Source organism: Anastrepha obliqua, chromosome 6, assembly GCF_027943255.1.
Source record: "Anastrepha obliqua isolate idAnaObli1 chromosome 6, idAnaObli1_1.0, whole genome shotgun sequence".
NCBI classification, from domain to species: Eukaryota; Metazoa; Arthropoda; class Insecta; order Diptera; family Tephritidae; genus Anastrepha; species Anastrepha obliqua.
This window is the reverse complement of record NC_072897.1, coordinates 42947483-43019571: the sequence shown is the minus strand read 5'-3', so window position 1 is coordinate 43019571 and position 72089 is coordinate 42947483. Positions and strand designations below refer to the sequence as shown.

The 72089-nt window shown below is 39.0% G+C and overlaps 1 protein-coding gene across 1 annotated transcript; it reads left to right on the top strand.

Moving 5' to 3' along the window:
• Positions 1–36697: 36697 nt before the first annotated feature.
• Positions 36698–40957, top strand: LOC129250424 (kelch domain-containing protein 10 homolog; the record flags this gene model as incomplete). The annotated part of the gene is made up of 3 exons (XM_054890043.1): positions 36698–36971; positions 40258–40329; positions 40680–40957. Coding segments are annotated over 3 exons (624 nt in total), but the record flags the coding sequence as incomplete, so codon positions are not given.
• Positions 40958–72089: the final 31132 nt, after the last annotated feature.

Genomic DNA, 72089 nt, shown 5'->3' with positions numbered 1-72089 from the left:
TTTTGTTAGGCTTCAAACACAAGTTTATATCACATTTCGAGCAATATATTTGAGTATCGGACTGTTTGCAATATTTGCATCTCCTTTCTCCTTTTCCTTTTTTATCAAACATAGCGGGAATGTGTCCAGTGTTATCAAATCTAATGTCATCTATAGGTCTGACACACCTTTTTCCCTGGCTTGTAGTTGGCTGACAGGAGGTTGTTGATGGTCTCCCTACTTTCTTTGGAAACGAAAAAGAACCAAGGCCACAAGCGATTTTCTCGCGGAAGTCTGGAAGATTAATTTTATCGCTTGGATTGACGCGATGGTAGAGTATATATGCATTTGTTACGGTATGGGTGGGTATTGTAGGTACTCTTTTATTATTTGGGGGCAGTCTACTTCGATATACGATTTTTTTTTACGATCGTAACGTGGTAATTTCGTTGAGACTGCTGTGGGGTTGGTCTTCAAAAACGGCATCACCCCTACATATGTCGATGCAAGTCGAACTGTTCTGTTATCCTTCCATGTCACTGTTGAAATGTCCACACCATATGCTGCACCAACATACTCAACGGAATATCCCCTGCTCGAAACTGAATATTCTTCGTCTTTCTCACTTGGCAACTTTGAGTTTGGAATTCGATTAGAGCGAATAGTTCCCAAAGAAAAAATTCTTTTTGCACGCAGATAAACTAAAAGAGGCAGTGAGGTATAAAAATTGTCAAAATACAAAATGTGATTTTGAAATTCAGGGATCGATTGGCTTAGGCGAACTACTACGTTTGCTGTGGGACCGAGGTCCGGTTCTTCTGGCAAAACGGTGTTATCGCCCGCTCCGATAAATACTTCAAACCTATACGCATATCCAGAAGTATCGCATAAAACAGACAGTTTTATACCCACTTGTGTGGCTTATTCGGCATATATTGACGTAGATGATGCTTAGTTTTAGTTGCACAGATTTGTTCGTCAACACAAAGGCGTGCAGTTTTTGGCACAGAGCCAACCTTTCATTAAACACTTCCGCAATACATCTGACACGATACAACGGATCATAACCAGCAGTTCCTCTTTCAGCGCGTTGCTCTTTGTCAGCAAATGATAAGTAACGCTTTATATTTTCAAACTGCCTGCAAGACATTGCTTTTCGTATTGGCTCAAATGCGTTTTTGCTCCATATATACAACAAATTTCCTACAAATTTGTGAATATCTGCTTCTGTAGCTGAAAACGAAGTATTGACATTTTCCTGATGTGCAAAACGATTTGTTTCCATAACAATTAGGTCGACAATTTCCGAAGAAAAAAAGTATTTGAAGAATTGGAATGGCGTTTCTAAATTATTAATGAATGCTGGCAAAGATGTATTGCCTCGAAATGCGATGTCGTTAACGTGAAGTTGTAATGACTTTTTCTTCCAACAAATTTTTTGAAATTCTTTCGATCTGATATCGATTTCCCCCACAGTTTTGCAGCTAAATCCTCCGTTAGATGGAATTGACAAAGGTCCCTCGATTTCAATCACAGGAAGTGGAGATCGTGGTGATGGTTTGGTGGTTTAAAAGGTGTTGCTGCCGAGGTGGTAGGGGCTAGTTTCTCTTAAAAATTAAATCGAAATTCAATGTAAAGGAAAGTACAGAGTTTTCAGATATACTTTGTTCAACAGAGCTGACATTCAAAGACAAATCCAAAACATTCAAAAATGCAGAGCTTGTGTTAGCTTCCTCCATTTCATCTAAGCACTCCAATATTGCCCTATCGGTACTCTCCTCGGTATTCTCCTCAATGAAATCATCAGGTTGAAAGTCAGGGTCAGAAATATCGTCGTCACTATCGAAGCCATCATCGTTGAGTTGCTCATCAACTGACATCATATATGCTTCTATCTCCTCATCCGACATCGTAGACAACTTACATTTTCTCATTTTGTCCATTACTTGAAAAATTACGTTACAAAATAGCCGATATATAAATGAAAGTCATATTTGGTATGAATACGTAAAATTTCGCATTAACCGTTATGACCGTCTACAGACGGTCATCAGAAAATGCTAGAATAAAACATATAACCTTCGGCTTACTCAAAGGAACATGATAAATTATCAAAATATATATTATTTTAAGCTTACCATAAAATTTTAAAGCATCAGCATAAGTAAAAATTGCAATTTCTTTCGAATCGTAACTTCACCAGTTTTCAAAATAATTTATTTCACTTATCACACTGACCTGCGGCACTCCACTAGCGTGTGCGCTCAAAATAGAGAGAAAACTGAGATTGTTAGCTTCACTTCATAAAAAGCATACTCACAACAGTGCGGAGTAATGGTTTTTTATTCTAAAATAATATTTAAGGCGTAGTTGTTGGCAAAAAATTATTGACCGTCTGCAGACGGTCTAAACGGTTAGAGGGTTAAGTATGGTATGCTAGATGGCCGCTGGACAGAAAATCCTCTTCTTCTGTTACTTTCGGGGAAAGATATCGGCGTTAGCACTGCGTTTGAATGGATTTGGTCTATTTATATAATTAACTCGTTTGCTTTGCACGGATTGGTCTACGTCCATCTTCTCAGCCAGTGGCTGTGAAGTGGATGGTTGATCTCTCTTTGGGGTAACCTGGCGATCATGTTTGTCGAAGTGTGTTCGGCGATCTTGAGGACGCCAAGTTGTCCTCGGTGGAATAGGAGGTGTTCTGTCGGCCTTAAAACCATGCAACCGGCTAGGAATGGTATTCACCGGTGCAACAATACGATCATTTGAACGTGCACTGTGAATTGTAAAGTTTCTGAAATTCGTGTTTTGGATTTCAAGACATGCCGAATATGCCTCTGGCAGAGTTTTAGGACGTTGAATAAGGAGCATTTTGGCAAGCTCTCCATTCAGTCCACGTATAAATAGCGACAACGCAGTTGTTGGGTAATACGTCTGAGACCAACCTTTGCCTTGACTTCCCACAGGTACAATATGAAGTCGTTCGTAACAGTATCATTTCACAATCTTGTGAAATGATTAGTGCTGACACCGTTATATTCTAATGTGTACGCTATTGCCCATGGCCTTGGCAAGGGTGTCGGATTGCCGGATCGATGGCTTGGCCACTTATGCAATGCGTAACATTTTGATGATGTGTGTTGCAACCGATCGTGGGAATGTTCTATTGCAGGTAATTATGAAATACAAATATGCTGACACTGCAGCACGTGTAGCGCGCAGCCGTGAGAGCGTCGCTGCAAATGCGACTGCAGCGTGTTAACTCTTCCCCCTCTAATCTCGTAGCGGCAACTGGTTTGTCCACCCTTTAGGAGACGTGGTAGACATTCCTCTTCGGTCAACAAATCTAGGGCTTCCTGTTTGCATATCATGGCTGCGGCTAGGTGGAGACAGCTATTTTTATACCGTATGTCAGTAGCTTATTCATCAGTATCGTCTTTTACTTTAGATCAACTCGATGACCATCTTTCAAAACAGATCGTGTGATCAAGTGATTAGACCCCGTTTGATCCACCTTCGGCATTGACAGCACGTAAAGGAGAAGAGTGCCATTCGAGTAGATTGATTCGCTATATTCGATGGCTTCAACGACGTAACTGTACGGAAGGACTTCAAATTCGCTTATTAGACTATTTATTTCCTCCTTGTTCAAAAGGTTGCTGTCCACTACGCCTGCTTTGGCCATTTGACATGCCCGTACGAGTTCACTGACGTCATCCTTGAGAATCATCAATTTGTGCTGAATCTCCTGTGAAACCTTAGCCTGGTGGGTACGTCCAAGGATGGCATTCGTGGACGTTGCAATACCATTCGCAACCTCTTCAGTTTTTGTAAAAATTTAAGAGTTTACCTTATACTGTTGGTTATTGTTGCCTATTAATTCGTTTTGGCTCCGCAGGACTTCGTCCCAGTCTAAAGCATCAGGTGAGCCAGCAATCCACTTCCAAGCTGACCCAATCCAGTTAATTGAACGCTTCGGTCTTTTGGCTGCAGGTCCCTTCAGCTCTTCAAGTTGAGTTCGAACTTTTTGTAACTGATACATAGTAGAGGACTTCTGTGATTGAATTGGTCCCATTCAAGCTGGCAGTTTGGTATTGTAACCGATTTACAATTTTCTCGTAGTTAATGCGCTACGATGATGTGGACCAGTTTGAAGTGTCCGTTGATAACACTGGTTTACAGCCAAAATGCACCAGAGACGCCGTTATGAAATTCCTATGTAGAATCACCGTCTGATTCCGAAAATCAAGGTTATTTTTTATTCTATGGTAACGTTTTTGAGATATTTACGAATTACCGTTATTTCAAAAAAAAAAAAAAAGTTGGGTCCACTTAATCATATATATCTCGAAAACGAATTGAGCGGTTCCAAAACCGTTTAAAGCTTTTAAAAGGTAATAAAATTTGCTATAAACTGTAAGTAAAACGCTTTTTGCTAGGCCCTGCAGATTCAAAGATAACGAACTATCATAACGGATTTTTTAATTTTTTTTTGTGAACATATATTATACAAAAATTTGTATTTTGAGAGAAAGGATCTTTAAAACTTTTTATTTTTTCGTATATTTTTTGTTTTCACTCTAAGCTCTGTTTTATTACAAAAAAAATAAACTTTGATTAAACAAAATCGATGAACTAATACAAAAGTTACAAGCATTCAAGTAAATATATCCATATAGTAAAACTTAAGTACCCTACAAATAATAGCATATGTACATATGATTCTGTCTTAACTCTATGATCTTATTTTATAATTGAAAAAGTTATGTGTCTTGTTTTGACGCTTATTTATATAAGGATCGGTTTCTCTTATGAGAAACCAACAGTAGTCACCCATCATAGCGACATCCCAGAATCCTTGATACCGACTTTCAATCATTTTCATTTGCTGGCGCAACCTTTCGCCATGCTCGTCACTTTCGTCGCCAAGATTTTGCGGGAAAAAATTTAAATGGGAGTGCAGAAAATGAATTTTTAAAGACATATTTACTCCTGAAAGAAAATTAAAAAGGGAATTAGATAAATATATAAGTGACACATTAGCATATAATTCTCTTAGGCTGGATAAATCTTCCAATTCAGAACAAATTTTGGTCGTCCTTGTTTGTTCGGAGCACGGCAATAAATTCAGATTAAGGACTATATATTCTCATGTAAATTTAAAAATTTGCTTTCAAATTTTTTGCTTAGTTTTAAAGTTAACTGAGAAAACGGTCTCATATGTGTTTTTTATTTACCCATTTCCGCATAGTTTTTGATTAAATCGTTCACTATCAGCTCGAAGTTAGGACTTTTGTATTTGCCTAAAAAAGAAGTAACGACCTTTTCAAAAGAGTCCCACGCCGCTGCCTCCACTGGTGACAATAGTTCTTTGAAATGGGTATTGGCCATTATTTTCCTTATTTGCGGCCCCACAAAAATCCCTTCCTTTATTTTTGCTTCTGAAATCTGTGGAAAGATTGTTTTCAAATAATGAAAAGCTTCGACTTCTTTGTCCAAAGCCTTGACAATATGCAATAATGCGGCCTTTGAACTTAATTTATTGCCGTCTATGAACAATCGCCACTCTTTTGAATCATATGGTTCACCAAACTGTTTAAATAGACCAGCAATGTTGCAATAACAGACACTGTCCTTCTTCGTATAGTACTGGGAGAATTGTTCGTGACGGGTCCTATAATATGTTACCTTAACATCGGATGAAACAAATTTAAATTGTTGCATACGAGAGGCGTGTAGTTCGGCCTTTTCTTTTGACAATTCCAAATCCCTTATCCAATCATTGAGTTGTGCTTGTGACAAAGGGCTTCTTTCGTTTTCCGTTTGCAATTCAGTACAACATGATGCCGCGTAATCAGATACTGCTGTTGACCAATGAAACTGGAGCCGGAACTAAAGTTAAATTTGATTCTGGCAATGTAGCTTCCGTTGAATATAGTTCTGGCAATGACACTGTAGATACGCTCGCATAGGTTACTTTTCTTAACTTTCCAACCCCAAATACTTTTGTAGAACAAATATAGCAGTCCGTTGAATGGCAAGTTGGTTCCTTCCACTTCATTGGTGTAATAAATTTCATATGTCGCCTAAATAGATAGTTTAAGAAATTAGTCAGATATGCATTAAAAGAGAGCAAACTTCTAATTTTTACGATGTACCTTTTGGTTCCGGTTTCTAAAAATATCAATTCGACTCGACATGTGGTCCACACAGTATTCGGTGTCCATGGTTTTTCATTGTTTCTAGGCTCAATTCTATAACACTTATGGCATGCAAATTTCAAAGGATTTGAAAACACACGTCGCATCCTTTTAACGATAAATTCCTCGCAGATGAAACAGAACATATCTGGATCATTTTTACACTCACACTCTCGCGCCCTTTTATTCATATTATATTTTTAAGTAAATTACGGATTATACACTGCAATTATAAAGTGAACAGTATCCGGCGATCCTCTCAGAAATTATGAAGGAACGAGGCACATGTACTATTATTTATACTTACATAGATCAACTAAAAATGCAAGCATATCTATACAAAAAGGTTCCCTAGTTATACACAGAAAACACTACCTGCCTTAAACATATGATCTTGCTTGAAATGTATCTGTGTTTGAGATAACGACACTAACAATTTTTTGTATCTAATAACCCTTGAACTAACTGATATGCGAATACTAACACATATTACCAGTAGGGTACTTAAGTATTAAATGGATATATTTACTTGAATGCTTGTAACTTTTGTATTAGTTCATCGATTTTGTTTAATCAAAGTTTATTTTTTCTTTGTAATAAAACAGAATTATAATGAAAGTAAAAAATATACGAAAAAATAAAAAGTTTTAAAGATCCTTTCTCTCAAAGTACAAATTTTTTTATATTTATACAAAAAAAATTAAAAAAATCCGTTATGATAGTTCGTTATCTTTGAATCTGCAGGACCTAGCAAAAAGTGTTTTACACACACTTTATAGTAAATTTTATTACCTTTTAAAAGCTTTAAACGGTTTTGGAATCGCTCAATTCGTTTTCGAGATATATATGATTAAGTGGGCGCAATTTTTTTTTTGAAATAACGGTAATTCGTAAATATCTCAAAAACGTTACCATAGAATAAAAAATAACCTTGATTTTCGGAATCAGACGGTGATTTTACATAGGGATTTCATAACGGCGTCTCTGGTGCAGAAAAAAAGTTGAAATTTGTGATCCAGTGTTATCCAGCCGTATCCATCACGAACAGTTAGAATAGGTGAATCTACGTTGAAAACGACATATGCTTGTGCGGTTGCACAGAGGCAGATTCTACAAATTGAATTACAGAATATCATCTTAATTCTAATTTTTTTTCCAAAATAGCTTAAATAGGATATCGTACACAGTTTTCTGTTTTATATATTGAGCATATGTTTTTATATATTGAACATAGCCTACAACACTAATATTTTCCTTAAATAAATTTCACATGTTTTTTGTTTTTAATTACGACAAGGAGAAATTTAAATGTACATATCGCTTAAACAAAATGTAATTGATATTGAATTTAATTATAGTTACTTGAAATTTATTGGAGTTATACAGTTATTAAATTCAAAAATATGTTTTCCATTCAATGACAATTCAACTTAGTAATAAGGTCTTAAATTTCTAATACTATTACTAGTGAGTGTAGTCCGGGAGGATAAGGGTTATCGGAAATTCGTGAGGACCCAGAAGTGGTGTTAACAATGGAATTTACTGACAGTTAGTTTTTTAGTTATAATTGATTTTGTTAGAAAATATTAGTAAGTTTTTTTTTTTGCTTGCTTCTAATAAGACTAAAATTTTTCCATTTTATTTTGGCTCATTGAACACTTTAAGGTTTATGCTTATATACAAGCGAATTTTGCTTGTACTGTTGAGAATTAGACTTTCTCTTATTTTTTGTTTTGGTATTTAACCTTTTATTTCATTATTTCGTGATTTGCATTGCGACACAGGCGTAAACCCAGCTGAAGGAAGGCCCGTGTTAATCTCTTTTAGCCATGAGCGTTTATAATTGCAAATGGCCTACTCATGGCACGAGTAGCTTCACGACAATTAAAGCCAATAGTCCCAAGGAGGAATTGAACCACTTCGATTGATACCGCCTCGACCGCCGAGGAAACTGTAGTTGAACCAATGCGACAGATCGAATACAAAATTTAATTTGTACCCAGACCACTGGGGCTTAGGGAGCTATGCATAAGTTTTCTTTGCCTCCTGACCAATGCTAATTTCATATTGTTTAGACAATACCTTTACTTGTTAGACATTTTTTTATGTCTGTTTCTTGTTCGTGCAGTAAAAGAGCCTTTATGTCCTCATTAGTTCGTTCCCTAAAATTTGCCAATCCTTGATAATTTATCCCAGCAGTCTCTCCACCTGACCGTTGGCTTCACTCCGCTGCGTCGGCGTTTGGTATATTTCTATTCCTAGAGACCTGATGTAGTTTAGCACGAGCGGGGTTAAGAAGCCGCGCTCGTTATCCATGACCAGAGCCCGTGGCACTGTAAATTAATGTAACGCAACAGTTAGTTTCGTTCGCAAATGGATGGAGGATTTGTTTTGGATCGGAAAAAGTTTAGCAAATTAAGTAAACTTGTCGATACAACTCAAGTACTTTTGCTTTTCTATTTCAAAGATGTCAATGTGAAGGATTTCACAGGGATAATTTGGGATAGGACTTGGCTGTATACATATATGGTTTTGAAGGATGCCTAGCGTACTTATTCAACTTACATGTGTCACACTGACGAACATATTCCCTAATCTGTTTAGACATAGCTGGGAAATAAAATTTTTCAAGAATTTGTTCCCTATTCTCACGAGCGTTCCGATGCGCGCGCTTGTGCTGCTGTTCTATTATATTGAAAATCCTGTCTGCTATCGTTACGTCTTCTACCATGCGCTGTGTGATCCTTACTTTGTACCTACTAAAATTATCAACGTATGCAGCTTGCAAATAACGAAGATCGTCCTCTGGAATTTTGATGCCATTTATGACATTTGGGTTGAGATATTTCCTGAGGGCAGGTAACAGAGCTTCAACATTCAACAGTGGCATAGTAACAAAATATCTTCTGTATCCTTTATGAGGCTCCTCTGTGCACTCGCAACTCGCCACCCGCCTGAAGATTATTTGGTTTCTAAATACGTTTATTGGCGCCTCAACGTGTGGTATGAGGTCTGAACTATCTTGTTCGGCGGAATGCATCGTAACTTCCGATGCAGTATCTGTATCAGATGGTGCACCAGCTACGGTACATGGCGCTTGAGCAACGATTGAGTCTGTGAGTGCGTTCACTTCCGTCTTAAGACGGGAGAGTGCATCAGCGACCACATTCGTCCTTCCTGGCTTATAAATCAACTCACAATTGTACTCCTCTATCCGAGCTTTCCACCGCTTAAGTTTCGCGTTGTAATTGCGATTGCTCATAGAAAAGGTCAGCGGATGATGGTCTGTGTATATCTTTATTTTTTTGCGCCGTACAAATAACACCTCAAATCATCAAGTGCCCACACTATGGCAAGCATTTCTTTTTCGTTAGTGGCATAATTTTCCTCGGCCTTGTTAAGTGATCGGGATATATACGCGATTGGTTTGTTCTTCCCTATATCCCCCTGTGACAGAACTGCCTAGATTGCATAATTCGAAGCGTCAGTTGTCAAATTGAAGGGTTTTTCAAAATCAGGGAAAGCGAGGACATCAGCTGATGTCAGTAGTCCCTTTAAATCTGCAAAGGCCTGTAAGGCTTCACAACCAAGTTCTATTTCTACCTTTTTCGATGCATTAGCACTGATTTGTGCATTTTCCCCACGCGTAAGGTTCGTCAGAGGCTTTGATATCTTTGCGTAGTCCCGAATAAATTTGTGGTAATAAGAGGTCATACCGAGAAATCTTTTAAGGTCCTTTCGATTTTCCGGAAGCAAGATTGAATTCATTGTTTCAACCTTTTTTGGGTCAGGGCGCACACCTTCGGGTGTAATAACATAGCCGAGGAACTCAACCTCAGATTCGAGGAAACACGTCTTCTTCAAGTTGACCTTTAAGTTAGCTTCAAGCAATCTTGAAAATACTTTCTCCACATTTTGTAGGTGATCATCGGTGTCTTTCCCGAATACAATAATATCGTCGATGTACACATAGCAAATTTTGCCAATGTACTGTTTGAGCACATCGTCGATCATTCGTTGGAAAATTGCAGGAACATTTTTTAACCCAAATGGAATCCGCAGGAATTCGTATTTACCATTCATGGTGGAGAAAGTGGTCTTGGGAATATCAGAGTCCTTTATAGGTATCTGAAGGAAACCGGACGTTAAGTCAATGGTTGTGAAATACTTGGATTGGCCTAGACTACAAAGTGTTGCATTTATATCCGGAATAGGTTAGGTATCAGCGATAGTGACTGCATTCGATCTTTTATAGTCTATTACCATGCGATATTGTTTTCCCCCATCGGGCTTGGGCTTTTTCGGGACCACCCAAATTGGAGAGTTATAGGGACTTTTTGATGGTCGGATAACTCCTTCTTCGAGAAGTTCATTTACCTGTCTATCCACTTCCTCCCTCACAGACGAAGGATAAGGATAGCTTTTGCTATAGATTGGGTCGGTTGTCGATGTCCTTATCTCTGCGCGGACGCTGGTATCTATCAATTCATTACCATTTATAGGTAAGATCAGTTCGCTAAATTTTTTGATAATTCCCTTCACTCTTTCTTCAGTTTCTGGTGCAAGGTTTTTGGAAATTGCGTAATTAACCTCACTGGATACCCGAGCGTGCAGAGGTGTTTTATATTTATCAACCATTAGAAGGCTGTTCTTCCTATCGACAACCGCTCCAATGTCCTTGAGCGTATCGTGCCCAATAATTCCGTCAAACGTCTGCAAACCAGGCATGACAAAAAATGTCACATCGGCATTAAGGCCAACGTCACTGAAAAATTTTAATAATACCTTCCCCTTTATATCTACTAAAGTGGTGCACAAATGACTTGCTTATTACAAAGCAACAAGTCACACATTGCATGTGACACTGTTTGTTATGACAAAAAGCAATGTAGATACACAACTTGAACAGCAACGAAGAAAAACTGTCTTCAACAAGCAATACTACTTCGGCTCTATCGACAGTACACGAATTGCACGACGCTGCTTATATGCTTGCATGGCAATGGTAGAAAAACATTCTCATACAAGCTTTGCCGAAAGACATCAAGTACAATGTGTGAATTGGTGTCATATGTATGTATGTACGTAGTGTGTATTAGCACACCTTCGAGATGTATGAAAATTGCAAACATACACATTTCTTCGTTCCCCGCGCACTTTTGCGTATTAAGGGGAGAATATTAACAAAAAACGGTCAACTTTGGATGAATAATTTTTAAAGCTATTGAAGTTATGAAATAAGACAGCTTTTAGTAAATTTAAAATCCAATAAACTGCGCAGAAGAATATTTGCAGGCAAAGTGTAAGTTACATTGCTATAGTTGAGAACAAAACACTGCATTGTTGTGTGAATTTAGCAAATGACTTGAAAGCACATATATGTCGACTTGTGCACCACTTTAATATCTACACAACCACCCGCGGATCTTACACTAAAGGTTTTATGGACTGGTTTTTCATGCTTAGCTACCATTGGCTTAATAAAGTTTTTATTCGCCCCAGTGTCAATTAGAAAGTCTAGGACGCGGCCGTCTGGAAGTTTGTACTTTAACCCTCTAACAGTTTTTTTAAATACCGATTTAAAATGCATACGAATTTCATTTTCCGGTGAATTTAGCAGTCTGAATAATGTTGTAATACTGCAGATCAATAAAATTCCCGAAATGAGGAAATTAGAGAGGAAAAAAGTTTGACCGTCTGTAGACGGTCAAAACGGTTTGAGACAAAACAAATCAAATATGAAATCTGGTAAGCAATGTATTTTAGTAATTCAATTAAAGTTAAAATATACTACATTGCAATGGTTTAAAATACAAATCATATTAAAAGATTATTAATGAAATTTATTTCGAGCGGAAATCCTTGAAGCAATTTTTGTTAGGCTTCAAACACAAGTTTATATCACATTTCGAGCAATATATTTGAGTATCGGACTGTTTGCAATATTTGCATCTCCTTTCTCCTTTTCCTTTTTTATCAAACATAGCGGGAATGTGTCCAGTGTTATCAAATCTAATGTCATCTATAGGTCTGACACACCTTTTTCCCTGGCTTGTAGTTGGCTGACAGGAGGTTGTTGATGGTCTCCCTACTTTCTTTGGAAACGAAAAAGAACCAAGGCCACAAGCGATTTTCTCGCGGAAGTCTGGAAGATTAATTTTATCGCTTGGATTGACGCGATGGTAGAGTATATATGCATTTGTTACGGTATGGGTGGGTATTGTAGGTACTCTTTTATTATTTGGGGGCAGTCTACTTCGATATACGATTTTTTTTTACGATCGTAACGTGGTAATTTCGTTGAGACTGCTGTGGGGTTGGTCTTCAAAAACGGCATCACCCCTACATATGTCGATGCAAGTCGAACTGCTCTGTTATCCTTCCATGTCACTGTTGAAATGTCGACACCATATGCTGCACCAACATACTCAACGGAATATCCCCTGCTCGAAACTGAATATTCTTCGTCTTTCTCACTTGGCAACTTTGAGTTTGGAATTCGATTAGAGCGAATAGTTCCCAAAGAAAAAATTCTTTTTGCACGCAGATAAACTAAAAGAGGCAGTCAGGTATAAAAATTGTCAAAATACAAAATGTGATTTTGAAATTCAGGGATCGATTGGCTTAGGCGAACTACTACGTTTGCTGTGGGACCGAGGTCCGGTTCTTCTGGCAAAACGGTGTTATCGCCCGCTCCGATAAATACTTCAAACCTATACGCATATCCAGAAGTATCGCATAAAACAGACAGTTTTATACCCCACTTGTGTGGCTTATTCGGCATATATTGACGTAGATGATGCTTAGTTTTAGTTGCACAGATTTGTTCGTCAACACAAAGGCGTGCAGTTTTTGGCACAGAGCCAACCTTTCATTAAACACTTCCGCAATACGTCTGACACGATACAACGGATCATAACCAGCAGTTCCTCTTTCAGCGCGTTGCTCTTTGTCAGCAAATGATAAGTAACGCTTTATATTTTCAAACTGCCTGCAAGACATTGCTTTTCGTATTGACTCAAATGCGTTTTTGCTCCATATATACAACAAATTTCCTACAAATTTGTGAATATCTGCTTCTGTAGCTGAAAACGAAGTATTGACATTTTCCTGATGTGCAAAACGATTTGTTTCCATAACAATTAGGTCGACAATTTCCGAAGAAAAAAAGTATTTGAAGAATTGGAATGGCGTTTCTAAATTATTAATGAATGCTGGCAAAGATGTATTGCCTCGAAATGCGATGTCGTTAACGTGAAGTTGTAATGACTTTTTCTTCCAACAAATTTTTTGAAATTCTTTCGATCTGATATCGATTTCCCCCACAGTTTTGCAGCTAAATCCTCCGTTAAATGGAATTGACAAAGGTCCCTCGATTTCAATCACAGGAAGTGGAGATCGTGGTGATGGTTTGGTGGTTTAAAAGGTGTTGCTGCCGAGGTGGTAGGGGCTAGTTTCTCTTAAAAATTAAATCGAAATTCAATGTAAAGGAAAGTACAGAGTTTTCAGATATACTTTGTTCAACAGAGCTGACATTCAAAGACAAATCCAAAACATTCAAAAATGCAGAGCTTGTGTTAGCTTCCTCCATTTCATCTAAGCACTCCAATATTGCCCTATCGGTACTCTCCTCGGTATTCTCCTCAATGAAATCATCAGGTTGAAAGTCAGGGTCAGAAATATCGTCGTCACTATCGAAGCCATCATCGTTGAGTTGCTCATCAACTGACATCATATATGCTTCTATCTCCTCATCCGACATCGTAGACAACTTACATTTTCTCATTTTGTCCATTACTTGAAAAATTACGTTACAAAATAGCCGATATATAAATGAAAGTCATATTTGGTATGAATACGTAAAATTTCGCATTAACCGTTATGACCGTCTACAGACGGTCATCAGAAAATGCTAGAATAAAACATATAACCTTCGGCTTACTCAAAGGAACATGATAAATTATCAAAATATATATTATTTTAAGCTTACCATAAAATTTTAAAGCATCAGCATAAGTAAAAATTGCAATTTCTTTCGAATCGTAACTTCACCAGTTTTCAAAATAATTTATTTCACTTATCACACTGACCTGCGGCACTCCACTAGCGTGTGCGCTCAAAATAGAGAGAAAACTGAGATTGTTAGCTTCACTTCATAAAAAGCATACTCACAACAGTGCGGAGTAATGGTTTTTTATTCTAAAATAATATTTAAGGCGTAGTTGTTGGCAAAAAATTATTGACCGTCTGCAGACGGTCTAAACGGTTAGAGGGTTAAGTATGGTATGCTAGATGGCCGCTGGACAGAAAATCCTCTTCTTCTGTTACTTTCGGGGAAAGATATCGGCGTTAGCACTGCGTTTGAATGGATTTGGTCTATTTATATAATTAACTCGTTTGCTTTGCACGGATTGGTCTACGTCCATCTTCTCAGCCAGTGGCTGTGAAGTGGATGGTTGATCTCTCTTTGGGGTAACCTGGCGATCATGTTTGTCGAAGTGTGTTCGGCGATCTTGAGGACGCCAAGTTGTCCTCGGTGGAATAGGAGGTGTTCTGTCGGCCTTAAAACCATGCAACCGGCTAGGAATGGTATTCACCGGTGCAACAATACGATCATTTGAACGTGCACTGTGAATTGTAAAGTTTCTGAAATTCGTGTTTTGGATTTCAAGACATGCCGAATATGCCTCTGGCAGAGTTTTAGGACGTTGAATAAGGAGCATTTTGGCAAGCTCTCCATTCAGTCCACGTATAAATAGCGACAACGCAGTTGTTGGGTAATACGTCTGAGACCAACCTTTGCCTTGACTTCCCACAGGTACAATATGAAGTCGTTCGTAACAGTATCATTTCACAATCGTGTGAAGAGTGGGATTGTCGCTGCAAATGCGAATGCAGTGTGTTAACTTATATATATATATTGTCAAAAGACACAAGGTAGGGGGCCACAAATATCCAAACTTTAGTGAAGTTGTAAAGGGCGGCGGTGAGATACTGGCCATCATTGACGCAGGAGAGGAAGAAGGAGTCATTCCTAAGGAAATATGTAGGTGGATTGAGGAACACCCCGGACCTCATCCCCTTTGTCATGACGCTGGCTGGTATCAAGGTAGAGCTTAACTCATCGCCTACAAGTTGACGGTAAGTAAGGTAGGAGAGGTTTGGCCGGGAGCCAAGGATGAAATTCCTAACAGGCCTCGAGCTCAAGCTTGGATTCCGGCCAAGCCGGCAGAGCCAAATAAAATTGAGGAGATGTTCAATTCTTCGAATAGAAACCTGCCAACCCATAATTGGAAGGTAGGTGGAATAGAAGAAGGGGGATGGTTCCATGTGTAGAAGTCCACGCAAGTGGGGAAAGTTACTGATCGCCATTCACTTGGGAATGGCCAGGACGATTCTTCTGCATATGGCTCAAGCAGCTCACAACGGCCGGGATTAGCCCACTAGCTTCCGAACATCCGTTCAGGAGGGAGCTAACGTGAGAAGGCGAAACATTCCAGGATAGCTGGTTGTACGTTGGGTTTGGGACCCGCCACTTAAAAAGCGCCCCCAATGAAAAGTTTAAAAAAGCCTCGGATGAGACCTCCCTATACTGATGTCGACCCCTGCAAACGAAATAAGGATTATGATTTGAGGGCATGCACCTGGAATGTCCGGTCCCTTAATGGGGAAGGCGCCTCTGCCCGGCTGGTTGATGTCCTCGTGAGAGTAAAGGCTGTCATCACTGCCATCCAAGAGATGCGATGGACGGGGCAAGGAAAGAAAACCATAGGACCTTGCGACGTCTACTACAGCTGCCATGTAAAGTAGCCAAATTCGGTGTCGGATTTGTTGTGGGAGAGAGACTTCGTCGCCAAGTACTGTCGTTCACTCCGGTGGACGAGCGTCTCGCAACAATCCGCATCAAAGCCCGTTTTTTCAACATATCGCTAATTTGCGCCCACGCCCCGACGGAAGAGAAGGACGATGCGACCAAAGATTCCTTCTATGAGCGCCTGGAACGTTCCTATGAGCGCTGTCCCCGCCACGACACAAAAATCGTGCTTGGCGACTTCAACGCCAGGGTGGGCAAGGAGGAAATTTTTGGTCCCACAGTCTCAAAATTCAGCCTGCACAACGAAACATCCGGTAACGGACAGTGGCTGATCGACTTCGCCGGGGCCCGAAACATGGTAGTCTGCAGCACCAGATTCCAGCATAAGAAGATTTACCAAGAAACCTGGCTGTCTCCTGATCGAAAAACACGAAACCAGATCGATCATGTTGTGATAGATGGAATAGTGATAGATTCGCCACTCGACTCTCACTCCTGCTCTCAGAGAGTACTGCCCAACAAACCGGCATCCACGAACAATGGAGCAACATTTCTCGTTCTCTACGTACCGCCGCCGAAGAAGAAATCGGATTCCGGCGAGCCCGAAAAAACAATTGGTACGACGAGAAATGTCATGCTGCCGCAGAAAGAAAGGATGCTGCCTATAGAGCCACGCTGCGATCGGGCGCAACGCGAGCCATGTGGGATCGCTACAGAGAGCTGAAAAAGGAAGAGAGACGTATTATCCGAAAGAAGAAACGAGAGGCCGAAATACGTGAGTGCGAAGAACTTGAGATGCTGGCCAACAGGAACAATGCCCGAAAATTCTACCAGAAAGTTCGGCGGCTTACAGACGGTTTCAAGACCGGGGCGTTTTCCTGTAAGAACAAAGACGGCGATCAGGTGACTGACGTACAGAGCAATCTTAAATTATGGAAGGAACACTTCTCGAACCCGTTAAACAGTGACAGCTGCGCATGTCACCGAGAAAGTGAAGATCCCGATACCCCAATCGTTGACGACGGAATTGTCGTTCCGCTACCTGATCATGACGAGTTTTGAATAGCGATAACGCGGCTAAAGAACAATAAAGCCGTGGGCGCCGACGCACTGTCGGCTGAGCTATTCAAACATGGCGGCGGCGCCTATAAGGTTCTAGCGAGCGTATTGTGTGAAAGGCTGAAGCCCACCGTCAACCAACTGATTGGACCTTATCAGTGTGGCTTCAGACCTGGAAAGTCCACCATCGACCAAATATTCACAATACGCCAAATCTTGGAAAAGACCCATGAAAGGAGAATCGACACACACTATCTTTTCGTCGATTTCAAAGCTGGATTCGACAGTACGGAAAGGAGTTACCTGTATGCCGCGATGTCTGAATTTGGTATCCCCACAAAACTAATACGGCTATGTAAGATGACGTCGCTCAACACCAGCAGCGCCATCAGAATTGGGAAGGACCTCTCCGAGCCGTTTGATACCAAACGACGTTTCAGACAGGGTGACTCGCTGTCGTGTGACTTCTTTAACCTGATGGTGGAGAGCATCGTACGAGCAGAAGAACTTAATCGCTCAGGCACAATATTTTATAAGAGCGTACAATTGTTGGCGTATGCCGATGATATTGACATCATCGGCCTTAACAACCGCGCTTTTAGTTCTGCCTTCTCCAAACTGGATAAAGAGGCAAAGCGAATGGGTCTGGTGGTGAACGAGGACAAAACGAAGTACCTCCTGTCTTCAAACAAACAGTCGGCGCACTCGCGTATCGGCACCCACGTCACTGTAGGCAGTTATAATTTCGAGGTTGTAAAAGACTTCGTCTATTTAGGAACCAGCATTAACACCGATAACAATGTCAGCCTTGAAATCCAACGTAGAATCTCTCTTGCCAACAAGTGCTACTTTGGACTAAGTAGGCAACTGAGCAGTAAAGTCCTCTCTCGATGAACGAAACTAACACTCTACAAGACTCTCATCATGCCCGTCCTAACGTATGGCGCAGAAGCTTGGACGATGACAACATCCGATGAAGCGACGCTTGGAGTGTGCGAGAGAAAGATTCTGCGTAAGATTTTTGGACCTTTGCACGTTGGCAACGGCGAATATCGCAGACGATGGAACGATGAGCTGTATGAGCTTTACGACGACATAGACATAGCGCAGCGAATAAAGATCCAGCGGCTACGTTGGCTGGGTCATGTCGTCCGAATGGATACAAACGCTCCGGCTTTGAAAGTATTCGATGCGGTACCAGCTGGTGGTAGTAGAGGAAGAGGGCGGCCTCCTCTGCGTTGGAAAGATCAGGTGGAGAAGGACTTGGCTTCACTTGGTGTGTCCAACTGGCGCAGGTTAGCACGAGAAAGAAACGACTGGCGCGCTTTGTTAAGCTCGGCCAAAATCGCGTAAGCGGTTATAGCGCCAATTAAGAAGAAGAAGAAGAGGTGGAATAGAAGAGCCAGAAGAAGGTAGGCGACAGGTGATGCTCATCCTCAATGGATAATCGCTTGCCTCACTGGCGCAGAAAAACAACGCCGTGAGATTTGGGTTTGTTGACGCAACCATTCGAATCTATCGCAGCGACGAGCCAGCTTTGGACTCAGTTGAAGAGAGTGGCAAGGCCAGCGTGCGCAGCGATACTGCAGAAGGGTTGCCCAGCAGCCAATGCTCAACCGACTCGGAGAGGCTGACCGCTGTGGGGCGCTTTTTTACGAAGAGGATCTCCTCGTTGACACTGACGGTGGGGAGATCTCGGAGGAAGACGTCGAGGTCACGATGGTAGAGATGAAATGGACGGATTCGCATGAAGTTGATCCAAATTAATATTCACCACTTTAAACTTGCGTCCGCGTACCTTTCCGTCCGCTTAGCTGCCGGTGGACTTGACATAGATATCATCCAAGAGCCGTGGATATTCGGCAATAAAATCTGCGGTCTAGGAGTGAAGGGCTTTACAGTGATTGCCGTACAACACACAGGTAAGATTCGTAGCTGCATCCTTGCAAAAAATAATATAAACATTTTCTTTCTTCCACAGCTTAGTAGCGGCGACATGGTGGCGGCAAGCATCCAGCTCGGGAAAACCGGTTTTTGGCTAGCTTCCGCCTATATGGCCCACGATAGATCCAGATTAAGAAAAGTTATCTCAAAGACGCCATGCAACCTAGGCTATCTACAAGGTCATGGGAATACATGGACTACGTCAAGTGAGGAGTCACTAGGTCTTCTCCTAGATACACACTTCCCAGGAAAAAAGCCGGTGGAACAAAACGGTTCCGCCAATGATAAAAACCAATCCGACCTAGGAAGTCTCTTAGTTACAAACGCAAAGATCAAATGGGCTATTAACACTTTTGGTCCGTATAAATCGTCAGGACTAGACGGTATGTACCCTGCTGCACTGCAACAATCACGGGACATCATCTTACCGTTTATCAAAACTATCATTAGAAGTTGTCTTAACATGGGCCACATTCCGCTAGGCTGGAGAGAGACAATAGTCTCCTTCATACCCAAGGAAGGTAGGTCCTCACACACTAACCCCAAAGACTTCAGACCCTTAGTCTAACGTCTTTTCTGCTCAAGATCCTTGGGAGAGTAATAGATGAATATTTACTGGGCATTGTGCCTTTAAATAGGCTCTCCTCGGCGCAACATGCCTATACTAAAGGGAAGTCTACAGAAACCACCTAACATTCACTCGTCGGATTGGTGGAAAAAAGTTTATTAGACAAAGAGTTTGCATTGGTTGCTTTCGTATATATAGAAGGCACCTTCAACAACATACCTTCTACTCAAATATGAACGAGACGGTATCAATAAAACGGTCCGCGGATGACATATGGCAAAAATAAATTTTTTGTTTTTTGGTAGGACTGTTATAAGCTTACATGGCAAATTTCAGCGTGATATGTCACATAGTTTGTTTTCTGTGCTACTGTAAACAAGTCAAGCTCGAGTGTGTTCTTCGAATTTAACGATGGAAATTCAAGTTGAACAACGAATTTGTTTGAAATTTTGTTATTCCAACAAAATTTCGGCTTCAGACACCTTAAAAATGTTGCAGACAACCTATGGGAACTCTGCTCTATCGCGTGCACGTGTTTTCCAGTGGTACAAATCGTTCAAAGAGGGCCGTACATCGGTTGAAAACTTGCCTCATGAACGTCGTCCAGCAACATCAGTAAACGACGAAAGCATCGGAAAAGTAAAGAAAATTGTGCTTGAAAATCGCACAAATCGCAAAATCGGTTAACGCTGAATATTATTTAGACGTTTTAAAGCGTTTGCGCGAGAACATTCGTCTTAAAAGGAAGGAATTGTGGGACAACAAGTCATGGTTCTTGCATCACGATAATGCACCAGCTCACACATCACGTCTTGTTCGCGATTATTTGAACAAAAATAATGTTAATGTCGTTCCGCAAGTACCGTATTCGCCTGATATGGCTCCATGTGACTTTTTCCTGTTTCCCAAGCTCAAGTTGCCGCTCCGTGGAAAACATTTTGAGACAATTGAAGTCATAAAGTCAAAATTCGAAGAACACACTCGAGCTTGACTTGTTTACAGTAGCACAGAAAACAAACTATGTGACATATCACGCTGAAATTTGCCATGTAAGCTTATAACAGTCCTACCAAAAAACAAAAAATTTATTTTTGCCATATGTCATCCGCGGACCGTTTTATTGATACCGTCTCGTTCATATTTGAGCAGAACGTATATATGTACATATACGTGTACAAGTATTCCTCAAAACTTACCAGACCTCATGTCTTACACATTTAACAATAAAGTATAAGAAAAAAAAATATATAGCTCTCATGCCATGAAATTCCATACTCAATAGAAAAGTTTTATTTTTCAGATATTTATTCGGATAAAAGGTGATTTCCTCCAGCTCTTTCTGCCTCTCTCTTCCTATAGATAATTTAAGTTCTTCTGTTTTTCGCTTTCGTTTTATACCTCAAATTTGTGTTGAAGTTCTTGATAAGATTTCACTATAGGTTGTGTTTTCACCTGTTAATCTAGCCACCAATTTTCAAAATATGATTCCGTGAACTCTTATTGCATTTGAACGCTATCTCGACTGCCAAATACTTCATCTAATATCTCAAAATACTCCGAATTTGTTGCAAGGTATGATATGGTATGATATCGCTTTTTCATTCGTTTAAATGTTATCATTTTATTCATAAAGCGTTAGATGATCTCATTTTTGGTAAAAGAAAATGTTGCATCTATGCCTTTGATTTCTTCGAGAATTTCCCACAATAATGTAGTACGAGTATACTATTTTTTTATTTCTTTACTTCTGCATGAATAACTAGCTAACGCATGAATAAAATTCGTCTCGTCGAAAAATGTTGTATAGTTTCCTGGTAGAAATATATTATTACTGTTTTACTTTCCCATTTATTCCCGATTAACAGTGAATCCGGAAAACCTCTAATTTTTTCCCTAAGTGTGGACTACTTCTGAACATGTTGACAAACTTCTTCACAACATTCCGGGCCATCCTATAGAAGCAACCTTCATCGTGATCCTGGCATACCAACTGTGACTGACGTAACGAAGCAATTTGCCACAGCACACTAAAATGCATGTCGATTATGCAGCATCCAGCTCATTTGGACTGAATTCTTCTCGAAGACGAGAGCGAGTAGCGTTTGTAATGCTTTTCTCAAAACAAATTAAATTGTTAAACAAAAATTTATTATAAGTATCCTTTTGTTATACACTAGTTGCAATTGTACAGCGCTTCTAAAGAAATGTGTAAGAATCGTTAATCAACAAAAACAAAAAAAAAAATTCGTTGAGTAAGCAGCACCAAAATTAATACACTGAGCTGTGCACTCTGAGTAAACGGATTTCGTATATTTCTTCAGAATGCAATCTTGTGCGCTTCTTTATTGACTTTTAATACCACATTACTTCCAATTAATTGGAAGCAGAAATCGCCTTGGAATCGTTATTTTCATTTGAAAATGAAATTGAGATACTTCAAAATGAATGTGGTTTGCTCGGGATGACTTGAACCATTGAGTAAGTAGTAAATCACAATCACAAAATTTTAGGCAAATGGGCATACGAGTACAGAGAACGTTTATGTATAGAGAAGTCTCACGAGCTACAAATAGTGTGAATTGTCAAAAATGAAGTGAAATCACGAAGACTTTTTCACCTCGCTCAACTCGACAGCGGGGAACTTCTTAACAGAGCTAATTACAGTGAATTATGTACAAGTACATTGGCTCTACTCAGTTTTTGGTTTCTGTATGAAATGGGGGGAAACAAGATTCCTCAATTCACTTTTTAGATAACGGGAAAATAATTTCAGCAGCATGTAAATGTGGCACCAAAAAGTCTGCGTTCAGCCTGTTTATTTTAATGATACCGTTAATTTTAAGATACTTTTCCTTGTTTATATTAATTTTTGATTGCGCATTACTTCGTCTGAATGTTAACAAAGCTTAGTTGAACATTTTATTTATAACTGGAGATAATTAAAGAACATGGAAGCAAAGGGAAAAGAAATAAGCGTTTCTGAGAGGAAAATAATTATAAAAATGTTGAAAGACGGAAAAAGTTTCCGAAATATTGGAAAATCTGGATTACATCCTCAAAATCTCTTCCTATAGATAATTTAAGTTCTTCTGTTTTTCGCTTTCGTTTTATACCTCAAATTTGTGTTGAAGTTCTTGATAATATTTCACTATAGGTTGTGTTTTCACCTGTTAATCTAGCCACCAATTTTCAAAATATGATTCCGTGAACTCTTATTGCATTTGAACGCTATCTCGACTGCCAAATACTTCATCTAATATCTCAAAATACTCCGAATTTGTTGCAAGGTATGATATGGTATGATATCGCTTTTTCATTCGTTTAAATGTTATCATTTTATTCATAAAGCGTTAGATGATCTCATTTTTGGTAAAAGAAAATGTTGCATCTATGCCTTTGATTTCTTCGAGAATTTCCCACAATAATGTAGTACGAGTATACTATTTTTTTATTTCTTTACTTCTGCATGAATAACTAGCTAACGCATGAATAAAATTCGTCTCGTCGAAAAATGTTGTATAGTTTCCTGGTAGAAATATATTATTACTGTTTTACTTTCCCATTTATTCCCGATTAACAGTGAATCCGGAAAACCTCTAATTTTTTCCCTAAGTGTGGACTACTTCTGAACATGTTGACACACTTCTTCACAACATTCCGGGCCATCCTATAGAGGCAACCTTCATCGTGATCCTGGCATACCAACTGTGACTGAAGTAACGAAGCAATTTGCCACAGCACACTAAAATGCATGTCGATTATGCAGCATCCAGCTCATTTGGACTGAATTCTTCTCGAAGACGAGAGCGAGTAGCGTTTGTAATGCTTTTCTCAAAACAAATTAAATTGTTAAACAAAAATTTATTATAAGTATCCTTTTGTTATACACTAGTTGCAATTGTACAGCGCTTCTAAAGAAATGTGTAAGAATCGTTAATCAACAAAAACAAAAAAAAAATTCGTTGAGTAAGCAGCACCAAAATTAATACACTGAGCTGTGCACTCTGAGTAAACGGCTTTCGTATATTTCTTCAGAATGCAATCTTGTGCGCTTCTTTATTGACTTTTAATACCACATTACTTCCAATTAATTGGAAGCAGAAATCGCCTTGGAAACGTTATTTTCATTTGAAAATGAAATTGAGATACTTCAAAATGAATGTGGTTTGCTCGGGATGACTTGAACCATTGAGTAAGTAGTAAATCACAATCACAAAATTTTAGGCAAATGGGCATACGAGTACAGAGAACGTTTATGTATAGAGAAGTCTCACGAGCTACAAATAGTGTGAATTGTCAAAAATGAAGTGAAATCGCGAAGACTTTTTCACCTCGCTCAACTCGACAGCGGGGAACTTCTTAACAGAGCTAATTACAGTGAATTATGTACAAGTACATTGGCTCTACTCAGTTTTTGGTTTCTGTATGAAATGGGGGGAAACAAGATTCCTCAATTCACTTTTTAGATAACGGGAAAATAATTTCAGCAGCATGTAAATGTGGCACCAAAAAGTCTGCGTTCAGCCTGTTTATTTTAATGATACCGTTAATTTTAAGATACTTTTCCTTGTTTATATTAATTTTTGATTGCGCATTACTTCGTCTGAATGTTAACAAAGCTTAGTTGAACATTTTATTTATAACTGGAGATAATTAAAGAACATGGAAGCAAAGGGAAAAGAAATAAGCGTTTCTGAGAGGAAAATAATTATAAAAATGTTGAAAGACGGAAAAAGTTTCCGAAATATTGGAAAATCTATTGGGAGAACGTATTCCTCTATTCAGCGAGTTGTAACAAATTTTCAGCAAACTGGAATTTTTACATCTAAGCTCAGGTCAGGGCGTCCGAAAAAATTATCAACCCGGGAAGAGCGTTCTATAATCAACTTGGCAAAGGTTAATCCCCGGATTACATCCTCAAAATTAGTTGAAAACATAAATTAAACATTTAAAAAAAGTATTTGCGCTGAAACTGCCAGAAAAGTTCTACGTCAAGCTGGATACCATGGTAGAGTCGCCCGAAGAAAGACTTTCATTTCTCTTGTGAACAGACGTCAACGCATTCAGTCAGCTAATGAGTACATAAATAAGCCTCCCGAGTTCTGGAAAAAAGTAATATTTTCAGACGAAAGTAAATTTTGTGTATTCTGAATAAAAGGCCGTCAAATTGTTTGGCGAAAACCTGGAACTGCTCTTGAAAAGCAAAATCTTGTTGGCATGGTTAAGCACGGAGGTGGCGCGGTTATGGTTTGGGGCTGCATGGCGGCAAATGGGGTGGGTCAGTTAGAATTTATTGATTCGACGATGGATAAATGGGGATACTTGAACATACTAAAATGGAATTTCAAGCAAAGTGTAGAAAATCTCGGCTTATCAGGAACATTTTGGTTTCAACAAGATAACGACCCGAAGCACACAGCCGATATCGTTAAGCTTTGGCTCTTGTACAACGCCCCAAAACAGCTAAAAACACCGCCACAGCCCCCAGATCTTAACCCCATCGAGCATCTTTGCGATCTATTGGAAAAAAGAATTCGTCATAAAGTGATTACTAGTAAAGAGGTTTTGCGGAGTGTCATGCAGGGAGAATGGAGGAAGATAACAGCAGAGGAAACAGAGAAACTAATAAGTTCAATGCCAAATAGGCTGAGTGAAGTCCTGAAGCAACGTGGATATCCAACTAAATATTAGATTTAATTTTTGCATAGAGCATATCATGTTTTTGTATTAGACTTTAAGACTGAACGCAGACTTTATGGTTGCTTTATTTACTTGTTACAGCCATTATTCACCGTTATCTAAAAACTTATGTGAGGAATCTTGAAATTTATTTTTGTTTTTGAAACTTAAACATATAATAAACATATAAATATATACAAATTTATAAAAATTATAAAATCATGTTGTGTGTTTCATTCACTAAAAAGTTATTGTAGGGTGAACGCAGACTTTGTGGGGCATGTGTACCTATCTGCAAAGTTAGAAACTTACTCTGAAATCTTTAACCGGTCACTGGCTATTTGGCAGGCATTCCTCGAGACTAGGAGTTTTCTCCCATGAATATTGCAGAAGTTGCAGAGATGAGGAAGAGGAAGAAACAGTTGAGCATTTCCTTTGCAATTGTCCAGCCCTAGCTAATATAAAATCAGAGCAGGTTGTCTACATAGGTAAATACTTTTTTTAATTCTCTTACAGAACTGTCTGGCGTGGGGTTGGCATCAATACTACGCTTCATAAGAGCCACAAAATGGTTCCACGAATGAAGATAAATGAGGTTCCCGTGTAGCACAGTGGTATCACAACGGACCTGTAAGGTCTAAGTGAGTTGGTCGTGCAGACCGACTACCACCATAACCTAACATAACCTACTCTGAAATCAGAGTATTTGAAGGTGCCTGTACACATTTCACTGTACATACAACGCTGTACCTATGAATGCGCGCTGGATTTCTTGAGAAATTTTACCGTAATATGTTTTGCTGTAGCAAGTGCACATATGCACATACACACAGCATATATATGTATATGCGCTTATGTATAAATTCACAAATTTACATTCGCATATGCCATCTTCCTGTGTGTCTGGTAATGAAGAGTTTTCTATAGAGGATTTTGATTCAGTTGAAGAGAATTCAACAAGGTTTTACAGAGCACCAGACAGACAGACCAGAAAGACAGACGTAATAGGTATACGTATATAATTTTCGATGATTTGGAAAAAATTCAAATATAGTCATTTTAACCTTACATTCATTTCTTCTAATCACCAACAAATTCTTATCGACTGCTGCTAAATTTACATAATTCAGCCCCTTACTGTTAACTTAGGGTGAAAAATATGTCTGTGGTGATTAGTCTTCGCGAGACGAGTACCCCTCGTCATTGAGACTTCTCTATACATAAACGTTCTCTGGGGCATATTGATGCGGTCGGTCGGGTGAAAAAAAGATGAACGGCGATCCGTTTAACAAATTCGAGACGCGAGAAATGATGTGTTTGCTCGTATGCACAAAAAGAAATCGACACGAAGTACATGCGAATGCGTCGATTTGTCTGTGCCTAAGCACTGAGCAAGCGTACAGGAATCGTACTTGGATATGAGAATATATATATGGGGCATTCTTTCTGAACGTGAGACCCCCTGCCCCCAGAATAGATTTTGACGAAAAGAGGTCTATGAGGGCTTAAAATGTAGGTAATTATGTTTACTTTCGAAAGCAAAGTGGCACTTCTTGAAATTCAAAATGGCGGATCCAATATGGCGGATTCAATATGGCGCAATTTTGCAGTTCGTGCATCAGATTTATGCTATGAACTGATGATAAAAAATGTGATGAATAATCAGTGACCAATAAAAATAAATAATTAACTTGGAAAGATGTAAAATTAAATCCAATGCAACAATTTTACTTAAAAATAAATAAAGAAAACACGAAATAGCATAAATCTGATGCACGAACTGCAAAATTGCGCCATATTGAATCCGCCATATTGGTTCCGCCATTTTGAATTTCAAGAAGTGCCACTTTGCTTTCGAAAGTTAACATAATTACCTACATTTTAAGCCCTCATAGACCTTTTTTCGTCAAAATCTATTCTGGGGGCAGGGGGTCTCACGTTCAGAAAGAATGCCCCATATATACATGTATGTTTGTTTGTATGTACGAATGTACCATATAAACATAAATATTGTTGTTTAGAATCTTTGATGCTTTGGTACTATTTCGAATTTAATGAATAAATTACTAATTATGCAGGCATTTTTTATTAACACTTCTCACAAAAATTAAGAGAAGAGTAAAATTTCCAAAATTTCTTAGTGATTTTTGAAAAGCTGTATCTCGGTGAAAAATGGTTGCACGGAGTTCCGACAAAAACCAATTGGAAGCTTTAAACTTCTATTTGCTTTTTTGAATTCTCGCTACGATCATTTCTCTCTGAGATATCCGCATTTTACAAAAAAAGACTATTTTATCTTTGATCATTGATATCTCTCAACTAAGCTTCTACACATAATACCCTTACCAATTCGAAGCAGAAAAAAATCAAAATCAAAATTTTATAACACAAATCTATACAACAAGACGAATGTACCTATTATTTTGATCAACTGAAATTGCGTTCAAATTAAACAACGTCAATAAAAATTTATAGTTACGGCAAGTGACGCTTTGTTTTTATACTGAGCAGAGTTGCCAGACATAACACCGCAATTATGGTTAAGAATTACTTCACAGAGATGTTAAAGTTTAACAAAATACTACTTTTAAATATATCGTTTCTAGTGTATACTCTGTCTTACAACGAAGCCTATGTCTTAGGTATAGAAAATTCTCCTTCTCTCTACGTTGTATCTTTTTTTCTCTCTCGCGTAACGAAATCTCTCAACGTTACATTTTTTCCAATTCACTCTCCATTCTCGCTCAAATATCAGACCGCCGTTAAAGAAGTTTCACTTCAAAAACCAAATACAAGAAATGCTGGAATCTGGAATCATCCGCCCGAGTAACTCACCATATTCAGCACCAATATGGATTGTTCCAAAAAAATCAGGCGCTAGCGGTCACAAAAAGTGGAGACTAGTGGTCGATTATAGAAAGTTGAACGAAGTAACAATAGATGATCGATATCCAATACCGAATATAGGGGAAATTTTGGATAAACTAGGCAAGAGTATGTACTTCACGACTTTGGATCTGCATTTTCAGTCGAAGGAGGGCATTACGAATTTCTAAGAATGTCTTTGGGATTGAAAACTGCACCTGCAACCTTCCAACGACTAATGAACAATGTACTAAAAAAGTACATTGGGAAAATTTTTCTAGCCAGTTAAAATTTTGCAGCTAGTTAAAATAATTTTTAAATGCTTACAAGATGCTAACCTTAAAATACAATTGGGTAAGTCTGAATTTCGCAAGAGAGAAACTGAGTTTTTAGGACATATAAACCAAACCTTTCAAAAATTGAGTGTGTTCTTAATTTCCCAATTCCTATTACCCAGAAAAAAATCAAACAATTTCTCGGATTAACCGGATATTATAGAAAATTCATTCAAGACTATTCCCGTTTAGCAAAGCCAATGACACAGTGTCTTAAGAAAGACGCTAAAATTAATATTCATGACCACTCATATAAACAAAGTTTTCAAACACTAAAAAGAATACTTAGAATACAGATGCAAGTGCAGTAGCACTTGGAGCAGTGCTTTCACAAAGTAACAAACCAATATGTTACGGCAGCCGAACTTTGAATGAACACGAACTAAATTATAGTACAATCGAAAAAGAACTACTTCAGATTGTTTGGGCGATAAAATATTTTAGACCTTACCTTTTTGGCAGAAAATTCATAATTGAGACTGACCATAAACCATTAACCTGGCTGTTCTCCATCAAAGAGCCAAATTCTAAACTGGTTCGTTGGAGGCTGAAATTGTCTGAGTTTGACTATACAATCAAATATAAAAAAGGAGTAAAAAACGGCAATGCAGACGCATTATCTCGAATACATCCCCAGATAAACCATATTGAGAGATCAGTGGAGATTCCCCAAACTAACTGTCCTATAAATTTCTATAAAAATCAAATAATAATTAAGAAAATTAACTCAGGCTCTACAAATATTAAAATAGTAAAAGAAGAACACAAAGAATATTTTTCGGTTCAAGGAACTAGATCAAGCAACAATAATAACATTACTAAAAACACATTTTAATCCTAACCAAATAAACGCTATTATTATTGAAAACAATTTTTATGAAGCCTTCGAGAGAACATATAATGAGTTTTTCGGCAATAGCGAAAATTTCAAAATAATAAGATGTCAAAGAGAGCTCGAAGACGCTGAAGATGAATGCAAACTGACCAATATTATAGAAAAAGAACACCTTGATAAAAACCACAGGGATATAAATGCCGTTTTCGAGGAATTGAAAACCAGAATATACAACCAAACTTAAAAACTAGAATTACTCAATATATTAATAATTGCGAAGTGTGCAACATAGGGAAATATGTTCGAAACCCACCAAAAATACCCTTCCAAATAACAGAGACACCGAAAAGACCCAGAGAAATTATACATCTAGACAATCATAGATAAACTTGACAATGATAGATAAATTTACCAAATATCCGCTAGCTTTTCATATTAATGGTCGATTATGGACTGAATTTAAAGCCAAAGTGCTTCTTATAATAAACTTTTACGGGAAAGTAAATAAAATTATAGTTGACAATGAACTTGGATTCAAAGCAATACCCATGCAACAATTTTTAAAGGGCGAAAATATCGAAATACACTACACATCTAATTGTAACCATACTGCAAATGCACATATAGAAAGGTTACATAACACCTTAAATAAACACATAAGGCTATTAAGACACAATGATCAAACTAAGAACGAAACAGTGAAAGAAAAAATTACTAGGATAGTAGGATTTTATAATAATACTATACATAGTTCCACAGGCCTTAAACCTATCGATTTCCTGAACGGAAAAATACATGAAGATAAATATAATGACATCCATAATATGCTAATAGCAAAGAAGGAAAATTATATACAAAAATTAAACAAAGATAGAAAAGTCGTTGAGTTAGAAGACGGAAAAAACTATATAAAAGAAATAAGAGGTGGTAAAAACAACAGAAAATATAGAAAAATAAATGCAAGGAAAATTGGCAATAATCATATAGAGAATACAAAAAGCGGACTAAAATATTACAAAACACACGTTAAATAAAAGATAAAATACGAAGACAGAGATAACCCCGTGACCACTACTAACACGTAATACCGTTATTTCAGATGACGAATTGGACTCCAATCATATTTTTAATCTCAAGAAGTATCGCACAAATTATTGACGTACAGGATCTCACAATTAACAACGGATACATACCCATTAAGAAAGGAGAAACCCAAGTAATCGAACAGTACAATAAGGTTATCCATATCATCAATACCTCAGCATATATAGAAACGTTACACGTAATGCATACCAATATCGAATCCCTCAACTCGACTACCACTGAAACAAAAGCCTTATTGGACACAATAAATAAAAATTTTGATTTACTCAAAGGAAAAATTCAAAGTTTTAAAACGCACTTTAGATCTAGATGCGGATTAATTAATGTATTGGGAAAAGGACTAAAAATAATAGCAGGTACACTAGACAGTGATGATGAAATACAAATAACCAATCTCTTAAATACCTAAATGGAAATGAAGAAAATCTGCAAACCCAAATCAATAATCTGACATATGTAAATAATGTCCTTGCTGTTCAAATACAAAACATAACTGACCACATTAACATGAATGACTATTTTCAGAATAAAATTGCAACGTTAGAAGACGAAATGACATTCTTAGGACAAATATATCAAATAATCAACGATATATCACTTCTAAAAAATCACATAAATAATATCGGTCAAATTACCTTCTACTCAAATATGAACGAGACGGTATCAATAAAACGGTCCGTGGATGATATATGGCAAAAATAAATTTTTTGTTTTTTGGTAGGACTGTTATAAGCTTACATGGCAAATTTCAGCGTGATATGTCACATAGTTTGTTTTCTGTGCTACTGTAAACAAGTCAAGCTCGAGTGTGTTCTTCGAATTTAACGATGGAAATTCAAGTTGAACAAAGAATTTGTTTGAAATTTTGTTATTCCAACAAAATTTCTGCTTCAGACGCCTTAAAAATGTTGCAGACAACCTATGGGGACTCTGCTCTATCGCGTGCACGTGTTTTCCAGTGGTACAAATCGTTCAAAGAGGGCCGTACATCAACCCAAAAAACCACGCCAAAGTCGCTCAAAAATTAAGGTAATCCTGACTGTTTTTTTCGATTACGAAGGTGTGGTGCACTCGGAGTTCCTTCCGCAAGGCCGATCGGTTAACGCTGAATATTATTTAGACGTTTTAAAGCGTTTGCGCGAGAACATTCTTCTTAAAAGGAAGGAATTGTGGGACAACAAGTCATGGTTCTTGCATCACGATAATGCACCAGCTCACACATCACATCTTGTTCGCGATTATTTGAACAAAGATAATGTTAATATCGTTCCGCAAGCACCGTATTCGCCTGATATGGCTCCATGTGACTTTTTCCTGTTTCCCAAGCTCAAGTTGCCGCTCCGTGGAAAACATTTTGAGACAATTGAAGTCATAAAGTCAAAATTCGAAGAACACACTCGAGCTTGACTTGTTTAGAGTAGCACAGAAAACAAACTATGTGACATATCACGCTGAAATTTGCCATGTAAGCTTATAACAGTCCTACCAAAAAACAAAAAATTTATTTTTGCCATATGTCATCCGCGGACCGTTTTATTGATACCGTCTCGTTCATATTTGAGTAGAAGGTAAATGCAAACTATGTAGTAGATTCATTAGAAGATTTTGGAGTTGAACCACACGTTGTTGCCCTGATTGAAGCTATACTCGTCAAAAGAGAGGTAACGCTAAATTAGGCAGCACTACTTTAAGCAGACAGGTCTGCAGAGGCACATCTAAAGGCGGAGTCCTCTCCCCTCTTCTTTGGATTTTGGCAGTAAATTCACTATTGCTGACCCTGGAGAGAGGGGTTGCCACGTCACTGCCTACGCAGATAACTTAGCAATTGTCGTTAAAGGCAAATATCCTAACACCCTTATAAATGTTCTGCGCTCTAACATGGCCACACTTAGAAGCTGGACTGAGAGCAAGAACTCGCTATAAGCCCCGCAAAAACTGGAATAATCCTCTTTAGAAAGAAACATATCCTCCCTACTCATTTTTGAGGGTGTGGAGATTCCTTTGAAAGAGAATGTCAAGTATCTAGGACTCTAATATTGGGGAAAGAGTAAAGCAGGGCAACGTTGCATTATATACTTGCAAAACAGCGGTCGGTATTAAATGGGAGCTAACACCTCGTGTTACACATTTGCTCTATACTTCTGTAGTTTGGCCAATTTTAATATGTGGAGTACTTGTATGGTGGCCATCTGCTCAAAAGGCGAGCTACGCTAACATCATGAGTAAGGTCCTAAGGTAAGGACTATCCCAAACAAAGCGCTGCAAGTGCTAATCAATTTACCTGCCCTTAATCTGGTAGGGAAACACGTGGCCGCCGCCTCGCCGCTCAGACTCAAAAGTATGGCGCTATGGAAATACCGGAGATTTGGCCACGCTCCTATTTTGCACTCTCTGAATAGTCACAAACAAGAAAAAGACTACTCTACTCCTAGACTCAAAGAATAAAAGAAGTGGCTACATATCTCAATACGCATGCCATAACAAAACCGACTAAATGAAATTAGTGTCGTATTCAAGGTCAGCCTCATTTGGGTTCCGGGGCAAAGAGATATTGAGGGAAACTATAAAGCTGATGAGGTAACCAGAAAAGGTACTGCTCTTCATCTGCTCAGCGATAGAAATACCATTGGAATACCCATGGCCACAAGTAAACTAATAATAAAAAACAACAATATCCAAGAGGCCAATAGGTCATGGAGAGATAAAGATACATGTTTAACACCTAAGCTACTATGGCCGCAAATAAACAAGAAAAATACAAAGGAATCTATCAAGAGACAATACCTCGAAGGTCGTGGCTTGTTTAACCGGTCATTGGCTATTTGGAAGACATTCCTCAAGACTAGGAGTATTCTCCTATTAATATTGTAGAAGTTGTAGAGATGAGGAAGAGGAAGAAACAGTAGAGCCCTTCCTTTGCAACTGTTCAGCCCTAGCTATATTAAAATCAGAGCAGGTTTCCTAGGTAAATACTTTTTTAATTCTCTTACAGAGCTGTCTGGCGTGTTGTTGGGATCAATTCTACGTTTCATAAGAGCCACAAAATGGTTCCACGAATGAAGGTAAAAGGGGTTCCCGTGCAGCACAGTGGTATCACAATGGACCTGTAAGGTCTAAGTGAGTTGGTCGTGCAGACCGACTACCACCATAACCTAACCTAACCTAGCGGCATGGTCTTTTCAAGGAGACTCGTTTTTATGCGAACTATGCTGTTTTTTGCAATAGTTTTCTGGCATTTTAAAAACTTTAAGTCCATCATCTCCCTACTTGGAGAAAGATTTGATATAGCCGACTTTGGCTTACTCATGTTTTGAGATTGAAGTTCGCTGCTTGCCAGTGGCCTTTGTAAAAAAAAGAACGGTTCTGGAAGTTTGTCAGCACAAAAAAGAAAGCGATAAATACTGAAATTTACAATAGCTGAAACCTGTCCAGAACCAACAAAAACGAGAACGAAAATAAGCAGCGAACATTTGAGTCTTTGCTCAACAAAATTTGTATTGTCGAAAAAAAACCGAAAAATAGTACTCACAAATTATTTGGAGAAAAACACGTTCTTCTACCTCGGGACCCACTGTATCCTTTACTTCATAGGCAGTATATGTGTATGTAGAAGCAGTACATATATATAAAAGTATATATGTCTATATATATAATAAGAAGTAGATGCCAATACTTGAAGCCCTTGTAACCAGTGAGACGATTATTAGCAACCGTAATAATATCGATCAATCACAAAGCCAATTTCTTGCTTCAGTTTTTCGCACTCAATACCTATTTATCATGGATGGGTTTGGTCCCAGTTTCCGCTTCCCTTTGGCAGGCCACGCAGTTGCAGATCATTCCTATTTCCTATGAGACGGTTGATCGACCGGTGAATATGAACTACAGCTCCAAAGTTTCAGTCCCCTTCGTAACGATTTTTTTTTTTGCAATTTTTATATATTTTATTTTGGTGGATAAATATTTTATTTATTTTTTCAATAACTATTATTGGTTTTTGATAGATATATATTTTTTTGTTTTGTTTTTTGGGAGTTCGCTCTCACCGCACTTGTTTGTATATCTATACTAAAATTATAAAGAGGAAAACTTTGTTTGTTTGTAATGAATAGGCTCAAAAACTACTGGACCGATTTTAAAAATTCTTTGACCATTCGAAAGCTACATCATCCACGAGTAACATGGATCATATTTTATTTTGGAAATAGGGCTCGAGATATAGGTCAAAACGTGGACCCGGGTAACCTTCGGACGTGTATGTACAATATGGGTATCAAATTGAAGCTGTTGGTGAATGCTTTAGTACAGAGTATTTTTCATCCCGCTTCGTGACTGGGGTCTCGAGATATAGGTCAAAATGTGGACCCGGGTAACCTTTGGTTGTGTATGTATAATACAATATGGGTATCAAATGAAAGTGCTTTAATACGGGGTAATTTTCATACCTATTGATGACTAGGGCCTCGAAATATATGCCAAAACGTAAACCAAACTTACGCACATTGTTAAGTAAGTATTGAAAATGGGTTTCGTAAAGTTTGGTTGTAATTCGGAGCACTGGCAACGGGTACAGCGTTCTTTTGAACCAGCCATAATGTCGCTTACTTTTTTAACGCTTGGGGCGGAACTGAACTGTCAAATTGACAGTGTGAGTTACAATGTGTCAATATTTCTTTCTGATTTGGATGCCATAAGGAAAAAACGTAAGTGCAACATGTAAAAATTGTTTGTGAATTTTTTTGGAGTGCATTTTGGAACAGTGAATAATTTCTTACGAAATTTGAGAATTTAATGTGAAATCCGAATGAAATTATGTGTTCGTGGAAAAAAAAATTTTTTTCGTTTTTTTTTTGAAAAATATAAATGGATAATGGTTAAAAAAGCTCCAATGCTTAATAAAACATATAAATTGAAACGAAAAATTCATGGATGATCAGGAAAAAAGACAATTGTTTATTCATATGCATTGATTTGAAATTTAAAAACAATCTTCTTTTTTCCTGATTTTCAATTTATATTTTATAATATATTTACTCAAAAACAAATAGAAAAACAAAAAATATTGTTTATGCCAAAGCGCTTGAATAAAGAATAAAGAAATAAATAATATGAAAATCATATATTTTCTGTTCTAAACCATATCTATTCTATTTTAGTGTGCCCAGCGAAGGGGGCCGGGTTTGCTAGTATTTGATAAATCTTGAATTTTTGTCAAGTCGAGTGCCTGCGGCTTCGTACATATGTATGCATCAATATATGTATGTAAATATGTGTATATGTACAATGCTCTGCCAATGAATGTGCGCTGCGCCTATGAATGCGCGCTGGATTTCTTGAGAAGTTTTACCGTTTTATCTTGAGCTGCGGCTGGTGAGCATACATACACACAGCATATACATATGCGCAAATGTATATAAATTCACAAATTTACATTTGCATATGCTATCTTCCTGTGCGCCTGGTAATGAGGCGTTTTCTATAGAGGATTTTGATTCAGTTGAAGGGAATTCAACAAAGTTTTACAGACACCAGACAGACAGACATAACATATGTATGTATATAATTTTGGATGATTTGGAAAAATTCAAATATATAGGTCATATTAAAAAGCTACCTAACATTCTTTGCTTCTAATCACCAAGAAATTCTTATCGACTGCTGCTAAATTTACATAATTCAGTCCCTTACTGTTAATTTTTGTTGAAAAATGTGGCTGTGGTGTACCTCGCGCGCAAAACGAGTACCCCTTAAAAGTGCTGTCTTTTCAGTCATTGAGAATTCTCTATATTTAACGTTCTCTGCATTGTACAAACATACAAGTACTTCGAGAACTTTCAACGTGGAAAGCAGCGCAAATTGCAAGTTTTTGCTAAACGGCATCAGCTTTTCAACGGAAAGTCTCAACGACGCAGTCAAGTATTAGCAATGCGGTACGAGGCCACAACGTATTGTCAACGTCCGAAGAGGAAATATACATATATACATATATATACGAATATTTGCCATGAATTGCAAATACGCAAAATATTAACAATTTGTGGAACTTATACTAAGTTTCCACCGCAGCCGGAGTTTGGGTTCTCTGCCGCTATCGTGTTCTTAGCGCAAACACCAAACAAAACACCTGTCAAATCCCATACAAAATTAAAACACAACTCCATACCTAAACCCACTTTTCAAAGCGTGTTTTGTTGGGTTTGCGTCTAATATAATTATTAAGTGGTGGCAATGTTGCTCATTTTCCTCATTTATTATTGCATTCTTATCGAAACATGGCAACAATGATTGCAATTTGTCAATATGACATTTGATTGACGCACCGGCTATCCATTTGGTGAATCTTGCTCAAACGACTGTTATATATATCAAACAACAGGTAAAAAACCGAGTGTTAAGCGAATAGAGGCTACTGGTGATGCGCCAATTCCGCAATATGGACCGGGAATAGTTTTACACGAACATTATTTATATACGATTGGGGGAACAACTGGCTATGACTACTCTTGTGATGTGCATCGCTTAAATTTGCGCACACGAGTGTGGGAATGCGTATATATCTGTCGTCCAGATATACGCGAATGGGAGGATGGTTCCATGTGTAGAAGTCCACGCAAGTGGGGAAAGTTACTGATCGCCATTCACTTGGGAGTGGCCAGGACGATTCTTCTACATATGGTTCAAGCAGCTCACAACGTCCGGGATTAGCCCACGTATCCTCTGGTTAGCTTCCGAACACCCGTTCGGGAGTGAGCTAACGTGAGAAGGCGAAACATTCCAGGATAGCTGGTTGTGCGCTGGGTTTGGGACCCGCCACTTAAAAATCCTCCCCAATGAAAAGATTAAAAAAGCCTCGGATGAGAACTGCCTTTACTGATGACGACCCCTGCAAACGAAATAAGGAATATGATTTGAGGGCATGCACCTGGAATGTCCGGTCCCTTAATGGGGAAGGTGCCTCTGCCCGGCTGGTTGATGTCCTCGTGAGAATAAAGGCTGACATCACTGCCATCCAAGAGATGCGATGGACGGGGCAAGGAAAGAAAACCATAGGACCTTGCGACGTCTACTACAGCTGCCATGTAAAGGAGCGCAAATTCGGTGTCGGATTTGTTGTGGGAGAGAGACTTCGTCGCCAAGTACTGTCGTTCACTCCGGTGGACGAGCGTCTCGCAACAATCCGCATCAAAGCCAGATTTTTCAACATATCGCTAATTTGCGCCCACGCCCCGACGGAAGAGAAGGACGATGCGACCAAAGATTCCTTCTATGAGCGCCTGGAACGTTCCTATGAGCGCTGCCCCCGCCACGACATAAAAATCGTGCTTGGCGACTTCAACGCCAGGGTGGGCAAGGAGGGAATTTTTGGTCCCACAGTCGGAAAATTCAGCCTGCACAACGAAACATCCGGTAACGGACAGAGGCTGATCGACTTCGCCGGGGCCCGAAACATGGTAGTCTGCAGCACCAGATTCCAGCATAAGAAAATACACCAAGCTACCTGGCTGTCTCCTGATCGAAAAACGCGAAACCAGATCGATCATGTTGTGATAGATGGAAGACACGCTTCTAGTGTATTAGATGTACGTACGATCCGAGGACCCAACATCGACTCGGATCATTACCTTGTTGCAGCCAAACTGCGCACCCGCCTCTGTGCAGCAAAAAACGTGTATCTACCTACGCAAAGAATGTTCGACATCGAAAAGCTGCAATCACAACAGACAGCCAGGAGATTCGCCACTCGACTCTCACTCCTGCTCTCCGAAAGCACTGCCCAACAAATCGGCATACGCGAGCAATGGAGCAACATTTCTCGTTCTCTACGTACCGCCGCCGAAGAAGAAATCGGATTCCGGCGAGCCCGAAAAAACAATTGGTACGACGAGGAGTGTCATGCTGCCGCAGGAAGAAAAGATGCCGCCTATAGAGCCACGCTGCGATCGGGCGCAACGCGAGCCATGTGGGATCGCTACAGAGAGCTGAAAAAGGAAGAGAGACGTATTATCCGACAGAAGAAACGAGAGGCCGAAATACGTGAGTGCGAGGAGCTTGAGATGCTGGCCAATAGGAACAACGCCCGAAAATTCTACCAGAAAGTTCGGCGGCTTACAGAAGGTTTTAAGACCGGGGCGTTTTCCTGTAAGAACAAAGACGGCGATCTGGTGACTGACGTACAGAGCAATCTTAAATTATGGAGGGAACACTTCTCGAACCTGTTAAACAGTGACAGCTGCGCATGTCATAGAGAATGTGAAGATCCCGATACCCCAATCGATGACGACGGAATTGTAGTTCCGTTACCCGATCATGACGAGGTGAGAATAGCGATAACGCGCCTAAAGAACAACAAAGCCGCGGGCGCCGACGGACTCCCGGCTGAGCTATTCAAACATGGCGGCGAGGAGCTGGTAAGGTGCATGCATCAGCTCCTATGCAAAATATGGTCGGATGAAAGCATGCCTGCCGATTGGAATTTAAGTGTGCTCTGCCCAATCCATAAGAAGGGCGATCCTGCAATTTGTGCCAATTACCGCGGGATTAGTCTTCTAAATATCGCCTATAAGGTTCTAGCGAGCGTATTGTGTGAAAGGCTGAAGCCCACCGTCAACCAACTGATTGGACCTTATCAGTGTGGCTTCAGACCTGGAAAGTCTACCGTCGACCAAATATTCTCAATACGCCAAATCTTGGAAAAGACCCACGAAAGGAGAATCGACACACACCATCTTTTCGTCGACTTCAAAGCTGCATTCGACAGTACAGAAAGGAGTTACCTGTATGCCGCTATGTCTGAATTTGGTATCCCCGCAAAACTAATACGGCTATGTAAGATGACGTTGCTCAACACCAGCAGCGCCGTCAGAATTGGGAAGGACCTCTCCGAGCCGTTTGATACCAAACGAGGTTTCAGACAGGGTGACTCACTGTCGTGTGACTTCTTTAACCTGATGTTGGAGAGCATCGTACGAGCCGCAGAACTTAATCGCTCAGGCACAATATTTTATAAGAGCGTACAATTACTGGCGTATGCCGATGATATTGACATCATCGGCCTTAACAACCGCGCTGTTAGTTCTGCCTTCTCCAAACTGGATAAAGAGGCAAAGCGAATGGGTCTGGTGGTGAATGAGGACAAAACGAAGTACCTCCTGTCTTCAAACAAACAGTCGGCGCACTCGCGTATCGGCACCCACGTCACTGTAGACAGTTATAATTTTGAGGTTGTAAAAGACTTCGTGTATTTGGGAACCAGCATTAACACCTATAACAATGTCAGCCTTGAAATCCAACGTAGAATCTCTCTTGCCAACAAGTGCTACTTTGGACTAAGTAGGCAACTGAGCAGTAAAGTCCTCTCTCGACGGACAAAACTAACACTCTACAAGACTCTCATCATGCCCGTCCTGACGTATGGCGCAGAAGCTTGGACGATGACAACATCCGATGAAGCGACGCTTGGAGTGTTCGAGAGAAAGATTCTGCGTAAGATTTTTGGACCTTTGCACGTTGGCAACGGCGAATATCGCAGACGATGGAACGATGAGCTGTATGAGCTTTACGACGACATAGACATAGCGCAGCGAATAAAGATCCAGCGGCTACGTTGGCTGGGTCATGTCGTCCGAATGGATACAAACACTCCGGCTTTGAAAGTATTCGATGCGGTACCAGCTGGTGGTAGCAGAGGAAGAGGAAGGCCTCCTCTGCGTTGGAAAGATCAGGTGGAGAAGGACTTGGCTTCACTTGGTGTGTCCAATTGGCGCCGGTTAGCACGAGAAAGAAACGACTGGCGCGCTTTATTAAGCTCGGCCAAAATCGCGTAAGCGGTTATCGCGCCAATTAAGAAGAAGAAGAAGATATACGCGAAGATCCAGAGGGTCGTTATCGTCACGAAGTTGTCTACGATGGGCAATACATATATGTGCTGGGTGGTGGTACATCGAATTAAGTGTATGATTTACAACGCATCCCTGCATTTAATTTAATTACAAACCGATGGGAATATTTCGTCACATTACCCGATCGAACATCACAAACAAATATAACAATCGAGCGACAAAATTCCGGATATCCAAACCCACGAAAGTGCTTTTCCTGCGTACAGCACACGAAATCGAATGGTGTGGTCGAAGCATTCATTACGGGAGGCTTGCAGGTGCGTAATAATTAAATTTAGTATTATTAAATTAGATTTGAAGTTGGATATCCCTTTTCCATTTGCAGGCCGATCAAGTACATTTTTCAGATATATGGAGATTAAATTTTACTACTAAGCAATGGACACTTATAAAAACAGCCTCTCTACCAAAAGCTTTGTACTTCCATGTCGCAGCGCACAGTCAAAATGGTTGTATGTACATATTCGGTGGTATTGAATATGATGAAAAACGTATACGACGGTGCAATGACCTTTATAAAATGTGGATGACCATACCATTATTAAGTGAAATTTGCTGGGAGGCAGTGTTACATTACAGACCAAATCTCAAATTGAATGGCCACTCACAGCTGCTTAACATTGCGCTTTGCACAGAGATTGTGGCATTCTTCAAAAGCCAAATGATTATACAATAAATGAAGAGATATATGGTATGGTATGTCATGTAACGAGCAATAAGAAGCGACAATTTTTATGTTTCATTCTAGACATAAAAGCATAATTATTGTTTGCTAACCATTTAGGAATGACATAGTTTCATATGGAAGAAATGGAACCAAAAGAATAAACATAATAAAATAAGACATTAATAATGAGTAAAAATAAAAAAAGCTAATTAATATGAAAATAAGAGTAATTATTTTTATACGCTACATATGTGTACGAGCAGTTGTGGCGATTTTTTTTACAATATGGTTCATACACTCAATGGATGCTCAGATCACGAATTCTAGAAAATTGTATCATAAGAGTGGAAGCAGGATCAAGTGGCCAATCGGGCAACCAGATGAACACCAAATTTAAAAGGATAATAGTCTGCCGTCTGATTTAAAGTTCGTATCCATGAGTCTATGCATAATTAAATTCGCTTTTTCCAAATTAACGATATAAACAAATTATTTTCAATAAAGAAAAGATACCAAGTTTTTAAATCAAGGCGGCAGTAATGTGCTAAATAGAGATTGACCTCGAATGCCTGCAGTTTTTTTCTGCATACAGAGCAATTGTCACGCGCTTTTTTAGTGAAATCGGGTTTCGATAGTTCGTTTTTCTTTTGGCTATTTTTTCAAGTTTGCTGCACAATTTTTCAAAGCAGGATCTTTCCATTCGGAAATTATCTTTGAAAAACTTGTCCCCATTACTCTGGCAGTCTACTTCCCAAAAGGTACTGGAATGTTCCTAAAATATACATGTACATTATACACAAATAATGTATCATAAATCTGTTTACCATACCAAAGACCATACACTTTGCGAACGCATTAAATTGGCAGCAACGCTTAAAATTATTTTATTTTCCCTTAACCTTTTTTTTAAATAATATGTGACCAACTCACTATCAATTATTTTAAAATAAAATGATAAAATCAACATAACAAATTGAATTTTATGCACCATTTTATAATTTTATCAATTTTTATAATTCTTATTTCACAATGTCAACAAAAGACAGTTCAAACACAGTTTCTCCAAACTTTCGGTGGAAACAGTTGACAGTTCTCCCAAACACAACTCCTGAAAACACGGTGTTTGCTTTTGGTGGAAACGTAATATTATACGCTGAAGTTCAGTCAAAACGATCAACACTTAACGACAGAGCAGTTGACGTCGCGTACAAACAGAGGCGCTGACTTCGCTGCTTATACAATTTCGACTGCGAAGGTACGAAGCGAATCAACTTCAACTCATCGTCGCTGTTGAAAGAACCAACGTACGAATTTGAAAACAAAAAGACAATAAAACTAATAGCAACGAAAATATATCAAAAGCAAATACAGCTGAAAGCAAAAAAATAAGATCAGAGAGTACGAATGCGATTTTAGTGAACGAATAAAGCTAGCAAAATACAAAGAGGGTGAAATAAAATTATTAAAGAATACTGCTTTCTACGAATGAAATATTTTATTTTACAGACACAATGATCAAACTAAATACGCTAAAGGTGATTCAGTTGAATACACTGCTACGGGCTAATGGTTTGCCAACGACAGGTTTGAAGACAACCAAGATATCAAGGCTTCAAGAAGCCTTAGGCGTGGATGAAATAAATCCATCGGAGCTCGAAGATGAGGGTGTGGAATCAACAAATGATTTAAGAATGCAACTCAACAGCTTGAGACAAGCAATGGTAGGGTTGACGTCAGCAATTGGCACATTGAATGGCACACAGGTGCTAAACAATAACGCAAATCAACAAACATCCAACGTTAATGACGATGTTGATCCAGTTTCAAGAGTGACGATTCAAGACATGATCGGTGTAATGCCTGAATTCGATCCACTCAAAAGTTCAACATCACCAACGCAGTTTTTAATCCGAGCTGAGCAATTGCAGAAATGTCACGGTTGGAAAGAAGAAATGATGTTGATCGCAGTTCAGCACCAAATGAAAGGCATGGCCAAACGTTGACTGGATGCACAACCGGTGTTTCAGTCCTGGCCACAATTTGTTAACGCATTCAAAATCGATTTTCCATCATCACATAATGCAGCTGAGGCACATAAAATGCTTATGAGACGGAAACGAAAAAACGGCGAAGACTATGTGGAATATTATTATTCTATGCTAACCATAGGTCGACAAGGTTTGGTGGATGATGTTTCCGTCAATACGCATATAATTAGTGGTCTCAACGATGGTGCATTAACAAAGGCACTGGCAGCAATGAGTTTTGGTACATGTAGCCAATTGTTACTTGCACTCAAGAACTTAAAGATAACCAGTAGTATATCAACGACATCTACTACTCCAACCAAGCAAATATTGAAATCTGAAACGAAATCTAATGCGAAGCAAACGCAAGTAAAGTGCTTTAATTGTAATGAGCACGGTCATATTGCAATCAAGTGTCCGCAACCGCGAAAGAAGGTACGTTGTACTGTATGCACTAAGATAGGGCACGAAGCCAAGAACTGCAACAAGAAACCAACAGTTGTAGAGATTGGGAACCACAATGAAAGCGATGAAGCACCGCCAGTCATGAAAGTGGTTGAGTTAAATGGAAAGGAGTTCGAAGCTTTTATTGATACCGGAAGCGTATGCTTTTTAATTCGCGAATCAGCAGCAGATGGCATGCAGATACTGGGAACAAATAAATGTTTCACAGGATTCGGCGGGTCTAAAGTGCAAGTGACGAAACAAGTCAACGTTGTTGCAAATGTTGATAACGTTCAGCGAGAGATAACATTGTACATTGTCGCGGATAGCCTGCTGCCCTACGACATTTTGTTGGGTCGCGACGTTTTACAAAACAATGGGTAGCACATGGTTGTAGACAAAGGCGTACTACATTTAGACGAAATAAAAATAAATAATTTTAATATATCCAGCGATTTATCGGAAGAAGATAAGAGCAAGTTTTGTAACCTTTTAGTTGACAAGCAAAATTGTTTTGCCGAAGATATAAGCCGAATTGGCAGATGCAAAAGCGCACAAATGACGATAGAGGTAACCAAATCAGGTCCTATACTTGGTAAGATATATCAAGTCCCTTTTTCACAACGCCCTGAGTTGTCGAGAATTTTGGCGGAGCTGTTGGAGAAAGATATTATAAGTCCAAGTAGTTTGATTTTAAATGTATCCATCGTGCGGGTACAAAGAATACATTGGCTGATGGCTTAAGTAGAAGCCCGACATTTCCACCAACGGAACCGATAACGGTCGCAGAGTCAGTCTATCGAGTAGTTAATATCGACAACGATTGGGTATCGGCAATGCAGATACAAGATGAGACACTTAAAGAGATCATCGAGGTTCTCAACGGGAAAAAAACATTTAATGAACGTCAACTGAAAGATGATTACACTTTGCAAGGTCAACGGTTATATCGCAAGGTCAACGGGAATAAGCTACTAGTAGTCCCAAAAGGCGTGAAGTGGCGTTTGACAAGAGCGTGCCACGATGAAGTAGGTCACTTCGGGTTGGACAAGACCTGTGAACGGTTATCTAAAGACTTTTGGTTCGCCCGTATGCGACAATACGTAAAATCTTATATTGCATCGTGTCCAGAATGCTGCATCAATAAAGTAACAGGAGGGAAGAAAGAAGCTCAACTACATGTAAGCAAGGTGGTACCAATACCATTTCGTTGTGTGCACATAGATCATTTGGGGCCATTCGTATGAAGCAAACACGGTAATCGCTATATTCTTGTCATTGTCTGTGCTTTCACTAAATATGTAGTTATACGAGCATTGCGGAATACGAAGACAACTCCGGTGTTAGCGGCACTACGTGATTATATGACGATATACGGATGTCCAACGCGAATGGTTTCGGACAGAGGCACAGCTTTTACTTCCAAAGAGTTTCAGAACTTCGTCGAACGATACCACATACGTCATACGAAAGTAGCAGTGCGCACGCCTCGTGGCAACGGTCAAGCAGAGCGTATTAATAAGACCATTTTGGCATCACTTAAATGCAGTACGAAATCCGACAAAGATTGGGACGAAGCGCTACACCAGCTTCAATGGTGCTTAAACTCCCAAAATAATACGACGACAAAGCAGAGTCCAAATAGTATAGTTTTTACCTACAAACTTCGAGATGTTACCACTAATCGGTTAATTCAAGCAGTACAAGACGAACGCGATGAGGACACATATCAACACGAAGACTTCCGAATGAAAGCAGTGGCCGAACGAATCGATGCCGAAAGGGCCAAATGGAAGCAGCGGTTTGATTCAAAACATCAGACACCCAGACAATACAACGAAGGAGACTTGGTAGTGGTTGATTATGTACCCCAACCCACTGGTACCTCACACAAGCTTGATCCGTCGTTCAAAGGACCGTATATGGTAACTAAAGTTTTACCCAATGACCGCTATATAGTACAAATGAAAACATCAAACCGTGGTGTATTCAAGGTTTAGTAGACGATGATGAGAAGTCAGGTCCTGATATCAACCGAAATCACATCGATGACAACGACCGCAGAGAATCGTCCAGAGGAAAGGCCGAGCTGTCAACGACAAATGGCAAGCCTGATATCAACGACAAATGGCAAGGCTGAAGGATAGAAGTAGGGGGTAGCAATCGAGGAAGAGTTTGGTGGAGAGCTTTCGTTTTTCTTTGTAACTGAATTTTCAATTATTTTATTATTTTAACAGTTTCATATAACAATAAATATATGAGAATAAATATTTTAACACACCTTTTTGTTTTTTAACACTTTCGCACTAATGTCTCTGCTCGGGCGCCATGAAAATTTTCACTAAATTGTAAAGATATCTAAATGTTAAGACTTTACTTAGGGGTAAGCGCGAATTTAATTTGATACTGCTTGTAGATGCGAAAGTAAAAAATAACACCGTACTCGTCCGTTTAACAATTCAAAAGTGAAATTCTTTATTACGTTCTATCCTTATATTATGCTTAAAACTAATATTAAAGAAATAGCGGAAATGGATACAGTACGTGGAGAGTTAGAGAGAGAGAGTATAGGTGAGTAAGTAGTAAGGTAAATAGACATAAGAAGAACGAAAAGTATAGCTGTAGAAGTAGAGTCAATTATCGAAGGTAAATAGAAAAAGGTAAAGAATGTAGCGAAAGCGAGGAACAGGAAAATAACTTAATATTAAGCTTAAATATTGTATAATTTACATTTACATATTTATTTAATTATTTTCAATCATTTAAAAGTTCATACAATATTTCTAGTAACTACTTAATAATAATTTTCGTTTATCAAATTCAATTTTAATTTATTTTGTTTTATTTTATTCTATTAAAATAATTTGCCAGAATCTGGCTTGAGAACCATCTAAATGACGAAACCATCAAGCAGTTCAAACAAAACAAGAAATGTGTAAATTGCTTGTCAAATAATTATCCCAATCCAAATCACTCGGTCTTGGAGAAAAAATGCACAATATTCATCAAGGAGAAAGAAATCCAGATAATTAAGGTAACATCAAAAGTCGATAACAAAACGGCAGAAGCTCTGTACAATCAAAGACATCCACCCAGTAATCCTACTTACGCTACAGCTTTAAATCAACGCTAGTAAAGAAGACCATTCTCAAATCACTTTTCACCACAATCAGCCTACTCACAACCAAATAACAACAAACCAGCAAACGCATACATCCCCACAAAACAATTTCAACGCTCCACCTGTACCAACATTCTCCAACACAAGCATACAACTCTTGGACAAAATGAGCGAATCAGATTCGGACTCCGAAATCATAACCAAACCAAAACAGAACATCAAAATACTCCCAAAGAATATACCTAAAATAATACGATCCCAATTAAAAAAACTCAATCCAAACATCAAGATTAAAACCATCAACAAAATAACAACAAAAGCAAAGACATAGGCCCTTATTATGAGCAACATTCGATCTTCGACTATAGTCGAAAGTGCTGATCGAACGAATTTTCATTTGGTATTATGGTGCTCATTCGTTGAAGAATAGGACTATTGTGAATTTCGATCGCTCGACGCATTTACAATAGATAATTTTTCTCAGCTGATACAGCAACTCAAAATAAAAGAAAAACCGATTGTGTTGAAATTCTTTGCTAACAACAATTTTAAAAGTTAAAAAAAGTATTTTTTGTGAAAATGAGTACAACGGAGTTGTGGTTCGACGATTCGTCGGTCGATGAAAGATTAGTGGAACTAGCTAGATGTAGAAAACAGCTGAGGGGCGCATCCAACCCCCTTGAAATGGCTTCCACTGAGTAAGTTTAGTATTTTCAAAATGTGTTGACGTACTTAATATTACAGAAATTTCCTTACAGTTTTTTAAAGAACTTTAGATTATCTAAATAGGCGTTTATGAACTTACTGTCCAGTACAGAAAACCAGTTGCAGCAGTGCACCCGAGCCAAATCCATTCCAAATATTTTAAAGCTAGCCACAGTTCTGTGATTTTATGATCAGGGATCGTACCAATTGAGTATTGGTAATGAAGGTATGCTAGGACTTGCTCAAACCACTGTGTCTATTGTGCTATCGAAAATAATAGATGTCCTGGAAAATTATATTTGGATGGATACAATTTAGTAGTACAGAGGCTGATCTACAACAAAGAAAGGCACATTTTTATAGCAAATACAGCATAAGAGATGAAATCTCTTGAATATTATAGAAAAATCTAAAAAGTATTAAGAAGAAACCTTTACGCCACAGTTTCTGTTTTATTTTTGTTATAAATTTTCTTTATTCAATTATTCGTCATTCGAAAAAAAATATGTATTTTAGTTCCTCTACGTATTTCAGCCCATACCTGCCAAGGGAAAATAAAAATGTATTTCTATAAACATCACAAAAAAAAAAACCATTATTAACCTTAATCCATTTTGCTGCCGTTCTAACTGGTGGTCCCAAGCAATTCAGCTCCGTTGTAAATTCCTCCCATTTTTTTGCTGCTTGAACTTTGGTGCAAATCCCTTTTGCGAATTGTGGATTCTCTTCCATTAATGAAACTAGCCTTTCTAATTGCTGTTTGGTACTCACGACTTTCGACCTGCATAAAATTAACAAAATTAGTATATATTTATTATTTTGTTACTATAAAACCATAAATAATCGCAAACAACTTACATTTTAACAAGTTTACCCACAATACGCAACACAATCGAAAGTAAAATTGCATTCGACTCTAAATTCGGTATTCAACGAAAATTTCGGCAGGGCTGCACCGCTCATAATACCAAATTGACATTCGATTTTCGATCTTCGACAACCAACGAATATCGAAGATCGCATCTAACTCATAATAGGTGCCATAGACTTCAATCCATTCGATATATGACATTCACTATTTGTAGCTTCACACGCCACATTATTATACTTGTACACATACACAAACTTACTTAGCTCCTTCACCTATCTTCACTTATCCCACACACTACTTCCTCTCTTACCAATGTGACCCTCAAAATAATTCAGTGGAACATAAAAGGTTATTGAAATAATTATAATGAACTGCTTCTCATATTAAATACATGTTCTCCCCAAATCATATTTCTCCAAGAAACACACCTCTTTAACACCAAATACTTTCCCACAGCTGTTAACTACCAAATTGTGTCCAATAACCCAACAAACAGATACGGAGGTGCAGCATTATTAATACATCGATCTCTACCATTTTCAGAAATTAATATTAACTGCAACAAATTTAGTATCTCATCAGTACAAATATATTCTATAAAGAAAATAAGAATTCCTTTAATATACTTAATTAATATCTCCCCAAGCACACCTTTCTACTTAAATGGACTCAACTTTTTACGAAATTTCCAAAACTCTATCATTCTTTTAAAAGGCGATTTTTACATTTGGCATCAAAAATGGCCCTCCACCCAAAATAACCAAAGAGGAAACACCTTATTGAAGTTCATAGATCAATCCAACCTTATTCTGCTTAACGATAATTCGTCAACACACTTCACCACACATAATACATTCGCGCACATAGACCTCTTCCTTTGCTCTCACAACATTGCACTCAACTGTCAATGGAAAACATTAGATGACCTCTACGGGAGCGACCTCTTCCCAATTGCTATCTCTCTCTTTCCTCAAAATATAGGAAGAACCCTCAAAAAACCACAATTTAAACTTAAACTTGCAGATTGGAACTCATACAATAATTGCACTCTTCAATTATCAAACAAAATTTCTCCAAGCTCAATCTCCAATAAAGAAGCGGCCAACTTAATAAAATAATATTAAAAAGCGCACATAAAGCAATCCCATAAACGACACTAAACCTCCAGAAACGTGCTGTACCCTGGTGGAATAAAAGGTTAGCAGACTTAAAACACTTAAAAAATCAGGCGTGGCAAAACTTAAGGCCTAACATCAACGTATAGAATATAGTACGAACTCGGATAAAGTAAAGGGCAATCCACAACTACTTTCACAACAGAAATCGAAACCGAAAATTAGAACATTCTGTGGCCTCACAAATAACATCTCGATCCATTGCACAAAAGACTTTCTAACAGGACGAAACATAACATCAAAAATTGGCATAGCTAACGCTTTCGCACAACACTGGTCACAAATTTCCCACGACTCATTTTTCTCACAAGAATTCATAACTAACAAATACAAAATAACAACAACAAACTATCCTATAACCCTATAAACTATAATCCTTCACCTTCGGGCCACACAAATTGAAGCCGACATCACATACATCGAAACACTACCTGCTTTGCACACCCTAAAGGGAACACCCCAGGTTATGATCGAATGTCGTACCAAATGATCAAAAATGCCTCATACACAACCAAACATCGTATTACACAACACTTTAATAACATTCTGAATAGATACATTCCCCAGTTATACAAAACAAACTTAATAATACCAATATTAAAACCTAATAAAAACAAAACTGATCACGTCTTACCGACCAATATCCCTCAATCAATGCAAAGCGAAAATACTAGATAAAATCATTGCAAAACGATGATGGTGGTTCGTAACCAAAAACAATTACATACACCCCCACCAGTTGGGATTTAAAAGTGGGAAATCAGTTGCGAACTATCTGATATACGCAGACCATGTTATAACTGAATCCCTCTCAAAAAAAGTCTCACATCTAGCATCTACCTCGATTTTTCGAAGGCCTTTGATAGGATTGGAGTTCATGCAATAATCGATCAATTACAAATGTGGAAAACTGAACCTAGAATAACCAATAACGTTGCTAATTTCATGACAAACCGAACAATACTAGTTCGTGTCGGGCTCCAAGCCTCCAACGTGCACCTACTTTTCAATGGGATCCCACAAGGATCGTCGATTCCTGTAAATGTAAACATATTCATATGCCAAGTAAATGTAAGCATATTCATATATGTAGAAAACGTAACTGCACTACAAATATATGCTCAAAAAATTTCATTATACCATCAGTAAAGAAATTAAAAATATTAGGAATAACGATTGCTAATAATTATAGATGGAATTGCCATATAAACGAACTGGCTACTGCACTGTCAAAAAGACTGGACAATCAAATGCCTCGCTAGCACAAAATTCAACACTAACATTCATACACTACTCAACAAAACTAGAGCAATCATAACCTCAAAAATAGATTACGGTTTATATCTTTGCGGAAATGCGCCGAAATCTATACTTTACAATCTTAAAACTAAACTTCATTCAGCTATACGTACATCTCTTCGAGCCTTTCACACCACCTCAATTAAAATCATACTACTACAATCAAACATACATACATACCATAGAAAACAGATACGAACTACAATTAACAAAACTTTTTAAGACATTACTGCATTCGTACGACATAGCTCTTTCCAAACTAAAAAAAAAAAATTTCTAACGGTCAAAAAACGAAGAAAAAAATTCATTCGCTACTAGACAGAACAATTTCAAAAACCACATTCTTCAATCATCCTTTTTATCCACAAAAAAATAATAATCTGGAAGCTCCCTCCTAGCCTTATAAACATTACTCTCAGCACCAGTATTAAATCCAAAACACCTAAATGAGAATACGAACAAAAATTCCTTAAAATGAAAGACAACCTAAAAATTAATACATTCATCTACACCGACGACTCACAAATTAACAAAGTCTCTACCTACGCTATAACCACCGACTCCATTATACTCAAATCTGCCATTCTGCCACCCTGTATCTCTGTTTTATCAGCAGAAATCATCGCCACTAGTTAAAAAAAGAGAAACATTTACAATATGTTCGGATTCCCTTTCGTTCCTCAAATCAATATTAAATATAAACAACTGCGACACATACCCTTACAATATAAGATCACTCCTGATCAAACACAATCCTAATATTAAATTGGCCTGAATACCGGGACACTCCGAAATTGTCGGTAATGAACTAGCAGACCGAGATGCCAGAGAAGCATCTGGTCTTCCTCTCATTACTACCAAAAACGTCAGCATAAAATATATCAACCACTTCTTAACAAGTACACACCACTTCTTAAAAGGCACAACATCATAACCTGATATCACAAGATTCTAATTGGTATCAACGAGTTTACCAAAAACAACACATAAGCTGCTATGACTTAAAAAAGCTCAAAATTCACTTACCAGATTGGACCAAACAAAAATTTTAAGATTACGATTAGGCCACACCAAGCTCACAAATACATACCTTATAGACCCCATTACCTACCCATTATGCACCATGTGCCAGACTAACTGAACGCTATCCCTGAACATAGCTTCTGCTCAAATATGAACGAGACGGTATCAATAAAACGGTCCGCGGATGACATATGGCAAAAATAATTTTTTTGTATTTTGGTAGGACTGTTATAAGCTTACATGGCAAATTTCAGCGTGATATGTCACATAGTTTGTTTTCTGTGCTACTCTAAACAAGTCAGGCTCGAGTGTGTTCTTCGAATTTTGACTTTATGACTTCAATTGTCTCAAAATGTTTTCCACGGAGCGGCAACTTGAGCTTAGGAAACAGGAAAAAGTCACATGGAGCCATATCAGGCGAATACGGTGCTTGCGGAACGATATTAACATTCTTTTTGTTCAAATAATCGCGAACAAGACGTGATGTGTGAGCTGGTGCATTATCGTGATGCAAGAACCATGACTTGTTGTCCCACAATTCCTTCCTTTTAAGAAGAATGTTCTCGCGCAAACGCTTTAAAACGTCTAAATAATATTCAGCGTTAACCGATCGGCTTTGCGGAAGGAACTCCGAGTGCACCACACCTTCGTAATCGAAAAAAACAATCAGCATAACCTTAATTTTTGAGCGACTTTGGCGTGATTTTTTGGGTTGATGTACGGCCCTCTTTGAACGATTTGTATCACTGGAAAACACGTACACGCGATAGAGCAGAGTCCCCATAGGTTGTCTGCAACATTTTTAAGGTGTCTGAAGCCGAAATTTTGTTGGAATAACAAAATTTCAAACAAATTCGTTGTTCAACTTGAATTTCCATCGTTAAATTCGAAGAACACACTCGAGCTTGACTTGTTTACAGTAGCACAGAAAACAAACTATGTGACATATCACGCTGAAATTTGCCATGTAAGCTTATAACAGTCCTACCAAAAAACAAAAAATTTATTTTTGCCATATATCATCCACGGACCGTTTTATTGATACCGTCTCGTTCATATTTGAGCAGAAGTTATGCTTGATACTTGTTCTTCTGTAACACAACTACGAAAAAATTCTTCACCTCCTCTCCAACCCGAACTTAGAAAATACAAATTAATTTAACGTATTAATAGACATTCAATGTAATATAGTATAAACTTTAGCAGATAAATTGGCAAATGAAGGCTTTGCAAGTATGCCACTAGGCCCTGAACCCTTTTTAGGTGTCAATTCCACATCGATTGAACTATTGATTGACGACTTCACGAGGTCTACTAGCAGAGGTCGTTGGTCTGAGTTGAATTCGTGCAGAGTAGCCAAGTGCTTTGTGAAAGAACCAAACAGGAAAACAGCGACCATTCTCCTAAAACTCAGCAGAAAGGACCTGAGAGTACTGGTGGGTGTTATCACAGGGCACAACGTCTGTGGTCAGCATATGGCTACCATGGGGGTCGTGGACAGCCCGATATGTCTATCCTGTCTTGAGAATGACGACACTGCAGATCATTTTCTCTGTAACTGTCCTGCATTTGCCAGAATCAGACTTAGGATATTGGGTTGCGATACACTGAGTATGGACAAAGTTCATACTCTTCCTCTTTCGGATCTCTTAAAATCCATCAATGAATCCAAGAGATTTGTGGAAGAGTGACCTCAAACTAATCTATCCGTTTTTACCATCCACCTTCTATCTTTCCTATCTCTATTCTTTCTACTGATTTCTATTCTGGTGTAGTACAATGGTCTACTGACTGAGTGCTTGGACTTGTCCAATCCTCCACAAATCTAATCTAATCAAATCTAGTATAACCTTAAACTAACTAACTACTTAATTTTAAACACCTAGCTTAAGATCGTAGAAGTCATAGCTATCTTCTTTTTACAGTTAGCTTTAAGTTTTGTAAACTTTTCTAACTGCTATAAATAAATAAATTTCTGTTAGTTGGTCTTGACTAACCATAATTTCTTTAGCTTTATTACCTTTTTTAGAACTGCTTAAGCGTTATATTTACATAGTATATGGTATTTGTCTATTTGTAGAATTGGATTTTTGATTTTAATTGCATTTAGAATTATTTTATTTTTATGTTTAGATTATTAATATTAGTTGAGGACCTTTGTATTTTTCTTGAATGAGAAGTTGTTAGAGTTACCTCTTGTAGAATGATATTAGATGTCTGGGTTAACAATATTTATGGGTGAATTAGGGGTTAATTTTCAAATTGATTTGAAGAAAATTGTTGCTATATTTACTTTAAGTCGATTGGGTTGAATAATAATAAGAATATTATCTATGTAATATATATGTACTATATTTGACCCTTTTATTCTTTTATGGAACATAGGGCTTCAACAAATAGTTTCCATTGGTCGCGATTTTGCGCCAGTAATTTAATTTCGTTCCATTTTTTATTCGTATTTTCGAACTTGATCTCTAAAATCCGTCTGCATATTTTTGACGGTCTTCTTCTGCGGCGGCTGCCCTGCGGACTTCACTCAATTTTATCTATATGGTTTTATAAATTAGCGTTTTTCCATTTAATAAGTCATGCTCCATTTAAGGCTCTATTATTTGCGTGTGGCGGGGCTATAATCATTATATAAATAATTCTCAAGATATTCGTTTAATGGGGGGTTTAGAATTGGTTAACAACATTAGCTTTATATGGAATATCGTTTTTAGCAGGTTTTTATTATAAGGATATAATTTTGGAAATTATTTTTGTAAGTTATATTAATACACTTTCTGTCCTCGTGAGAGCAAAGGCTATCATCACTGCCTTCCAAGAGATGCAATGCACGACGGTGGATGAGCGTCTCGCAATAATCCGCATCAAAACCCGTTTTTTTAACATCCCGCTCATTTGTCCCACGCCCCGACGGAAGATACGGACGATGCGACCAAATAATCGTTCTATGAGCTCATGAAACGTTCCTATTTTTTTCATAGCATTGTCCCGCAACGACATAAAATCGTGCTTGGAGACTTCAACGCCAGTGTGGGGAAGGACAGAATTTTCGGCCCCACAGTCGGAAAATTCAGCCTGCACAACGAAACATCCGGTAACGGACAGAGGTTGGTCGACTTCGCGGGGCCCCAAACTGGGTAGTCCGCAGCACCGGATTCCAGCATAAGAAAATACAACAAGCAGTGTGGCTGTCGCCTGATCGGAAAACCCGAAAACAGACCGATCATGTTCTGATAGATCGAATAGACGCTTCTGGTGTATTAGATGTACGTACGATCCGAGGACTCAATCCCAACAGACAGCCAAAAGATTCGCCACTCGACTCTCACTTCTGCTCTCAGAGAGTACTGCCCAAAAAACAGGCATGCACGAGCAATGGAGCAACATTTCTCGTTTTCTACGTACCGCCGAAGAACAAGTCGGATTCTGGCGAGCCCGAAAAACGATTGGTGCGACGAGGAATGTCATGCTGCCGCTGAAAGAAACGATGATGCCTATAGAGCCACGCTGCGATCGGGCGCAACGCGAGCCATGTGGGATCGCTACAGAGAGGTAAGAAAGGAAAAGAGACGCACTATCCTGAAAAAAATACGAGAGGCCGAAATACTTGAGTGCGAGGAGATACTGAATAGGAACAACGCCCGAAAATTCTACCAGAAAGTTCGGTGGCTTACAGAAGGTTATAAGACCGGGGCGTTTTCTTGTAAGAACAAAGACGGCGATCAGGTGACTGACGTACAGAGCAATCTTAAATTATGGAAGCAACACATCTCGAACCAGTTACACAGTGACAGCTGCGCATGTCAAAGAGAATGTGAAGATCGCGATACCCCATCCGTTGATGACGGAATTGTCGCGACCATACCCGATCATGACGCGGTGAGAATAGCGATAACGCGGCTAAAGAACAACAAAGCCACGGGCGCCGACGGACTGCCGGCTGAGCTATTCAAACATGGTAGCAAGGAGCTGGTGAAGTGCAGGCATCAGCTTCTATGCAAAATATGGTCGGATGAAAGCATGTTTGGCGATTGGAATTTAAGTGTGCTCTGCCCAATCTATAAGAAGGGCGATCCTGCAATCTGTGCCTATTAACGTGGAATAAGTCTCCTTAATATCACCTATAAGGTTCTAGTGAGCGTATTGTGTGAAAGGCTGAAACCCACCGTCAACTAACTGCTAAAAGTCTACCATCGTCCAAATATTCACAATACTCCAAATCTTGGAAAATACCCATGAAAGGAGAATCGACACACGACATCTCTTCGTCACCTTCAAAGCTGCATTCGACAGTACGAAATGAGTTTCCTGTACCCCGCACTATGAAAAATCGAGGAGTTTTATGGACCAAAAATCGATGACTGTTACATTTCTAAAATTAAGTTGCAAAAATTTGGACAAATACAAAAAATTTTGTAAAGATTTAAAAAGAGTATATTTTAATATCATTTATTTTTAAATACGGTGTGAAAAAAAAGTTAAATTTAAAAATTATCAAATTTAAAATTATTTTATTCCATTTTAAATACCTAACGGTCTTAAAATATGTAAACACAAACTTATAACTCATATATTTTAATAAAACAAAATATTTAAATTATTGTTAAACAATTATGTAAAACAAGTGTAAAAATCAGTAAGGAGAAGTAGTACATTACAATACGTATTAAAGGAATAGAAATAATAAAAATTATAAAAGTTTTTTTTTGCAACACTTTCTATTTATAAAAATTTATTTGAATTACCTGTGTCTTCTTCTTCTTCTTAATTGGCGCGATAGCCGCTTACGCGATTTTGGCCGGGATTAACAAAGCGCCCCAGTCGTTTCCTTCTCGTGCTAACCGGCGCCAATTGGACACACCAAGTGAAGCGAAGTCCTTATCCACCTGATCTTTCCAACGCAGAGAAGGCCTTCCTCTTCCTCTACTACCACCAGCTGGTACCGCATCGAATACTTTCAGAGCCGGAGCGTTTGTATCGAGTCGGACGTCATGACCCAGCCAACATAGCCGCTGAATCTTTATTCGCTGCGCTATGTCTATGTCGTCGTAAAGCTTATACAGCTCATAGTTCCATCGCCTGCGATATTCGCCGTTGCCAACGTAAAAAGGTCCAAAAATCTTACGCAGAATCTTTCTCTCAAACACTCCAAGCGTCGCTTCATCGGATGTTGTCATCGTCCACGCTTCTGCGCCATACGTTAGGTCGGGCATAATGAGAGTATTGTAGAGTGTTGGTTTTGTTCGTCGAGAGAGGACTTTACTACTCAATTGCCTACTTAGTCAAGAGTAGCACTTGTTGGCAAGAGAGATTCTACTTTGGACAGTACGAAATGAGTTTCCTGTACCCCGCACTATGAAAAATCGAGGAGTTTTATGGACCAAAAATCGATGACTGTTACATTTCTAAAATTAAGTTGCAAAATTTTGGACAAATACAAAAAATTTTGTAAAGATTTAAAAAGAGTATATTTTAATATCATTTATTTTTAAATACGGTGTGAAAAAAAGTTAAATTTAAAAATTATCAAATTTAAAATTATTTTATTCCATTTTAAATACCTAACGGTCTTAAAATATGTAAACACAAACTTATAACTCATATATTTTAATAAAACAAAATATTTAAATTATTGTTAAACAATTATGTAAAACAAGTGTAAAAATCAGTAAGGAGAAGTAGTACATTATAATACGTATTAAAGGAATAGAAATAATAAAAATTATAAAAGTTTTTTTTTGCAACACTTTCTATTTATAAAAATTTATTTGAATTACCTGTGTCTTCTTCTTCTTCTTAATTGGCGCGATAGCCGCTTACGCGATTTTGGCCGGGATTAACAAAGCGCCCCAGTCGTTTCCTTCTCGTGCTAACCGGCGCCAGTTGGACACACCAAGTGAAGCGAAGTCCTTATCCACCTGATCTTTCCAACGCAGAGAAGGCCTTCCTCTTCCTCTACTACCACCAGCTGGTACCGCATCGAATACTTTCAGAGCCGGAGCGTTTGTATCGATTCGGACGTCATGACCCAGCCAACATAGCCGCTGAATCTTTATTCGCTGCGCTATGTCTATGTCGTCGTAAAGCTTATACAGCTCATCGTTCCATCGCCTGCGATATTCGCCGTTGCCAACGTAAAAAGGCCCAAAAATCTTACGCAGAATCTTTCTCTCAAACACTCCAAGCGTCGCTTCATCGGATGTTGTCATCGTCCACGCTTCTGCGCCATACGTTAGGTCGGGCATAATGAGAGTATTGTAGAGTGTTGGTTTTGTTCGTCGAGAGAGGACTTTACTACTCAATTGCCTACTTAGTCAAGAGTAGCACTCGTTGGCAAGAGAGATTCTACTTTGGATTTCAAGGCTGGCATTGCATATAATTACTTATATACTTACGGAAAATAAGGATAAAGAACAAATTAATTAATGTTTAGTAAATCCAGAGTTTCCTCTTCAAGTTCCTTTACAATTCTTTTATAGGGTTTTCTTAAACTTGTTATAAATGGATCAGATGTATAAAGAAGAGTGTGGAATACGTCCTCATTTGTAGCTGATCGAGAACATTTCCGAGCATGATGAAAACGAAATTTTTTATAATCCTTATTATGAGACTCTTGTGCGTGTTTAGAAAGTTGATCGATAGGAAGCACTCCATGTTTTAAAATTTTGTGGACCGAAGATGGCATGTAATACCATTTATAATTAGTCATATAGATCTGAGCAGTTTCCATAGCATAACTACCAAATTTCTCTGAATTTATCGTCAATCCCGATGAAAGAATCTGTAGAACTATATGAAGGCGCTTAATCAAATGAATGTCGACTCCAGTAGTTTCAGCTGAACAGCTAGCATTGTAAAAAAAATCTTCTGACAGTATTACCGTCCTTGGTATTGCCACTTCATTGTCAGGGTTTGTCGATTATCAATCCTAGCTAATCGCGAAATCGATTTTGTACCAGGTTTTTTTATCTCTTGCTTTAGCAGTTCAGTTTCTTCACTGTGAGCTGACCATGTTTTGAAGGAAAGAGTGTAGAAAATATGTAGTATCATTTCCATGCGAAGAATCTAGACATGTAATGTAGATAGTCCATGAAGTATTTTGAAGTGAATCAAAATAATTTGTACACAAAAAGTATAGCAAAAAGCTATTAAGTATATTTGAGAATTAGTTAAGAGAAATTATATTGATTTTGAATATTGCTTTATTGAATACTTATTCTTATACATTATATTATATCTAATATTGTAAACGACATTGACATGGACATTGACGAAATTTTAGAACTGAATTTGAACAGTCTCAGGGAGAAACTCACAGCTTTAGAGTTACCGACTAGGGGGCGGAAAGGTGATTTCCAGGACGCATTTTTAGAACACTTCGGTCATTCTAGAGTTTCAGACGCTAATGTGAGTCTAGATTCAGATGAGGGTTGTGAAGATAGATCCGCTAATGTACAAATGCCGGTTCAGATTTTTTCTTTAGTCTTCGCGATATCGAAGATACACTGTCATCATTCTCGGGGTGCGGGCAATCTGACGTTAATAGTGGTTCCAGGAGTTTGAGGATAACGCAGATGTCGTCAATTGGAATGAACTACAGAAGTTTATCTACAGAAAGCAATTACTCAGGGGTGCGGCAAAGACATTCGTGAGAAGTCAGAGAGCAGTCAAGGATTGGAACTCGCTAAAGTCCATCCTTAAGAGCGAATTCGAGGTTAAGCTGAGTGCAAACGAAATTCTTCGCAGATTAAAGAATAGACGTAAACGGGTAAACGAGAATTTACTGGAGCATCTATACTCATTGATGGAGATTGCCAGCCAGATTAATATGGACGACGAGAGCATCCTCGAATATTTTATTGATGGCATTCCAGATACTCGTACTAATAAGCAGATTGTGTATGAAGCTCGCAATTTGGAAGACCTTAAGGAGAGCCTGCGTATTTATGAGAAGTGTAGGCACAAAGCAGTAGGTCGTGTTTCCAGTGTGGAAGAGTAGGGCATCTTGCTAGGCAATGCACTCAATTGGCGATTAGGTGTTTTAAATTTAGCCAAGTCAGTCACAAGGCATTCGAGTGTAAGCAGACGATACCGCGAGCGGAGGAGAAGAAGGAAAATCAAAGAGTAAATGTAGTTACCGACGGTAGAGAAGAACCGAAAGCGAGGTCAGCATTAAAGAACGCGTCTCTATTCCGCGAATTGCAAATTAATGGTTACACGTTTTTAGCATTGTTAGATACGGGTAGTGATATCTGTATTGTCAGATATGACACTCTACTCAATATTGGAAACGTCCATTTAAAATCCATAATTAAAACGTTGTATGGCATTGGCAACAGAATGATAAAAACTATTGCGAACCCTGCGATTATGGATTTGGATGGAGTCGAGTTCCACGTTTCTAGGGAGCGCGATATTTTGTACGACGCCATTTTGGGCAAGGATATACTGAGGCAAGAGACGTCGTCATTGATGGTGAAGGGGTGAAATTCCAAAAGAAATGAATTCCCGAGCAGAAACCAGAATCTAAGGAAGTTAGCGTGAAAAGAGTGGGGAGTAAAGACTCGAATCGCATTGATGAGTTGGGAAGGAGTTTGGACAAATCCTACATTCTGTGTCTCGTGAGAATGCTCGCTTTGCAGGTTGAACTCGATCATTTGCCAACTGCAACAAAGGAGAGAGTACTTAGCCTGATTACGAATTACAGAAGCGAGAAGAAAAAGTCATCGCCTATCGAAATGAAGATCATCTTGTCCGACGAGGTGCCAGAAAATCATAGACCGCGTCGAATGTCATACGCCGATTAATGTTTAGTTGAAATACAGGTAGATGAGTGGTTATCCGAAAATATTATTCAGATTGGCACATCCGAGTATGCATCTCCGATGGTATTGGTGACAAAGAAGGATGGTACAAAACGGTTATGCTGCGACTATCGGAAATTGAACGAAAAGATCATACGAGACAACTTTCCGGGACGATTAATCGATAATATTCTGCAAAGACTTCAATCGCCTACTTTTTACTCAACTTTGGATCTTTGTAACGGATTTTTCCACGTACCGTTAGAGACTACGTTGCGTAAATACACAGCTTTTGTAACTCATAATGGACAATACGAGTTTTGTATGCTCCATTTGGCATCAGTAATTCTCTAGCAGTTTTCACGAGGTACTTTAATGCTGTGCTAGGGGAACTTATTCGAAGTAACACAATAATAGCCCACATGGACTATATAACTATTCCTTCAAAGAGCGTGAAGGAAGGGTTACCTAGTTTAAGGAGAGTGTTGGAGACCGCAGAGTTGAGTGGGCTTCGAATAAAATTGGAGAAGTGTCAATTTTTAAAGAGCCGAATTACATTTTTGGGCTACGTTGTGGAGGCGTCCACCATAACACCATCGCGAGAGAAAACTCGAGGTGATTTTTCCCATTCCAACTTAGAAGAAGATGTTGCAACGTTTTTTTGTCTGGCGTCATATTTTAGCCGTTTCATTCCGAGATATTCTCTGGTCGCTAAACCATTGACTGATCTAATGGGGCAATACGTAGAGTTTCGAATAGAAGATGAACAAATAGCAGCGTTTCAACAGTTGAAGATTGCTTCAGCGAATTCACCGTTGCTTAGACTATTCGATCCAACACTACAGACAGAAGTACTCACTGATGCATCCATGTTCAGATATGGCGGAGTTCTGTTACAGAGAGATTCGGAAGATAGATGTTTACATACTATTGAAAATATGAGTAGGAAAACTACGGTTGTGGAACAGAAATATCACTCGTACGAGCTGGAGGTATTAGCCATTATAGCTGTGCTGAAGAAATGGAGAGAATACGTTATGGGTATAAAATTTAAAATAGTAACGGATTGTAACGCTTTTGCACTAACTATGAAAAAAGAGGATGTTCCCTTAAGAGTATCGCGTTGGGCGATGTTTCTTCAAGACTATCAGTACGAGATTGAGCACCGTTCAGGAAGTCAGATGAGACACGTGGATGCGTTAAGTTGCATACACTGCTTGATGATGACGGGCTCCTTGCGGAATAGGATACAGGAAGAACAACTTAAACACGATAAGTTGACAGCCGTTCGGAAGGTTTTAGAGCACGAGGAGTATCACGATTTCTATTTAACGCATGGGGTTCTCCATAAAGATCTCGCTAAAGAACTTATGGTAGTACCGACATCGATGTAGTGAGAGGTTATCCAGGGCATTATGTAATGTAATGGGCATCACTGACCGAACGAGAAGGCCTCGGAACTAAAACGGTAGGAAAACGTTTTTTCTTTTCCGAATAGAAGCACAGGACAGGCCGGACGGAAAACAAATCCCACATGGATATACGAGTATACATGTATATAAACATTTATAAATTACATATATTGTTTTAGGTTATATTAGGTTAGCCAAGTTGTTTGTGTCAGGCAGAATGGGTGGCCATATGGCCCAATGCTATAAATATTTTTAGTAAGGTAACTAATACCTCAGAGAGACAGTGTGTAAATTTTCCAGGTCTTCAAAGAAATAATCGATAAGATATTTGGCACGGTTTCTTTGAAATGCAGAACCTGCACAGAGGAGCTGTTGTACCTACTCAATTTCTTCTTCATGTCCACAACACCTTCAGAAATCATTTCGGGGAACGCCCATACCGCTGGATAAGGTGCAAATAGTGCAGAGACCAGTTATGACAACTGTGAGGACGCTGGTAGTTGATCTGTTGAATCCAATCAAATATTTTGTCCTTTTAAGGTTTAGTTTTGGCCAAAGCGCTTTGGAGACCCTACAGTTAGTAGTGCGTGACCACACTCTATTGGTCTCCGCGATTACGCTCAAGTCAATCGTGGTATACAGTTCGTTTAGAGGAATGCTTATTTCCGCTACCACTAGTTCAAGGTCAAGCTTTTCCCTGCACACTCATCCACTCTTTCATTTCCTTCCAGTCCAGAATGGCCGAGGATCCAACAAAGTGTGGTATTGTGTTGTGGGATAAGCGAGAGGGACCTCCTGCATTTTTAACACTTGCGCGTTGAGTCCAGTGCATTTATCGCTGCTCGACTATAATAAATTAGTATTGTTTTGCTGGAGGTAAGTCCATTAGTCTAATCGTTTTTGCTGCTTTGTCTATAGCGTGGTTCTCAGCTAAGAAGATGCTACACCGGTTTGGGAGCCTAAATAAGCCGGTTTGAGAGCCTAAATAAATCTAAGGATAATTGTTCCGAGTACACTCCTGCTCCAATGCCATTGTCCATCTTTGAACCGTCAGTATAAATATGGTGACCACTTTCATCTGATTTCATTCAGGTATTCGTTTTTATAGTCTTTGTTCAGATCTATTCTGGAAGCCAGATAGTCTGCTTTCGATGCACCTTGCAAAGGTTCTACAGATAGTAGAACTGGTGCATGACCGTGCCTGCTTTCTTTTAACATACCTGCTGCTTTAATCCTGGAAGCAGATTTGGCCGCTATCTAACATATATATCAATAGGTGGAATATTTAGGATCACTTCCAGCGCCACCTGAGGCATCGATCGGAGCGCACATGTCATTCCTACACTAGCTAATCTTGGAACTTTTATGAGACTCTTTATGTCTTTCATTTTTTCCAAATGTCCTCTTACAGATAAAGAAGGTATTACAAGCTTCTTCATCCTTGCATCGGAGTTCCTATTCCAAGAAAGCTTTGAGCCCAGAACTATGCCAAGGTACTTGGCTTTCTTCGATCGGGTTAATGTTACTCGATCTTTAGACGGTAACTGAAAACTCGGTATCTTATGTCTTCTAGTGAACAGAACTAGTCTGGTCCTGGCTTGGTTAACCATTAGATCGTTTGAGGTCACCCACTTAGAGAGGTCCCTTAACGCTGGTTGCATAAGCCCACCCGTAGCCGAGAGAAACTTCCCTGTCATCAGGCAACTATTCCTATTTAAGAGAGACTGATTGGTCTGAAATCTTTCGCAGATTTATGGGCCAGTTTTTCCGGCTTCGGCATTAAATACCACCCTAACCTTTCTCCATAAATCAGGAATATACCTTAAAGATAGGAATTCCCTAAAGATCATAGCTAACCATATATTAATCATACCAATTGCTTGCTGCGACATCATTGGTATAATTCCGTTCGGTCTTGTAAGGTTGGAAGGAATTTATCGCCCAGGTTACCTTGGCTTCACAGATTCTCTCCCTTGCAAGTTCATCTATCTAAATTCCAGAAGGGCTTAGACTTTGTACATTGTTCGTCCATTCCTTGCATCCAGGGAATTGTGCTTGCATGAGATACTTAAGTGTTTCCTGTCCTATTGGCTGGTGAAAATCCTCCACTGAACCCTCCCCGAGGGTGCCAGCTGGTAATAAGTACCACAGTTTTCCTATTTTCAGGAGGTACTTAGCTAAGTTAAGGGTACTATGGGTAGGGTTCGATACTCCTCAATAGTACAGCACTACCCAAAGTACTCTTAGCGTGGTCGGGGGTGAAGGGCTGGATTAAGGTGTGATACGACCCGTGCCGAGAATCTGTCAGGCTTGGGGCCCTTCTAATAAATAACCAAGTCTCAAACGGAGCTTACGGATACCTGGCGCCCTCCGTAATAACTAGCCTTACCCGTGTAGTTCGGAGCTATGCACGGGCGGACATCCTCTCTCCGACACTCGTGGGTCCAAATATGTAAACAGACTATCCAAAAACTAATAAAAAAAAGGAATAGACAGTTCCGCAATAGGAGCAACGGTCGCACCGAGCTCGAAGAAAACGCCATCCATCGGCCAAATAAGTCGATCGAAATACACAGCGACAGCCTCAGCGAAAGCGACGCCAGTTGCCACACAACCAGAGCTGGACACAGGCCCAAGCACAAGTAGGGGTGCACTAACCCGGCAGTCAACTGTGATTCAGCCCCCAAAAACGGCCCCGACCGGAAGCATTGCTACTGCTAGCTCCGGTGCCGAAGGATGGCCGCTTGTGAGAGTGGTAGACCCAGTGAAAGCGAGCTACCAGGATCGCAGAAACGCAGCTAGGCTCCTAAGGAGGCTGCACGAAACTCACCCAAAGGAAGGTGAAATGTCTCAGGAATTGAAAGAGGCGATTGAAAGAGCGAAAGCGATCATTCCTGATTTCAACCCCGATTTCAAACCAATACAATCGGCTCCAAAACAACAGCGGTCCTTGGAGGATAATAAGCCAAGCACAAAACAATGGGCGTGACGCCCAAAAGATCATTTGCGGAGGTTGAAAAAGACCGCTTTATCATAGGGGTCCAGGACGAGAACAATCCTGAAGGTATGATCCCCAAGGCCCAATGGAAATGGATCGAGGCCGAGCTAACGAAAGTGGCACTGAAGGTCATTCTGGAGAACCCCGGCCCCCCGCCTGCGTGCGAAGACTTAGGCTGGCACCAAGGCCAGATAAAAATAATAGCGTGCGACGATGATAGATCGGTTCAACTGTACAAAGAGGCCATCTCCAATGTCGGCGAAGTGTACCCAAATGCCAAGCTAGTGGTCGTGGACAGGAAGGATATTCCGTCCAGGCCGCGAGCAAGGGTTTGGTTACCTTCAACCGTCGAAGACCCGGTATAGATTTTGAAGCTCATTCGGGTCTGCAATCCGGATATCCCAACGAAGGAGTGGAGGTACGTCAAAACCCTAACCAACAAAAACAGCGTGGAAGAATCGAAAGAGCAGAATCGCGCCACCATGCAGGCACTCCTGCTCCTCACAGAGAACTCAATTGAACCGTTAGCGAAATGCGATGGGCAACTGAGATACGGTTTAGTAAAGGTGAAGCTTCACATTTATAAAACCGACACGGATGCAATTGAGTTCCTCGCCACGAAGGAAAGTGAAAAGCCCATAAGCGAACTGGAACCCATGAGCGAAGACGACCAGCCCACCAAAGAAGAATACGCCTCTTCAGGCTCAGAAATGGGCATAGGGAGGTTGTACTTCGAACGGGAGGGTAAGTCTTCCACACAACAGCGTAAGTATTCCGAAAGGGAACTTTTATGCGAAAGCAAAGAAGATCCAGACATAACGCTAACAGCTGATGCATCTTCTAAAGATAAACCTACACCACTGTAAAGAAGCCTGCCTTGCCCTCCTGGATCGTCTGGCAGAAGATCAGCCGGATGTAGTCCTCATCCAGGAACCCTGGGTACGGAATGGCGAAATCTGCGGTCTGAGGACATCAGAGTATAAAGTATACAAGACCAATTGTGAAGGTACTAAAAGAGCATGCATAATGGCAAAAGCACATCTTAATATATTTATGATTCAAAATTTCAGTAACGCAGATACTACGACGGTTAGCTAGGAAGTGAGCGGAAGCAACATCTGGCTAACCTCGTTCTATTTTGCCGGGGACGACACAGGTCCACTGCCGTCGCCGCTAATAAGAAGCCTTGTGGAAGACTGCAAAGCACACAACCGCAAACTAGTACTAGGAGGTGATGCCAATGCCCACCATACCATATGGGGGAGCTCGGATACAAACGAACGTGCTGAGTCTCTCTTTAATTACATTACATGTAGTAAGCTTGGATACAAACGAACGTGGTGAGCCTCTCTTCAATTATATTACATGTAGTAAGCTTTTAGTGTGTAAGAAAGGCAACGAACCTACATTTATTACGCACAATAGACAAGAAGTTCTTGATATTACGCTAGCATGTCAAACACTCTACGGAAAGATGACGCAGTGGAGGGTTCTGAATGAACACTCTTACTCCGATCATCGCTACATAGAAATAAAATTTGGGGGAAACAACCCACGGGCCCCGCCCGCCAGCAGGAACTTGAAAAAGACCAACTGGCATATATATAAACAGTAACTTAAGGAAAGACTTCCAAATTCCCAAAATATTACTATTGAAAACAGAGAATCATTGAACGAACACGTGCAAATCCTTACGGAGGTCTGTAGAACTGCGCTAAACAAGGCTTGCCCTTTAATTAGGTATAAGGGGAAGAAAAAGCCGCCCTGGTGGTCAGAAGACCTGTCAACATTAAGAAACGACAGCAGAAAACAGTTTAATAGAGCGAAAGCGACACGAGAGAGTAAAGACTGGGACTGCTACTACAGTAAGCTAAAAATTTACAAAAAAGAAGTTAGGAAAGCGAAAAGGTCTGGTTGGAGAACGTTCTGTGGAGAAATCGAAGGAACCACAGGGGCTTCCAGACTGCGCAAAATCCTTTCAAAAAACACTATCCCACCGGATACCTCCAAAACCCGGACAGGAGTTGGACTACTTCGAGTGACGAAACTTTGAAGTTGCTAGTGGACACACTTTTTCCCAGCAACGAATCATCTAACGTATTAATCAACAACGGTACAGAAAGACCAAACTCTGACATTGAAGAAATAATCACTGAAACTAGGATAACCTGGGCGGTGAACACGTTGAAACCATTTAAATCACCGGGCCCAGATGGATTATTCCCGGCCCAAATACAACATTCACTCAACTACATCATCGAGTGGTTGACGGCCATATTTAAAGCTGCTCTGAAACTGAAAAGTGTCCCATCAACATGGAAAGAGGTAAAAGTGGTCTTTATCCCTAAAGCGGGAAAAAGTTCACACACAACCCCTAAGGATTTCAGGCCAATCAGCCTATCCTCCTTTCTGCTAAAAGCATTAGAAAGAATTTTAGAAGAGCATATTAGGGCTAACATCAGCCCTAATAAGCTCAGCATCTCACAACATGCGTACTGTAAAGGGAAATCAACTGAAACAGCACTTAACTCACTTGTAACAGAAATCGAGAAGTCAATGTATAATAAAGAATTCACACTGGTAGCATTTCTAGATATCGAGGGCGCGTTCAACAACTTCCTACCGGATACCATAATAAAGGCACTGACGGTTTTCCGGATCTCTGGCGCTCTGGTTGAGTTCATCAAAAACATGCTCTTGAGCAGATTTGTGATCGCAACCCTAGGGGCCTCAGAGATCAAGAAAACAGTTAGCAGAGGAGCACCTCAAGGCGGTGTGCTGTCCCCTCTCCTATGGGTGCTGGCATTAAACGCATTGCTTAAGAGCCTAGAGGAGAGAGGACAACACGTTGTAGCATATGCGGACGATGTTGCAATGGTAGTAAGAGGGAAATTCCCCAATACACTTATAGAAGTCATGCAAGATTTACTAAACATGGTTGAAAACTGGTTAAAAGCAAATGGGCTAAGCGTCAACCCCAATAAAACTGAACTCATCCTATTTACCAGGAAACATAAAATTCCAAATATAGCTCCTCCGACTCTAGGTGGAACGGCACTGTCATTTAGTGATGAGGCCCGCTACTTAGGTCTAATACTAGACCGAAAGCTAACTTGGAAGAGAAATGTCGAAGATAGAGTAAAAGGGCGACAACAGCACTATACTCTTGTAAACAGCTGATAGGACTAAGTTGGGGTCTCTCCCTATCTATCGCACTGGGTTTACACGGCAATTGTCAGACCAATCCTAACATACGGCATATTAGTATGGCGGCCAGCTTTAGATAAATTGTACATTAAAAGAACCATGGCACATGTACAAAGAATGGCCAGTCTTTGCATCTGCGGAGCCCTCAGAACCACACCCACAGATGCACTAAATATCATGCTTAACATTTTACCAATAAAGCAGTACGGTAAGCAAACAGCTGCCAAAGCAACTCTCAGACTAAGAGAAATCGGCCTAATCAGAACGAACCAAAGAGGACACTCCTCAATTTTAGAAAAATTCCCCTGTATTCCCAGCACAACGGATTTCTGTAGGACCAAGGACATCAATTTTAATAAATCCTTTGTCACAGTATTTCCTTCCAAAGAGGAATGGAATAACGGGCTCATTGCTAAGATAAATGACTTAAACATCTACACAGATGGCTCAAAACTGGACAACAAAGTAGGTGGAGGGGTCTACTCCGACAAACTCGGAGTATGCCAATCATTTCGCTTACCTGATCATTGCAGTGTATTTCAGGCGGAGGTCACTGCCATAAAAGAGGGGCTTAAAGAAGTAAAAACGAGAGTATTATCCACAAATGAAGTCTTCATTTACTCGGACAGTCAAGCAGTAATAAAAGCGCTGGAATCAAAAACGCACTCGTCAAAAACAGTTCTAGAATGTTTTAAACTACTAGATGACGTATCTAAGTGCTACAAGGTGCACCTTATCTGGGTACCAGGCCACAGGAACATTGCAGGAAATTGTAAGGCGGATGAACTTGCAAGAACCGGTACAACGCTTGATCTCGAACCGGATAAGGCGCTGATACCCATGCCCATAGCCAATTGTAAATTACTTATAGACAGGGAAACCATCAAAAAGGTAAATACAATCTGGCAAAACCTCACAACATGCGAACTAAGCAGACAGACATGGCCGAACTGGAACAGCGGTCGATCGAAGATCTTGTAAGATTCAATAGAGAATCTATAAGAAAAATGATAGGTGTATTAACTGGTCATTGTTTAATAGGCAGCCACGCTAGAAGGTAAGGACTACCTTACTTCGATTTCTGTAGAAGCTGTCTAAATACAGAAGAAGAGGAAACAGTCAGACACCTTTTATGTGAGTGTGAAAGCCTAGTTATGAGAAGGCTGCGCACTCTCGATACAGCATTTCTAACCGATGTAGCGGATATAGCCCATCTAAAACTAACGAAGCTCTGCTCGTTTATTAAAGCAACCGGATGGTTTGAAAAGGAACACGTAGTGTAAGGATAAGCTCCAGTGGTATCACAATGGACCTGCCGAAGGTCTAAGTGTCTCTTACGACAACCACCCTACCTACCTACCTACCTTCCTGTCATGTTTCTGTGAAGCTGCTATCTGATCTTTCCAAAAAGCTTGACTTGCAGGGTTCCTTGGATAAACATTATCTAAGTATTGAGAGCTCAGATGTGTCCTCCAACTCTTCACGAAACTTCCTCCTGGACTCTTTCTTTCCTCTCTTTATTTGCCTCTTAAAAGTATTGAAACTATTTCAATAGCAGTCCCAATTCTCTGTCGTCATAAACGCCTTTGCTGCATTGTGAAGTCTTCTAGTTTCTCTTCTTCTTATTATAGTTTGAGCCCTCTGGTTCACCATGACTTTGCTTGATTTTTTTGGGAGCCTGTTTACTGAACAAAATCAACGAAAAGATTCATCTATTGCAGATGTCAACAAATTGATGTTATTTTCCAAGCTGTAGACGTTAAGCATTAAAATTATAGCTAAAATTAATACAATTTCTACAGAAAAATTAGCGTAATTAAAAAAATCGTGGTGAGAACGGTAGACGAGAAAATAATTTTGCGTCAAGTCCACATTTAAATGGGAAGCATTGCTCGATCTGCTAATCTTTTTTTATAAAATCGAAACTAATGTTATTACAATTTTTGTGACGATATATTGACGAGTTTTTAAAAAAAAGTATTATTTAACTTTGAATTAAAAAAATTAATAAAAAGTTGTTACAAGTATTACATGAATTCTGTGGAATCCTCAAGCTATAAAAAAGAAGGATCCATAAGCTGAATAGTTATAGCCTCCACTGTATTCGAAATATAAAATGTTTGTTCATAAGAATATGAACAAACATACATACATAAGTATTTCCAACTTCCTTTATTTAAACTTTACTGCTTTTATTAAAACCAATGAACTATTACTGATTTACTGCTTTATGAACAATTATTAAAACAAGTGAACTATTGAATATCGTAAAGTAACCAATTTTGTTTAGCTATGTGAATATTGTCAAATAATCATAATTTAGTTGTAAACAAAATTCAGCAATTTTCCTAGAATTGTAAATCAAATTAAATACTGTCAAGCAATCAAATATTCATTATAAATAAAAAAGTTTAAGAAATAAAAACTCAGTTATCAGTTATCAATGGTAAGCTCAGCAAGTGTTTTTTTTTTTAAACAACCAGGAAGTAACCTGTTTTTGGCGCAGTCGGTAGAATTGCCGCAATTATCATTCATAACAGTGAAGATAAGTAAATTCATATTTTTAGTGCAGTACCGAAAACAATTTTTTTTTTCTCTCGCGAACTTGTTGGCTAAAGATTGCCACAACGGTGAGGATATAGTAAGCAAAAGATTGCTACTTTAAAACAAGAACTGGAAAAAGAAATTAAAAACTCCTAAATACAGGATTGAAAAAAAAAACAGATCTTGCAAAGAGGACTAAAAATTAAAAACTCCTGCATACAGGATAGATAGAAAAAACAGATCCTGCAAACAGGACTAAAAATTAAAGACTCCTGCATACGGGATTGATAAACAAAACAGATCCTGCAAACAGGACTAATAATTAAAAACTTGTTTTTGCGAGAATAAACAACAGAAGATACAGAAGTAAATTCCATTAAGAAACAACAAATTACAAAGCCATCAACAACCAGAAATCGTTCATCTGAGACAAGAAACATCAACAGAAGATACAGAATAAGTTCCATTAATGAACAACAAACATCAAATAACAAAGACATCAGCAACCAGAAATCGTTCCTCTGAGACAAGAAACATCAACAGAAGATACAGAATAAGTTCCATTAATAAACAACAAACATCAAATAACAAAGACATCAGCAACCAGAAATCGTTCATCTAAGACAAGAAACAACAACAGAAGTTACAGAAGTAAGATCTATTAATACACAACAACATTAGAGTAAGAGAAATTTTTATGCTTAAAATATATATAAATATTGCTTTCTAAAAAAACAAAAATACCAGTCTAACGGTTAGACGCGATAGAGGTGAAACCTTCCGTAAAACAAACTGAGAGAGAATGAGACGAAGGCAGCATTAGGAGCGGGATAATTATAGGTTCATTATAATATTGCTATAAAGTTCATATTTTATTCATCCTCAATGTTTTCAATTTCAACAAATGATATGAGTGGCTTATGAAAGCTAAAATATGATACAAATGCTTTGGTTTCGATGTTGTCAACATATCTTTGAAATACCGTGTCAATTGTTGTTTTTTTCTGTCGATATTCACGACACTTTTCTACATTATTTTTCGGCATAATTGCGGTAAACATTTAAAAATGAAAATATTTACGAATATAAAAATACGGACGCAATACAGCACACGCGGTTGCTATTATGAGCGTTGTAGCGCGTATATTACACAGACGTACTAACATACACACAAACATTCGTAGGACGCTTGGTTTGAATTTTTTATACATATGTATAATATGTATGCTATACTATGGCCTAGCCTATGTACGTAATATACATACATATTTGTGTTCTGAACTTCCAGCAAAACAATGCTTATTAATATACACATATGCATCTACATACAACCGCACACACAGCCGGCCGTCGATATCCAACGACTGCAATGATACGATGGTGGTAAACTTGGCTAACGTATCAGATAATACTACAAGGAAAATGGATAGCCCAGCTATAAATCCCTTCCAACGGGCATCAAAGCTGGCACGAACCCCAGAGAAGACATCACCTATGGTGCG